At 40.1% G+C, this 72089-nt stretch overlaps 1 protein-coding gene across 1 annotated transcript; it reads right to left on the bottom strand.

Moving 5' to 3' along the window:
* Nucleotides 1–17864: 17864 nt before the first annotated feature.
* Nucleotides 17865–39358, bottom strand: LOC149210751 (uncharacterized protein At5g01610-like). The gene is made up of 2 exons (XM_089396775.1): nucleotides 38613–39358; nucleotides 17865–18277 (listed from the first exon to the last, which is right to left on the bottom strand). Exon 1 carries the CDS (start codon nucleotides 39084–39086, stop codon nucleotides 38613–38615), a length of 474 nt encoding a protein of 157 aa, XP_089252901.1. The 5' UTR covers nucleotides 39087–39358; the 3' UTR covers nucleotides 17865–18277.
* Between the last annotated feature and the right edge of the window lie 32731 nt (nucleotides 39359–72089).

Genomic DNA, 72089 nt, shown 5'->3' with positions numbered 1-72089 from the left:
ATATTGACTCTTAACTTTTCTATAAGTCGTTAGTGCTAAATCGACCTCCCTCAATTAATCTGATTTAATTAACCACTTTTCTTAAGTTAGGGAAATAGTTAATTATGGCTAATTGATCTAATTAAGGTGTCTCCCAGGCTTTCCTCATGAAACCTTTTCTGGGTTTTGGAGATCTTGCATTCCTTAGCCTCTTTGACACCATAGAGACTAGAACACTTCTCTGTTGCTATCCAAAGACTAGCACTCCTTCTTAGTGAGGAAGGTGTTCTCCACTAGTCCCAACTACTGCCTGGAATATTCAAACTTTGCCCTACCTAAGGCTTTTGTGAGTATATATGCTACCTGTTGATGTGTGGGAACACGTTGTAGACAGACTAATCCACAGTGTACACATATTTGATGAAGTTGTACAATATGTCGATAGGATTGAACTATCATGGAATATTGGATTCTTAGAGAACCTGATGCAACTCTCATTATCACATTATATAATGGTCGACTCCATCCTCTAACCAAACAAACCCACTAGCAGCGTTTGAATCCAGATAGCTTCGCATGTGGCCATGCTAGTTGCTATGTATTCTGCCTTTACAGATCTTAATGCCACGGACTTATGCTTCCTGTTGCACCAAGAGATGACCCTTGATCCAATACTGAAGCAGCACCCTGAGGTGCTTTTCCTGTCCACTTAACTGTTTTCCCAGCCTACATATGTATATCCACATAACTTGACACCATCACCTCAAGTATACCTCAACCCATACTTGAATGTGTCGTGCAAGTACCTCAATATATGTCTCATTGTTGTCCAGTGCACTCTCTTAGGTCCCACCATAAACTGATTGAGAGTGTTGATAGCGAAACAGATGTTTGGCCTTGTGTTGAAAAGATACATGAGTGAACTAATGAGTTGTATATACAAAGTCGGGTCTACATCCTCATCCTTTGATGCATCTGTCTTCCTCCAGTTAGTAATCATAGGCATGGACATAGGTCTACAATATTCCATCCTAAACTTATTTAGGATCTTCATAGTATATCTCCCTTGACCAAGGAAGATCTTCCCGTCCATCTACCATACCTCCAGGCCTAGGAATTAATGCATCAACCCCAAATCCTTCATCTCAAATTATGTTGCCAAGTTCCTCATGCAGTCCTCTATGAGCACTGATGACCCTGTCAAGAAGAGGCCATCCACATACAACACTAGGATGAATGGCTCGCCCTCTACCATCAGATAGTAAAGGTAGGAATTTTCTTCACTCTTTACAAATCCCATCTGATGCAAGTAGTTGTCAATATGACCATACAATGCCCTGGAAGTTTATTTAATCCTGTATAGTACTCTCTTCAGCCTACACACGTGTGTGCCTCTCTCATGTATCTCAAAGCCCTTTAGTTGTTCTAAATATACTTACTCCTCTATCACCCCGTTCAAGAATGTTGTCTTGATGTCCATCTGGTGAATTTTTCATCCCATCTATGCTGCTAGAGATATTACTGATTAGATGGAAGTATATTTGGCCAATGGGATGAAGGTCTCCTCATAGTTTATACCTTCCTTCTATGCATATCCATTGGCCACGAACCTAGCCTTGCACTTCTCTACACTGCCATTTGCAGCGTACTTGATCTTATAGATCCACCTGGAGCCTACAACTGACCTATCCACAGGTCTACGCACAACCTCCCATACATCGTTTGTCATGATGGAGTTGTACTCCACCATGGCATCCTGCTACCTCTGTTGTTGTGCAACGTCATGATCACTGGAAGGTTCAACAACCTGTGCCACTAATGCTTGGTACCTATCTGGCTATCTACACCCCCTCTTGCTCATCCTAAGAGCCCCCATAAACTCTTGTGCATCTTTGAACATCTGACGAACTTCTCTGTTGGTTCTACAATTAGTGGTGGGTGGTTCTACCAGCTCCTCATCCTACCTTTGTTGTGAACTCGTTGGATCCCCTATACCTGAGCTAGTGCTCGTACTGGTAATTATGCTAGTACTCTACTAAATCTGCAATTATCCTTGCAGTTGTCCCTCCTATTGGACTAATGGAGCTTCTGCTAGCTCACTCTAATCACATGTTGGCAACTCGTGAGATCTCTTGAAAGCCCTCTCCTCCATGAACTTCACGTCTCGTCTCACGATAATCTTCCTGCTGCTAGGAATATAGATCTTGTATGCCTTTGAGGTTTTACTATACCCAACAAAGTACCCCTTCTCTGTAGTCTGATCTAACTTAGTGTGTTTCTCATCTAGCACATGACAGTATGTTATACTGCCAAAGATTCTGAAGTGACCGACCTTTGGTTTCTTCCCTGAGAAAACCTTTTTTGGTGTTATTTTCCTCAATGCCTTGAAAGGAACCATGTTCTAAATGCACACCACTGAGCTACATGCCTCTGCCCATAGAAACTTGGGCATGTCCTAGTCATATAACATAGTCTTTGTTTCCCTAACTATAGACATGTTCTTCCACTCTGCTACTCCATTATGTTGTGGATTGTATGGATTTGTCCACTCCCTTTTGATGCCCTTATGTTGTGGATTGTATGGAGTTGTCCACTCCCTCTTGATGCCCTCATTCGCACAAAATTCGATGAATTCACTCTATGTGTACCCTCTTTCGTTATCCATGTGAAGCATCTTCATTTTTCCCTCATCATGTTTTCCACTAGATCCTTCTTGGAAACCACTAAGACCTCATCCTTGGTCTTCAAAAAGTAGATCCAGATCTTCCTAGAGTAGTCATCTATGAAGGCAACGAAGTACTCGTACCCTATGAGAGATATGATGGACATTGAGCCGAAAATATCTGAATGTACGAGATGTAACACACCATCTGATCTGTTGTCACTTCTTGGGAACAATGCGAATTTCCCAAATATGCACCCTATGCACACATCGTTGTGTTTTGTGCTCAATTATGGAACACCATTCATTGACTTCTTGAGCATCTTAAGTGCTCCATGGTGTAAATTCCCCATTCTATTATGCCATAATCAACCCAGGTCTCTACCACTTAAACTGCAACTATTGTTGCTAACTACTGCCTTTGGAGAATCAAGTTGTAACTTATATAACCTATTGCTACGAACCCCAATTTGCTTCACCTTCTTCCAATTCTAGTGTTTGATGAACACCTTCTTCCCTATGAAGTAGACATCATATCCCTTGTCATGTAGTTCAAAAACTAAAATTAGGTTCATGCCTAAGCCTGGCACATGCAACACATTTGTAACACTGGTGCTTGCTCTTGACTCCCTCTGAATGTCGATGGTACCTCTCCCATTGGAGTACATTTTGTCTTGTTTCCCATCTGTATCTGGAAGTCCATCTCCTCTCCCTGTAGCTAGAGAATTAGTCTCTAACTCCTTCCATCTATGTCGACATTCCACTGTCTATATACTAGACACCCTATGAAATCGAGTCAGAGAGGCAAGCTATATGAGCAGATTCATTTTCCAATATGGAAGACAAATCCATATCACCCTGGTCTCTGAATCGTTCTATGGCCATATTTGGAAAATGTGAGAACTCAACCAATTGGAGAAACAAAGTGGGTATAAATCCTCATGTGCTTTCTCTTCCTTGCCCTCTATTGATCTACTAGTGCAAAATCCTTTTTGCTACAAACCCTTTGTGCTAGATCTACTCTGTAAAATTTAATCTCTCTCTAACAACCCTTTTCAACAAACTTTATTGTATGTTGTTGCAACTTAAACAATTTAATTTTCCGCCAGATCACCTCCCTGCACTGAAAATCGAATTGTTGCCTCTATAATTTGAATTGTCTAGGTTGCCTGCACAAATCTGGTTTTTTGTGCTTAGATCTTCCTTTGATATGCTCCAATCTCCCACTCTAAAGCTTCTCTAATCTGATCTACTATGATACCATGTGAAATTTCTATAATTCCAATACATTGAAATTTAATCTTCTATCTACTAGAGATTATTTGTCCTCTGAATTATTAATTCAACAAATAACAATTAAATCACTATTGCAATCTTCACAAATAAAGTACGTTGCGGAAGATAAACTACGGATCTAAGAAAATAATGCACACATAAAAATATGCCACCATTATTTTTGGACAAATGTCCCTGAAAAACCCCGAAGGGAAAACCAGTGCAGCAAATGAGGGTTTTATTATTATTCAGCGATTTGGGAGAAATTACAACTGGGTGCCTTTCACTGGCAAACCTCCGGCAGCTATTGATCTTCTTTGGAAAAATAATTTGGAAACTAATTGTCTCCCTCTACAAACCAAATCGGCCTCCTAGCCACTTGCACTTCCTCCCAACACTCGCATTGCCCTCTTGAAATGAACACTAGTGACTAAGGATAATTCGCACAGCCCTAGGAACCCTTCCTTGCAAGTCGTTTTTCCTCCTGTAGCTACTTAGACCCACTCGCTTTGCCTATGGGAAATAGATAGGGCCTTTGGAAACTGAAATGTGGTCTCTCCGACAACTCGCACTGGATAAAATTTCTAACCCACACTGTTGTTTTCAACCTCCTCCGCAAATAATTCAACCTCCCTCTCTTGTCACTCTGGCAAAAAATACTGAGGAAATCTCCTCCGAAATCCTACTCCCAAATATCTATTGAACACGTTGTTGATGCTTCCCTAGCTTCAACTATGCCCTTGCTAAATAACTACAACTGGGTAGTCGAATTGCTTTGTGATTAATTGTCTTCTCCAACCCCATCAACCTTGCCCTTATAACCTTATGTTGGGAAATCAACGACCATGATCACATCTCAATCAATGGTTATGATCATCTTGAATCCATCAATTAACTTTTCTAGAGGTCTCTAAAGCAATATTGACCTCCCTAAATTAATCTATTTTAATTAACTGTGTTTCCTAAGTTAGACTAAGGAAAATATTTAATTATGGCTAATTAATCTAACTAAGGTGTCGCTAAGGCTTCTCTCGCAAAACTTTTTTTGTATTTTAGAGATCATGTGTTCCGTAGCCTCTTTGAAACCATAGAGACTACAACACTTGCCTGTTGCTACTCCAAAAACTAACAACACTTATGTTTTGACAAAGAGAATAACACTCTGGCATTAGCAAAGACAAAAACACTTCATTGAAATTCAATGTTAACCCAACTCTCATATGTAACATGAACATCAATGGTACCATGATCATTTGAGCAATTATTTATTTAATAATGCTTTCCTTCTTGACATTGTTACCCAGCACAACACTAATATCATATGTATCAACATGTTTATTATTAACGTGAGTGGTTGTCAAATTTCAAGTTGGCTAAAAGTTCAACTCTCTATAAAGAATCATGGAGGAGACAATAAGATGCACAATTTGATAATGTTATGTTCCCAAAGCAAGTCAACCCGCAAATTTTATCAGCAATGTGTTTGGAGGTCTATTATTGCACTGAAGGAATAGACAACACCCACCCAATGGCTTTAAAATAAGCAAAATGTTAAATACAAGAAAAACAATACTTAGAAGCGCAACTAAGAATCGAAATTGAATGAGTAACAACACTCCAATCCCCACCATAATTTTACTTTGAACATTGAATGGATGGTCTAGGATCTTCAACTATTGTGGGCAAAAGAAACAAGATTTGAGAATAAAAATGACAACCTTTCACACAATTTCCCAATGAATATTATTCTTTAAACCAACAAAACATAGCAATTACACATAACAATGCCATCACACAACAATTCAAGACACAATGAATAGAATGTTTACCTTGAAGGGCTTCAATCAATCCTCATTCCTTTGCAATTTTTTCATTTTACAAGCATACAATTCACTCTGGCTCTTTAGAACACTAACATTCATTTTTCATGGATTTGTTGCAACGTTTCACCCACATCTCAAAGAAAGAAAACTTTATACATTGCTTTGCCCCAGTTTATAGGAAAATGTGCAATGTTAGGTTAATCTAAAAGGCTAGACATCCCCAATTGTTCAGCATCCCCAACTCCAACACTTCTTCTCTTGTCTTTTCTGGAAGCACTTTAGTGCTTGGTTATCTCATGGTTTTTTTCTATACTTTTTTTCACATATTTGCATGGATATCATGGCATTAATTAGTGGAGTAGATGTCCACTGATCTAGCATGGGCCCCTTCACACTACCCACTACCTCTCTGACCTTGTCACTTGCATTAGTAATCAAAATCGTCTCTTACATGGCCAAACTGCTTATTCATTAAGCACCCTGTATTACCATGAGCCTATGTTGCAAGGAACATCATGATAGGGGTTGTCTTGGTACTTGAAATAGGTTGAAATGCCAAGCGGCTCCAAAATGGCCATGAAACATCGTCAACAAACTTGAACAACATTTTATGAATCTAAAATGCCGTTTGAGATGACCAGTAATGTTTCAACCACAATAGACCACATTTTGACTAAAATTTTCCATCTTTTTAATTTTCCAACTGTCTCAAGGGGTTAACCTAGGTTGACTTAGAGTGTCTTGGGACGTTTCCTGTCTTTTTATATGTCTAGCCTCTGGATCCCATACTTTGGTCCTTCGAAATGTTTTGGAATTCCTCTAAGAGTTATTAATATTGTTGGATATGAGGTTATAAAAGCCATAGGTCGTGGAAAAAATAGATAAATTCAACGAGTTTTCCATTGAAATGAGGAAAATACACAAGTTAACAACATTTCTTTGTTACTAATTTCTTCCAAATTTTTGGATCTAGAGTGGGCTTATGCCACACATAACACCAACGTTATGAGTATCTTGTTGCTTCAGAAGCAAAGATTGGATGCTCTAAAAATGGAATGCAATAAACTTTGCCATTTGTTTCTTTCTTAGAGAGTGGAAAATCCTTCAATGACCTCTAGCAATCAAAGAACTAGAAAATTCATTTCAAGCAGTTCTAAAGGAAAATGAATCAGTCCACCAACTTTGTGACCCTAAGGAAAACTGTGAAAATTGGCAACCAGGGCAAAACTTCATGTGGGTCATCTTATTCATGGCTGATAATATTTTTATTAGATTCCTCTCGTCGAGATGTGTAGGATTGATATAAAGATCATCCGATTCCGATAAGTATTCATGGAGATATGAATTTATTTTGATTATGGAATTATTATCAAGCCGACCTACAACTCATGTAGGCTCAGAAGCCCAACAGTTGCATCTATTCACCCACCAACGTTGTGTATAAATATAAGAGGAATTTTCCTCATTTGGACTCTCATCTCATCACATCTCTCTCTCTCTCTCTACTACGCAGAAATGAGTCTCTTCTCTACTGTGCTGAAATGGGTCTCTCTCTCACACATGTGAAGCCGGAAGTTGTTGAATTTGAAGCTGCAACTGCAGAAGTAAAGATTGACTTGCGTGGCCTAGAAGATCTCCTCTTTGGAACTGCGTTGTAAGTTCATCTGAACCTCCTCTAAAAGCCGCAACTTTTGGTGGTGGAATGAAGTCAATCCGATGAACGGTTTGCAAGATATCGACTGCCCTAGTTTGAAGCCAGAAACTGCTGAAACTGAAGCTGTAACTACAGAAGTAAAGATTGACTTGCGTGACCTAGAAGATCTCCTCTTTGGAACTGCGTTGTAGGTTCATCTGAACCTCCTCTGAAAGCCGCAACTTTTGGTGGTGGAATGAATTCAATCCGATGAACGGTTTGCAAGATATCGACTGCCCTAGTTTGAAGCCGGAAACTGCTAACACTGAAGTTGTAACTGCAGAAGTAAAGATTGACTTGCGTGGCCTAGAAGATCTCCTCATCTGAACTGCGTTGTAGGTTCATCTGAACCTCCTCTGGAAGCCGAAACTTTTGGTGGTGGAATGAAGTCAATCCGACGGTCGGTTTGTGAGATATGGTCTGCCCTAGTTTGATAATGAAGCCGCTAATGCTAATGCTGCTGATCTAGGGTTTGCTACTGCTGATATGAATCAGATTTATTGTACTATTTCTCTCTGCTGAATTATTGAAGATAAAAGAAGATTTGATCAAAGGGTTTCCCCACACATTGTGGGGTTTGTCCCTGGCTAGCCACCACATCTTGTGTCTCTTGTCTTGGCTTGTTTTCTGTCGATCGTTTAATGTTCTATCTGCACTTTACTTTATGTACATGTGATTGCTAATCGGTGGAATATAATAAGAAAAATAAGTAAATTGTTATAAGCATAGAACATACCATAACTGAACATGGTATCAGAGCTGAGGTGAAGACAAAGCCCGAGCAAGAGCAAGAGCAATCATTGAAGAGAAGATTGGCAAGGCTATCCTAAAAGAACTATGGGGTCCTCAACACTCTTTCATGCTGAAGACAAGCTCTGTGAGAAAGCTGACTATCACGGATGGAAGATGTCTATCGATCTAACCCTTGAGAATCAAGGAGTGTTGGAGGCAATATTATTGAGCCTCCATCAAATGCATCCGCTGCTGCTTGGAACAAATGGAAAAATGGAGAAGTCAAAACAATAGAAGATCATCCGGGACTCTATCAACAAGCACTTGGTGGCCTACATCTCTGAACTGGACACCTCCAAGGAAATCTACAATAGACTGGTGAGTTTATTTAAAGTTAATGATGCAAATCAAGTTTTGTTTCTTATAAATAAGCTGAGGTAAATCAAGAAGAGTAAGGATGAAAGTATGCAAGCATACTTCTTAAGAATCACCGAGATCAAGAACGATCTCCTATCTATTGGGGAAACTATTACTGACAGAGAAATGGCACTCACAACTCTTGGAGGATTACCATCCGAATGGTACGTGTTCAAGACTACTCTTCTGAACTATAATGTAATTCCTGGTTTCGAGGAATTAATGGCTAGATGCATTCAAGAAGAAACAAGGGAAGAAGTGCAAGAAATGCCCATGCCTAAAGGTCCTCCTGCTGCGTTTTCTTCTCATGCAAAGAGAATAAAGGACTCACACCAGGACGATGATCAAAATCCCTCTGATGGAAAATCAAAGGAATGACAAATTCAACAGCAAAGGTAAGAGGAGAGCTGGAGAAAGAGGAAGAGGACAACCATTCAAGAAGGCTAGAAAGTCTAGGATGTATTAAATGCACCTGACCTCAAAAGGAACCTAGTGTCCATCTTGGCAATGGAAGACAGAGGCTACAAGGTAACCTTCAGCAATGGCAAGGTATGTATTTGGAAAAATAATGTTAAAGATGCCTTTACTCTTGGGTTTAATGTTGATTCATTATATCAGGTCGATGGAAGTCCGCTAGGTGTCATGTCTTGTGACACAACTCTTTAGTCCGAACTTTGGAATCGAAGGTTTGCCCACCTTCATTACAAAGCTCTACCCGATGTAAGACAGATGGTAACAGGGATGCCCGAATTCCAAGTAGAGAAAGAAGGTGTATGTCCAGGATGTGCCAAAGGAAAGCTCAAAAAGGGACCATTCCCCTCAAGCCAAAGCAAGACCTCCGATATATTACAATTGGTTTACTCAGGCATACTTGAGGTTGGCATTAAGAGGGAGACTACTACACCACATACTCCTGAGCAGAATGGTGTGGTGGGAAGGAAGAACCACAGGATGATGGAAGCTGTCCGGGCCATGCTACATGATCAAAGACTTCCAAAGTTTCTATGGGCTGAAACTACAATCACCGTTGTATATGTACAAAATCGATGCCCTCATCAAGCATTGGGTTCCTAAACTCCTGAAGAAATGTTCACCACCAGTCAAAGGGAAGTCGTGATTAGTCATGATGTCACATTTGACAAAGATATGGCTCTCAGCAAGGTGGACAATCTGCTGACTTTGAGTAGCTCTCAAGAAGCCGACACCAGGGAACCGAAAGAAAAGGGTGATGAATCAATGCCTGATGTAGAAGAACCCATGGATCCGATTGATCCTCATCCACATGAGCCTTCCTCTTCTAGGAAGAGGCCTTCATGGCTTAGGGGAATACTTGATGATGCTGAAGGACATGCTGCACCCTGAGGAACCTTCCATCAAAGTAAGAAACTTAACAGGTATCAGGGATACCTGACCATCATGAGCACGATCATACAAAATGAACCTTCATCATTCTCAGATGTCATCAAGCATTAACTATGGAAGGATGTTATGACCATAGAATATGAGTCTATTATGGAGAATGATGTCTGGGAAGTAGTTCCCAGGCCCTGGACAAGACAATTGTTACTTCAAAATGGCTTTACAAGATAAAGCATGCAGCAAATGGAAGTATGGAAAAGTATAAGGTTCATTTTGTTGCTCGTGGTTTATCCCAGAAGGGAGGTATAGACTATGATATTTGCACCTGTTGCCAGATATACGACCATCCACTTGATCATAGCCCTTGTGGCTTCACAAGGATGGAACCTACATCAGATGGATGTTAAGACCGCGTTCTTGCATGGTTCTATCAAAGAAGAGGTCTATGTGGAGCAACCTGAAGGATTTGAGATTTATGATTGAAAATCTCATGTATGCAGGTTGAAGAAGGCTCTCTATGGGCTGAAGCAAGCACCCCGAGCATGGTATGAGAGGATCGATAGCTACTTGATGAAGCTGGGATTCACTAGGAGTGAAGCTGATCCTAACTTTTACTTTAAGGTTGAAGATGACAAGCCTCTCATACCGGTGTTGTATGTGGATGACCTCTTTCTAACAGGTGCAAACCCTTTCATTCACAAATGTAAGAGGGAGATGGCTTCTAAATTTGAAATGAAGGACCAAGGACTTGAAGTGTGGCAGAAGCCAAGGGAAATTTTCCTATCTCAAGGAAAATATGTGGTAAATATATTGGAAAGATTCGGTATGATGGACTGCAAGCCTGTGACTACCTCGAGGATCTTAACTTTTAGAAGTTATATGGTAGTCATGTCGGACCAGACTTGGGAAATGCCTCTGAGTTTCAAAAACTCATTCGCATCGATGTTCTTGGTGAACCTCCGTCCGAACATATGTTTTGCAGTTAGCATTGTGAGCTCATTTTTGGTTGAGCCTCACTGGATTGATGCCAGGAATCTTCTGAGATGTCTTCAGGACACAATCTCTCATGGATTAAGATACACTGCCGGAGATGTGAGACTACTTGGATATACTGATGTTGATTGGGCAAACAGTGTGGTGGACCGTAAGAGCACTTCCGGGTACTGTTTCACCTTGGGATCTGCTTCGATATCTTGGATGAGCAGGAAGCAGAAGTCGGTGGCTTTGAGCACCGCCGAAGCAGGATATATTGTTGCTAGCATAACCTCGTGTGAGGCAGTCTGGTTGCGAAAGCTCTTCAGTGAGCTGTTTGGATTTACATTGGATACCATTGTGATTCTCTGTAACAACCAGAGGTGGGATTCGATTATTGAGGAATCCCATATTCGTCAATTGCTCCAGCAGATAGACATCATCTGGGATATGGTAAGTCGATGAGCAAGGAAGCTCCATCACATTAAGATGATGTACAGGTTGATACACCTTGCCAAAGCCCCGAGGAAAGATCTAATCTGTGATTTTCCCAAACGACTTGGAGTCGGCAAGAAACCCTTGTACAAGGGTCCTGCATGTTGCATACATTGAGCTCTAGGAGCTCTGAGGGCTTGCAGTTCCTACTGGAGCAACATATGACCACAGGGTGACTCACCATCCCCCGGTGGTGCACACTGGAACAAGATGATTCGCTCTCTTGTGGGACAAGATGATTCGCTCTCTTGTGGAACAAGATGATTCGCTCTCCTGTGTAGTAGGATGATTAGTTCTTCTGTGAGGCATGGATTGATGTGTTCTCCATGGTAGCTTGGATTGATGTGTTCTCCATGGCAGCTTGGATTGATGTGTTCTCCACGACGATTGTAGCAGGATTGATGTGTTCTCCTGTGAGGACAAGATTGATTAGTTCTCCTGTCGAGGCATCCTACCCATGCAGTCTGGGACTCATGGGAAGTACCTCTCATCTGATCAATGAGCAGGGAAATGAAGTTAGGGACCATAGTAGTACTGATGGACGCATCGTTGTATCTACCGTACTCCCTACGCTAGGATGACCTCCATTGATCTGGGATCAATGATACTGGTCTGGGATCAGTGGTAGGAGTTGTACCATACTATGACGCTGACTTCGAGTCGGTTGAGACTGGTCTGGGACCAGTGGTACATACTCCGAGACTGATTTCGTGTCAGTGCAGTACTGGTCTGGGACCAGTGAGAGTGGTACATACTATGACGCTGACTTCGGGTCGGTTGAGACTGGTCTGGGACCAGTGGTACACTCTCTGAGACTGCGATACTAGTCTGGGACCAGTGGTAGGAGTTGTACCATACTATGACGCTGACTTCGGGTCGGTTGAGACTGGTCTGGGACCAGTGGTACATACTCCGAGACTGACTTCGTGTCAGTGCAGTACTGGTCTGGGACCAGTGAGAGTGGTACATACTATGATGCTGACTTCGGGTCGGTTGAGACTAGTCTGGGACCAGTGGTACACTCTCTGAGACTGCAATACTGGTTTGGGACCAGTGGTAGGAGTTGTACCATACTATGACGCTGACTTCGGGTCGATTGAGACTGGTCTGGGACCAGTGGTACATACTCCGAGACTGACTTCGTGTCAGTGCAGTACTGGTCTGGGACCAGTGAGAGTGGTACATACTATGACGCTGACTTCGGGTCGGTTGAGACTGGTCTGGGACCAGTGGTACACTCTCTGAGACTGCGATACTAGTCTGGGACCAGTGGTAGGAGTTGTACCATACTATGACGCTGACTTCGGGTCGGTTGAGACTAGTCTAGGACCAGTGGTAAATACTCCGACACTGACTTCGTGTCAGTGCAGTACTGGTCTAGGACCAGTGAGAGTGGTACATACTATGACGCTGACTTCGGGTCGGTTGAAACTGGTCCGAGACCAGTGGTACACTCTCTGAGACTGCGATACTGGTCTAGGACCAGTGGTAGGAGTGGTACTTACTATGAAGCTGACTTTGGGTCTGCTGAGACTGGTCTGGGACCAGTGGTACGCACTCTGAGACTGACCTTGAGTCAGTGGAGGATGATACTGGTCTAGGACCAGTGGAGTTGTACTCACTATGACGCTGACTTCGGGTTGGTTGAGACTGGTCTGGGACCAGTGGTACATACTCTGAGACTGACTTTGAGTCAGTATGATACATCCTCGATCATTTCTTCTTCTTCATAATTCGGACAAAAGCAGAGCAGAACAGAACAATGCAAGAGCAGAGCAGAACAGAGCAAAACAGTACAGATCAGTGCAGGGCAGAACAAGACAAAGCAGAATAGGCATAATAGAGCAGAGCAGGGCAAGGGTCAGGCTGTACAGGGCAGTGCATTTGATAGATGAATAGTAACGACCGATAGACAGATTGCAGATGAAGTTCTCCATGGTTGAGAGGGAGTGTTAAAATTGACAACCAAGGCAAAACTTCATGTGGGTCATCTTATTCATGGCTGATAATATTTTTATTAGATTCCTCTCGTCGAGAGGTGTAGGATTGATATAAAGATCATCCGATTTCGATAAGTATTCATGGAGATATGAATTTATTTTGATTATGGAATTATTATCAAGCCGACCTACAACTCATGTAAGCTCAGAAGCCCAACAGTCGCATCTATTCACCCACCAACGTTGTGTATAAATATAAGAGGACTTTTCCTCATTTGGACTCACTCATCTCATCACATCTCTCTCTCTCTCTACTACGCAGAAATGAGTCTCTTCTCTACTGCGCTGAAATGGGTCTCTCTCTCACACATGTGAAGCCGGAAGCTGTTGAATTTGAAGCTGCAATTGCAGAAGTAAAGATTGACTTGCGTGGCCTAGAAGATATCCTCTTTGGAACTGCGCTGTAGGTTCATCTGAACCTCCTCTAAAAGCCACAACTTTTGGTGGTGGAATGAAGTCAATCCGATGAACGGTTTGCAAGATATCGACTGCCCTTTTGAAGCTGGAAACTTCTGAAACTGAAGCTGTAACTGTAGAAGTAAAGATTGACTTGCGTGGCCTAGAGATCTCCTCTTTGAAACTGCGCTGTAGGTTCATCTGAACCTCCTCTGAAAGCCGCAACTTTTGGTGGTGGAATGAAGTCAATCCGATGAACAGTTTGCAAGATATCGACTGCCCTAGTTTGAAGCCGGAAACTGCTGAAACTGAAGCTGTAACTGCAGAAGTAAAGATTGACTTGCGCGGCCTAGAAGATCTCCTCATCTGAACTGCGCTGTAGGTTCATTTGAACCTCCTTTGGACGCTGAAACTTTCGGTGGTGGAATGAAGTCAATCCGACGGTCGGTTTGTGAGATATGGTCTGCCCTAGTTTGATAATGAAGCCGCTAATGCTGATGCTGCTGATTTAGGGTTTGCTACTGCTGATATGAATCAGATTTATTGTACTATTTCTCTCTGCTGAATTATTGAAGATAAAAGAAGATTTGATCAAAGGGTTTCCCCACACATTGTGGGGTTTGTCCCTGGCTAGCCGCCACATCTTGTGTCTCTTGTCTTGGCTTGTTTTCTGTCGATCGTTTAATGTTCTATCTGCACTTTACTTTATGTACATGTGATTGCTAATCGGTGGAATATAATAAGAAAAAGAAGTAAATTGTTATAAGCATAGAATATTATTTTATGTACATGTGATTGCTAATCGGTGGAATATAATAAGAAAAAGAAGTAAACTGTTATAAGCATAGAACATACCATAACTGAACAATGGATGCTCTAAAAATGGAATGCAATAAACTTTTCCATTTGTTTCTTTCTTAGAGAGTGGAAAATCCTTCAATGACCTCTAGCAATCAAAGAACTAGAAAATTCATTTCAAGCAGTTCTAAAGGAAAATGAATCAGTCCACCAACTTTGTGACCCTAAGGAAAACGAAAGTCTCAACTGCTTTCAATTTGAAAGGGGAAAGAAGACAAAGGAAGTGTTCAATGTCATCGTTAGCATGTATTATTGGGTTGTATGTGTTTTGGTTGGATATGCTAGAGTGGCTACCTGTAGGCCAACATGGAACCCCTGCTTAGTTAAGACTCTAAAAATTTTGAATGCCTAATCTATAAGAGCTAATTTTGACCTTTTGCATCATGTAAGCATCTATGAAAGTTAATATAGACTTGTTTTTCCTTCTAAAACATCATTAATGTGTCTCATTCATTTCTTGCAAGATAATGTGTGTGTGTGACATTTCGGCCAATGTTTCCATTTTCTGAGGATTGTGTTTCAGGCTGTACTTGTTTCAGAAAATTTTAGACATTTTGGTGTTTCCTACAACCTAACCATGAGACAAAAACTATATGAATTCTTCATACAAATCCAATTCAGATCACCCTACCTGGATGATACAAGTTACAATGCAATGAAGCCAAGTGAAAGTTCCAAGATTTTATTAAATTACAAAGTATTCACACATAACACCTCAAAAGGTCCACTACACAACCCCTTCGAACATGCTTCCCTACATACTTCAAAACAACATATATGTGTGTGCTACAAGGATTGGTATATTGTTCACGCTATAAGAAAATAGAGAGATGAGACAAACCATCAAAGAAATGGCATTCATGTGTTATTTTCGGTGTGTGTGATGTTTCGGCCAATGTTTCCATTTTCCAAGTGTTGTGTTTCAAGTTGTACCTATTTCGAACACTTCTAGACATTTCGATGTTTCCTACAACTTAGCCATGAGCCAATAACCATATGAATTCTTTATAAAGACCCAATTTGGATCACCCTACCTTGTTGATACAAGTTACAATGCAATGAGGCCAAGTGAAAGTTCCAAGATTTTATCAAATTACAAAGTATTCGCACTATACACCTCAAAAGGTCCACTACACAGCCCCTTTGAACATGCTTCCTTATATACATGCATATAACATGTGTGCTACAAGAATTTGTATATTGTTCACACTATAAGAAAATAGAGACACGAGACAAGCTTCTGAAGGGATCAAGCTAACGTGCAAAGAGCACATCAAACCATCGAATAAATGGCATTCAAGTGTGAAATGGCATTAATTTCTTAGTTGATTACGTGAACTACCTTTCCAAATGATAGCGTGGTATTTTCTTCGTCTATCCAAAAGAAGTTTTAAATCTTTTATCATTCCCTTGCAGGACAAACTAATTTAACATATTCCTTCACGATGTTTCTGAAGCCGAGAAATAAAGTTCAGGGAAATTTGTAATGGGGAATGATTCAAACAGTAACATTACCGCCACCCTACAGATTGGGCTATAGAACAACAGGATGAACGCTAGAACAAAAGACCAACGCTACACAGAAAGTTAGTGTATGGTAGGAATCATGTCTCTTTAAGGGGAATAGAATCAGTTCACAATACATTATAATCATTACATACCTTCAAGAAACTTTCGCTGGCCAAAATTCAATCTAAGAAACTGACTTCTCGAGCTCGAGTTGTATCCATGCCATTCAAGAGTTTTGCTAAATACTTAATGCACACCCACAACAAAGCACAAAGAGAAGTGAAAAATACATATTCCTTCGGAAATATTGTAACCGTTAAGTTCCGGTTTTTGCAAGCAATGGAGGTATGAATCAAAGCTTGTGAGTGATATTAAACTTTTTGAGTAAAATCTGAAACACTGGTAACATTTTATCAATAAGGGCATATTTCAAAGTCAGTCTAATTTAGATAAAGGCAAAATATATATATATATATATATATTCAGCAAAGCAATGTTACATTTATATATCAGTACCGAAAGGTCATATCAATATGTGATTTCAATGACTGAAATTTCCCATTTACATATCAATGCAAAGCAGGTTTCCCCAAAAATGTCAATGGTGGTGCAGAAAGAACTCAGCATGAGGAAATATGTTGAAGAGAAAAAACAAATCCAGATCATGGGATGCTTATTTACCATCACGTTTGTCTGTCACGTGCCTCTCACGGTATTGAACCTTTCAACAGGTTTTCAATGTGAAGCACTTCCTTTTTCTACCCAACAACAGGAGCAGGTTTCCCAACATGGGAATAGCCTGGGTGCTCTGTGCTCTGTTGGGTATATCATCTTTGCAACTTAAAACCCGTTGATGTTTCTCAGATGCAATACCCAAGCATGAAACTCTTCCAAGAAGACAATCATTTTAGCACCTGGCATGCTTATGGGCTTTCATTTTAGCCACGAAAATTTTCTGGAAAGCATTTGGATCTCTATAGTAAAAATCAAAAAAGAAGGTACTATACTTGATCTCTTAAATTTCACATGTGATTTGTCGATCAAGTATAACAAAAAGATATAAAAATTCACAAGCATATTAAACATTAAATATACTGACAATAATTTTAATCACAAACACATTGACCACATCTATATATAAGTAATGTCTCCCAGTAATTTGGCTTGAAAGATTCATTTTGTTCGTCTAGAACTATATTCTGCATTTTTTAGACAAGCCTTGATCACTTACCGCCAGAGCAACACAAAGGCTTTGCAGTATCACAAATTCAAGAGAAACAATATATTGGTGATACTTAATAAGCTTTGCACTACAAACCTGCTTTCAGAAGGGTACAACTAAAGCCCCCAACCTATCTGTTAATCTCCCTTAGATTAGTTTGTACCACTGCTAATAAAGGTTAACCATCTGAGTTTATATATGTATTGAAGATATTAGTAAAAGAGATTTCAAGTCATCTCTATTTAAGCTATATATAAATATATGGGTGATAACAGGGTTTGAAAGCTATAACCATGTTAAATAATTAAGAACTAAACAATCTTTAGTATATAAATGAGAGGAACGGAGAACAAGTAACCTTCTAAAATAATCTAGCCAAAAGTTGGAACCAAACACATTCTTCCCCATCGACAAACAGATACTGCAACTTCATTCTTTCTTAAATTGACATGAGGAAGATAGAGAGAGTGTATAACATATAACAGCTAGGAAGCACTTAAAAAAATTCTCATTTTTGAAAGGAAATGGAAGTAAACAACCAGGAATAATTACAACTAGAGAGCATCAATAAATTTCAAAGACACTACAGTAAAGCCCCCATTGTCAAGCATACAGGGAACACAACCAGACAAGTGAATTATACAAATTTAACATCACCATTCATCAACCTTATGTATGTACAAGGTCAATTCCCTTTATAGAACTTGATTACCTTTCCAGATAAAACAGGAACGAGCAATTATAAATTATATCTACACAGCAAATTATAGTAGTTTTTTTCAAATATGTTTTAGAATATTACAGGACTCAGGAGTCCTCCAATAAAACTGTTGAGTAAAGGGATTAGGGACTGGGCAGTTGAGCCTTGATTACATCCCCATTAGCCTGCACAGCCCAAAAGTAGAAGAATTTAGGGGATTGTGCTACTTTCCAAAAAAAAATTAGATTCCGCAAATCACAAAGTTTATTTATCACCTGTTCAGATACTTGCGCATTCATGTCATAATATAATAATTACATGCACATAGAAAAGAAATGAACGATCTAACACATTGCCATTTGATTCAACTCCAGAGCCCATATTCCTCTGATAATAGAAGAAGGCATGCGACCAACTACACATATAATAAATTAAGGATCCCTTCACAAGTTCTGAAACAAATATACAGCAAAAGCCTAAATTGTCTTACACAAATCAGACAGATGACAAATCATATCATCTTCTTGAACCTGTCATTTCTCTACATGATGATTTGCATACAGATGATAACCCCCGACAATGAGTTTCTATCTAGTAAATATATGATCCCAAGTAGCTGTTTGTAGGAGTGGTCATTGCATGAAAACCTAACCCAGTGAGAAGGAAAGCTATGCCAGTTATTCAATAACACACTTCCTGGCTGGCATCCGAATCTGCATGTGATACAAGCAAAACTGCATCAACTACTCACAACAAAGACTATCGCAGGAATCTAATAACAGGCAACCCAGACCATAGGATGACATTGTTAAATGGCCAAAGTAATCCAGTCTGATATATAAATATCATATGACTAAACAATAAAGAGGCTTGGGTTTGGGAGGGGCGATGGGACTTGTGTGTGTATATATATATATAAGTCATAATCCATAATCTTGTTGTCCAGAGAACTGTAAAATACCTGCCTCCCTGCTCTGATGCTATCACTCTTAATTTTAAATAACTAGATTTGCTTTTGGTTTCAATATGCAATGGACTCCTTTTATAGATTCCAACGAAAGATTATTATATTCGCCTAGTCGATGTGAACATACTTCTTTCTGGACCATGAAATTGATTTTATTTTTCTTTTCCAATGAAATATTATTATATTTGCCTAGTCGATGTGAATATACTTCTTTCTGGACCATGAAATTGATTTTATTTTTCTTTTCCAATGAAATATTATTATATTTGCCTAGTCGATGTGAATATATTTCTTTCTGGACCATGAAATTGATTTTATTTTTCTGAAAGCATTTCAATTGTGTTTTTTGGCCCCAATAAACCTACCCTGTACACCTATCTGATGCACATGTCTGCAAAGTGCAAACAGAATTACTTTCTCTGTCTCTAATACTGATACACGAGAAAGAAATATCTTGCCCAAAAATTAGACTCTTTAGATAAATCTCTATCCAAGGGAAACTTACTTTAATTCATCTTTACACCAGAAGCTAGCTCTGAATCAGCAACCCATAATAAGGGAAGGAAGATCTTATCGTCTATTCATTAGCCAATTGCTTATTTTTCTACCAACTCTTGAAGATTAAGTATTCCAATCCACCAAAATGTCTATATAACATTTTTCAGTGAATTTTACAGAATTAGCAAATCCATTGATCTTTTTAGTCTCGGCAAGGCTTGGTGGGACAATCCTGTTGGCACTGTTAACCCCCAGATTGCATGTGCAACTGGAGGGGGTTAAGTTCCAGCTTGATTTCATCTTGCTGATTCATTCATAGGTGCATCCAGGGTTACATATGAGCAGATCTTGTACACATTGAATTTCATCACATTCTAAGAACTTGCTATTTTAGCAATTTCCCTATTTTATAGGAGCCAAAGTCCCATGGTGAGCATGTCAGAATAAGATATATATTTTGATCATTGTGCAGTTTGAACTCAATTCCAATTGGCTTCGTTCCGACATTCAAGGTGTTTCATTGAACTGTTAGTTTTAGGAGTTTGGGTGAGGTGTTTCATGAAACTGTTGGTCTTAGGAGTTTGGGTTACAAGACATTCACGTCAAATCAAAGCACATATCCAGGTTCTTTGCATGAAGGTGAATCCCGTGAGATTATTTTCAGTGACATCCAAGAAGTTGTTATTTCTAGTAGTGTCTATTTTAAGAAATGTTAAATGGTGAGTGTTGCCATAGTTGTTATCATGACAGTTCGAGACTCCTATTTTTTAGGAGTTGGAATTGCTAGTTTTGGCATGCCTATTTTCAGCAGCTCCATTTTTCGCAAGTGGAAGGGCAATGTCATGGTTTTGGTGTGTAGTGTTGGATTTTGCATTTGTTACTAGGTTCCAGTTTGGATGGAGGATGTATGGTTGGATTTCAGATGATCATCAGTAGGTTGCAGTGGCCTCACATTTGGACAAATGGCAGCCAAACATAGATATGCCAAATCACTCATTATGGTTGCTTTATGATGTGGTATTTATGAGACGATCCATATGCAACAAATTGCTTTCCTAGGCTATCTTTGCTCTATCTAGATACTCAAGTTCACTAGTTTGGCATGTGCATGCGAGTTGTTATTTGAAAGTTCAAGACTTGTCCTCTTAACTTTACACTTTGCGTTATCCCTTTAGATATCGGATATTATACAATGGATATCTGCATGCATGGAGAGAGTTTGCATGCATGGAAAGAGTTTGCATGCCTTGGTCTAACTTGGCACTAGGAGAGGTCATGTTGCGCATGCATGAGCGCACAGTTTATGGCTAAGTTTACTATTGAAGTGCATGGTTCAGAGAGGGATTTAGTATGCAAGTATGCAATGCAAAAGATTAACTTGAAGTCTTATCCCTTGTTTATCTCACCTCTAATGTGCATGCATTGGGAACCTGTTCGCGCTAGGAGGGGAAAAGAACCAAGGTTCAGGAGTTTCCCAACAAAACCCCCAAGGATACCAGCGTTGGCAACATCTACAAGCAGGTGAGGTCTCACCTGAGGTATGCAATGGGATTGCAAAACCTGTGTATGTTGTGCAAGGAGTCAGGGGAATAGGAGGCTATCTCGACTTACAAAGACCCAACCCAGACTGTTGCAGTTATAGTGTGTCGCATATATTCCCATGGCTTCAACATACATGTTCCCGATTTTTACCACGCGCAATTCAATGTTCAGAAAACATTTATATAATATCAATTGCACACATCCTCCAAATTATACGAGAAACCCATTCTTCAACAACCCTTTAACATATATGGGTAGTATAACTTCGACAACAAACAACAAAAACTAGGTTCATACTTTATATATTGGTCTAATTATACACAGCAACCAAAATAGCTACAGTAATAGAAAACTCCATACAGACCGGAATTCCATCCATAATCTTTGCCATTAAACATAACATCACTCACATTAAAAGTTAAAACCATATACCTGAAACCAAAATTCACAACAAGCTCTTATATTCATATTAATCAAAATAGAGATTTATACATAAAAACCTGAGCCCGACAACCGGACTTGGAAAATAGATATTAGAATTATACCTTTGGCCAACGCAATAGAATTCATATCCATACAATATTTACACAAGACATCATCTCAAAGCTCATCATAATGTTCTTAATTAGACTCAAAATGTATAAAAAATGGAATAGAGTATGCTCAGACAAACTAGAACAAAAACTCAGCAAAGCATTAGTAGAGAATTGGGAACAGATTAGCAACGATCATCCTTTTTATCGCAGAGGTTGCCCAGATCTGGCTCAAGGAATCTTTTGCCAGCTTATCCTGCCAGCTCACCCATTTGAACCATTCTCGCACGTGCCCCCCTCAACTGTCCGTCACTCCATCCCGGGCCGAATCTGCCACCTTAGCCCATGTCTAACTACCCTGCATCGTTGACAGATACTCTGTCGACTGATATATAAAACTGTTACTTCGCACACTTCCGTCGAGCACCCCTCCGTCAAGCCTCCGTGTTGTATAACGAGCATAGCCCTGTCAAGCCTCTGTGCGGTCTTATGCTCGCAATCTCTAGTTCCTCCCAAATAGTGCTTCCACACTTGGACAAAATTCAGAAATTTTTTCCCTACCCCTTCTTTGCCCAATTGTCGCCTTTGCCCCTTCTTCTCCCCAACAGAACCTCTTCTCCCATACTTCTATAAAGAAGATCCAGAGACCATCATTTTAGGGATTGGATTCTTCTTGCAAGTGTTTGGAGCACTAATTCCATCTTTCTTACTTCATTAAATCTTTGGATATTAGTAGCTTATGGCTACACAACATCAGTGAGATTTTCTTTATTTGCATTTTATTTTCCATCTCAGTTAGCAACTCCACTATTGTAGGGTTTCATCACATTGGACAAGCGAAGAATATCTCCATGATTTGATCCTCCACAAGGCAGAGCTTTGAGCCTTAACAAACCCCAACACCTATTCCACAACAAAATGGGTAGATCACCACATAAATCTCTCCTAGTGACTCAACCACAAAAGTGTAATGATTGATTATGGTTGTTGAATCAACACAATGGGTGCAACACAACTTATCCTTTGCAGAGTTCTCTCACATTAAGAAAAGAGAAGATGAAACAATTCCCATTTTTCATATTAGATTTATCAATGCATTGCATAAGATTCATTTTTCATTCTGATCAAGAAACATTTTAGTGATTTATGCTCGTTATTTTTTATGCAAAGTTTTGTTCCCTCTTATGGTGTCAAAACCCATCAGATTCAGACATGTCCTTTTGCACTGCCCTAAGAGTGCACGAATTCCTTGATGTTCAAAAGGAACATAATACTGCAAACCTTGCATGTGATAAATATTCCAATGATAAAGAGGATGAAGATGACTAGTGCTTGGAAGATCATTAACTGGTAGTTGCATCACTTCAACAATACATGAAATACCATGAATATGAAGTCAAAAAGTGGAGTTCACAAAGAGATCCTTGAACAGATCCTTGTTTCGATATCAAGATAAGTTATGATCCAGTTGAGTTGAGGATGGTCAAGGTGTTTCAAGAGGGAGATCGAAAGAGTTTTGACTCTTCTACTTTCTTCTTCATCGCTAGTGAGGGGCAGTGTTACGAGTTTCAGCAAGAAAACTTAATTGGTTGCTTAACTAGGAAACACATGAATATAGCTTTCCATCCTAGAAGACTTCAAGATTGGCTGCATTGGATGGTTGACTATGTTGCTCTTTCCTACAAGATAAATTACTATTAATTTTTAGATAACAATGGTATGATCTAAGCTTGCAACAATCACTTCAATGTCCTTATATTAGCCCAATGATAATTTCCACTTCAATTTCCAATAACAATCACATCAACCATTCACATTGACAGTAACTGTAGATAGACCATGAACAATAAAATGCAGAAGACGAGCCAAGACAAGAGAACACAATAATTTGGCTCAAGCCATGGGAAAACCCCAAGATGGGGAAAACCCTTGATCAATTCTTCTTACTATAAATATCAAATGTTCGGTAGAGAGAGCGAGTACAACAATACAAAGTCAAAGTCAAATTGACTTACCAAATAGATGATCCAATACCATTGCTTTTAGCCAAATTAATAGCATAGTCAAAATCTGCAATTTTGCTTCTAGTCAACAGTGGTCAACGCAGCAGCAAACAGTCCACTTGGAGCTCGATCAAACCAAGTCAAATTCAACCTTCCTTGTTAGTAAAAGTCAGCCCAAAACAGTTAACAAATCAGCAGTCAAACTCGATCAACATGAAGTCAACCCTACAGTCAACACAAGTCAAAGTGCCCAGAAATCCTCGGTTTCTGTGCCAGTCAATGCGGCCTGCCCAAACAGAATTATTCCTCCAAAAATCGCAGTCAAAACAGGTCAAAGGAGCCTCAATCAACACTGGTCAAACTCAGCTGAAATAGAAAAGTCAATGCCCAGTCAAACTGCCTCCTGAAATCCGCACATGTGAGAGAAATAGGTTGCCTGCAATTTGTACGACCCAATCAAATGAGGAGAGAGAAGATTTGATGAGTTGTGATGGTGCCAAATGAGGTTTGAGGTCACTCTTATTTATATGCGTTGGAGGGTCAATTTGTCCAACTTGACCCCAAGTCGACCTTGACAAATTGCACGTGTGGGCTTGACTTCAAAAACATATTTCTCCTTGTCTCAATTTAGTGATCTTTAGGTCGATTTTGGTCCTCTCAAAAAGAGGAATTTAATGCAATAATTATCTCCATCAAATGAGTTGTCCAAAGTGGAATTTGGCCCTAGTTGCACAATTTAACACTCCCTCTCAACTAGGGAGAATTCCACCTACCAATATCTGACCATTGATCATCATTCCATCCTGTCATCATGTACTACCTATGCATCTCGTCTCATCTCTGATGAAGATTGATATAGATAATAAGAAGAATCCATTGAGAGTGAGTTACAAGACCTTGTGACTCTCCACTAACATAAGTCAATCCACATAACCAAGGGTAGAACCCTAATCTGACTTGATCTTGAGTGATCAAGTTGTTGAATATCATGCATCCTAGACATAGGGAGTACAACAATACACGACGCGTCCATCTGTAGTGCTATGGTCCCTATCCTCTTTTCCCAACTCATTGGCCAAATGAGAGATACTTCCCATGAGTCCCGGACTACATGGGTAGGATGTATGTTGGGACATCCGCAAGGGAAGGTTAACCACTCATCCTACTCATATGCCATAGGAGAAGGTGAACCACTCATCCTATGCATATATCATCAATCATAGGGGAAGGTGAACCACTCACCCTACCCACATGTCAACCATCATAGGGGAAGGTAATCACTCACCCCATGTGTCATTCGCCACTATATATGTATATATCATACTGGGGTATATACTCACAAAGGAAGGTGAACAACTCACCCTGTACACAGTGTACCTATCAAGGAAGATGAACCACTCACCCTATGGTTGCACATAGCTCCAAGAAGAACCCCAGGACCCTCCCAGAGCGCTATGTCCAACTCAAGCGGAACCCTCATGGAAGGATCCTTCCACGACTCCAAGTCTCTCTCGAGAGGCTAAGAACTTGAAATTCCCCAAGGGTGAGGATTAATGCAACCTGTTCATCCATCTTGATGTGTTGGAGCCTTATTGCTCCCCATTGTACCATATCCCGGATAAAGTGGTACCTGATATCAATATGCTTGGAGCGGTCATGGAACACGGGATTCTATGAAAGGTGAATCCCACTCTGATTGTCGCAATTGATAGTAGTGGTATCCAGCACATGCTCAAATAGCTCACTAAAGAGCTTCCTTAACCAAACAACTTCACAACAAGCCATACTAGTTGCAATATATCGACCTCGAAGGTGCTTAGAGCAACCAATTTTTGCTTCCTGCTCATCCAAGAAATTGAAGCAGATCCCAAAGAGAAGCAACTTCCAGACGTGCTCTTTTTATCCACCACACTGCCAACCCAATCAGCGTCAAAGTATCCATGTAGCCTCAAATTCCCGACAGTGTATCTTAGTCCATAGTTGATAGTGCCACGAATATATCTTAAGAGATTCTTTGCACCAACCCAATGTACGTGATGAAGCTCAACCATATATTGACTCAAAGTATTTACAACAAAGCATATGTCCGGTCGAAATGTTGCCAACATCCCCACAAGTTGTCTATATCTAGAGGGATTTGCCAATGCGGGCCCAGCGTCACTTCCACATAGCTTCTTGAAGTTTAGTTCCATCGGAGTAGACACGGACTTGCATTCCACCATCGCACATATTTCTAACCACTTCACAATGTATTTCCCTTGAGAAAGGAAAAATTTGCCTACCTTTTGCCAGACCTCCAGGCCTAGGAAGTAATGCATCAGTCCTAGATCCTTCATCTCGAATTCAGAAGTCAACTCCCTCTTACATTGATAAATGAGAAGGTTTGCACCAGTCAGAAAGAAATCATCAACATAAAATACCAAAATAAGAGGCATGTCCTTTTCAACCTTGAAGTATGGGTTTGGATCAACATAGCTTCTAGTAAATCCCAGCTTCATAAGAAAGCTATCAATCCTTTCGTACCAAGCCCTAGGGGCTTGCTTCAACCCATAGAGGGCTTTCTTCAACCTGCATACATGTGTCCTTCTATCTTGTACTTCAAACCCTTGAGGTTTTTCCAAGTAGACTTCCTCCTTAAGTGAGCCATGCAAGAATGCAGCCTTGACGTCCATTTGATGTAGGCTCCATCCTTGATTGGCAGCGAAAGAAATAATAGATCGAATAGTGGTATATCAAGCAACTGGTGCAAATACTTCATCATAGTCCACACCTTCCTTTTAAGAGAAGCCACGAGTTGCGAACTTGGCCTTATATTTTTCAGCACTTCCATCAACTCCCTGTTTAATTTTGTAAAGCCATTTTGAAGTGACCACGGACATGTCCTTAGGCACCACATCCCAGACATCATTCTTCATGATCGATTCATATTCCTCACTCATCTCATCTTTCCATACTTGGTGCTTTACAGCTTCTTCGAACGTGCAAGGTTCAACTTGAACAATAGTACTCATGGCAGCCAAGTACCCTTGATACTTGTTAGGCTTATTACTTTTGCGAAATGTCCTTCTTGGAGCAGTATGTCTTTCAACATCTTCGAGAGTATCTTTGAGCCATAGTGGTCTTTTCCTTGAGGTAGAGGGATCACCAAGAGGTGGATCAATAGGATCCATCCAGCCATCATCATCAGTAATAGGCTCATCCATCGGAGGTTCTTCTTGTGATTCAGCAGCATCATCATCGTCCTTCCTTGAGATGGGGAGATCTCTAGCTTTCATGAGGGCAGTGTCTTCATCAAAGGTAACATCTCAGCTTACTTCTACATCTCTTTGATCAGGGACAGATTCTATATGCATTTGAATTTTCACTGTAGCCGACGAATATACCTTTCTTCCCAAAAGCTTCCAACTTATTCCTTTTCTCTTTAAGAAAATGAAAATATATTGAACAACCAAAGACTCTAAAATGAGAAACATCAAGTTTCTTACTAGTGAAGACTTCCGCGGGTGCCTTGAAATCCAAGGCTTGATGTAGGCTCCCATTTTGAACATATGCAGCAATGTTAGCAGCGTCTCCCCACAAGAATTTTAGTAGGCCTTGATCATAGATCATGGTAAGGGTAGCTTCCATGATTGTTCAATTCTTTCTTTCAACAACACCATTTTGCTCAGGAGTGTATGGAACAATTGTCTCCCTCTTAATGCTAACATCTCTACAAAAGTCATTGAATTCATTTGATTCATATTCAGTTCCATTATCAGTCCTCAACGCCTTGATCTTCTTCCTTGTTTGATTCTCCACCAATGCTTTGAAAGAACATAACCATTTGAATACTTCATCCTTCCTCTTCAAGAAATAGATCCATGTTTTGCGTGAGAAGTCATCCACAAAGATTGCATAATATATGTATCCTCCCAATGAGGTTATGGATAGGTCATAATGGACCAATTGAAGAATATCAATTGTCTTGCTTTCACTAGAAGGGAATGGTCCCTTTGTATGTTTCCCAGCTGCACATCCCTGACAGACTCCTTCATGGTTCATGTTAAACTCAGGCATCCCTGTGACCATCTTCCTTACCCTAGGTAAGGCTTTGTAATGTAAGTGGGCAAACCTCCGGTGCCATAGCTCACATTGAAGAAAAGTATCACTTATCAAAGCTCCCTAGGGGCTTCCACCAAGAGTAAATGCATCTTTAAGGTTTCTATGCCTAATGCGTACCTTTCCATCAATGAATGCTACCTTGAAGCCATTGTCTTCCATCACATAAATAGATACTAGGTTCTTCTTTAAATCAAGCACATACAACACTTCTTATAGAAGTATGGTTTGACCATGATTCGAATGCAGAGTGACAGTTCCTATCCCTTTCATGGGGTAGGTGGCATTATCTCCAAGTATAATCTTTAGATTAGTTTTCTTCTCAACTAAATTTGAGAGGGCCTCCTTGTATCCAATGAAATGCCTTGAGGCTCCACTATCAATCAACCAATGATCCAAAGTATCCGAAGGAGAGGCAATAGATAGAGCAGAAATAAGATAAAACTCATCTTGCTTTTCTACAACATTACTTTCATCATACCTGGCATTTCTTGTCCTTTTGGGAGGTCGACCATTTCCATCTCGAGCAGTTGGAGCATTCCTCTTTCCTTTGTTGTTATATCTATTGTTCCTTTGATTGTCATTGCTTTTGAAATTGTTGTTATTGTTATTATCATCCCTTGGAGGATTTTTCTGTGAGGACACTCTCTAGCATAGTGGTCAAACTTGTTGCAATTGTAGCATCTTCCTTTGCCTCTTCCTTTGAATCCTCTCTTAGATCCCTGACCTTGTCTCCTTGGACTAGTCACCAGCATCATTCTTCTTCTTTGCATGGGAAAAGAAAGAGGTAGATTCATTCCCATTTTTAGATTTATCTCTCTCCATCATCCTTGTCAACTCTTGAGAACATCTAGCCAATAACTCATCGAAACCAGGTATCCTGGCATTGTTGAGAATGGTGATGACAAATACATCCTATGGTCTTGGAAGACCTCCAAGAGTAATAAGAGTGAGCTCCCTATCAGAAATAACTTCTCCAATAGATAGCAAGTCATTCTTGATTTGAGTTATTCTCATGAAGTAGGATTGGATAGACTCCCCTTTATCCATCTCGATATCCTTCAACTTGTTTTTGAGAAAGAAGATTTGATTTGCATTGTTCACTTTGAACATCCCAACCAGCTTATCATACATTTCCTTAGAAGTTCCCAAATCAGAAATATAGGCAACCAAATGCTTTTGAATGGAGTCAATTATAATTTTTTTAGCTTTGACCTCACCTTTTCTATACTTCGTTCTCGCAGCAGTAGGTGCATTTGAAGGAGGCTCCACCACTTTTCCTTGCACATAGTCCAATACTTCATGCTCCTCCAAAGTCAGGTCCAAAGTCATCTTCCATGCATGATAGTCAAATTTGTCATTGAGCTTGTCCTTGGTCTTGAAGTAAGATGTAGAGGCCATGGAGACTTGTCCAATAATCTTTGTCCAAAAGATATCTTAGTGATTGCTTTTCTCTCTTGCTTGGGCTTGTCCTCACCTGGGCTCTGATGCCATGTTAATTTTCAGATAACAATGGTATGTTCTATGCTTGTAACAATTACTTCAATGTCCTTTTATTAGCCCAATGATAATTTCCAGTTTAGCAATCACATTAACCATTCACATTGACAGTAACCATAGATAGAAGATGAACAATAAATGCAGAAGAGAAGCCAAAACAAGAGAACACAAGAATTTGGCTCAAGCCAGGGAAAAATCCCAAGATGGGGAAAACCTTTGATCAATTCTTCTTATTATAAATATCAAATGTTCAGTACGGAGAGAGTATAATAATACAAAGTCAAAGTCAAATTGACTTGCTAAATAGATGATCCAATACTACTACCTTTAGCCAAATTAATAGCCCAGTCAAAATCTGCAATTCCGCTTCTAGTCAACAGTAACCAGAACGTCAACAGTTGTCAACACAGTAGCAAACAGTGCACTTGGAGCTCGGTCAAACCCAATCAAATTCAGCGTTCCTTGCTGGTCAAAGTGAAACCAAAACAGTCAACAAATCAACAATCAAACTCGGTCAACCCTGCGGTCAACGCAAGTCAAAGTGCCCAGAAATCCTCAGTTTTTGTGTGAGTCAATGTGGCCTGCCCAAACTGGATTATTCCTCCAAAAATCACAGTCAAAACAGGTCAAAGGAGCCTCGGTCAATGCTGGTCAAACTCAACTAAAACAAAAAAGTCAACACCCACTCAAACTGCCTCCTGAAATTCACACGCGTGAGAAAAATTGTTAAAATTGGCAACTAGGGCCAAACTCCTTGTGGGTCATCTTATTCATGGCAACTGATATTTTTCTTGGATTCCTCTCACCGAGGGGTAGGATTGATCTAAAGATCATCTGATTCCGACATGTATTCATGGAGGTATGAATTTATTTATGTTATTTGAAAAAATTTCAAGGCCAGCCAGCAACTAAATTACCCCAACTTATCCTCAACGTTGCACTATAGATAGAAGAGGTATTCAAGTCATTACACACACTCATCTCTTGTGATCTCTCTCTCCATTCGTTTGGGTTTTGGTGGAAAGAGAGGTCTAGTAGAGAAGCCCTATACGCTGTCCTAAAGGAGACATCTAACCGCAGTTGAAGGAAATCTACGCAGTCAAGGAGGCTTTTATATGCAGCAAGAGGAGGCTCTTCTATGCAGCAAGGAGAGGCTTTAATCCGTAGCCAAGAGGAGCTTCTATATGCTGTCTAAGGGAGCTTCAATACGCTGTCAAAGGAAGCCCTAAAAGAGCCCTAGCCACAGGTCTAGAAGAGACCCTAATCCACTGGTAAAGGAAGCCCTCAAAGAACCCTAGCCGCAGGTCTAGAAGAGACCTTAATCCGCAGTCAATTAAGAAGGCCTAAAGCCGTTGTTTGAGGAGCCCTAAACATAGCTTGAAAGGGACCCTTAGACGCAGCAAGAAGTGTGGACCTAGCCGCAGCAAAAAGGAGTACTACAACAGCGTGAAGAATCTGTGTTAAAGCCACATTGTTGTAGGTCACAACATGGTCTAATTCAAGGTTGTTTGGGCATGATAAGGTTGTTCATGAGCTTGATTTGTAGGGCAGTAGAAGCCGCTTAAAGGAGGAACTAGGGACTATTGTTTAAGGGCTGATTGGGACACTATTTGAAGGGACCAAAAGTTACAATCCACTGCTAGACTAGGCCGCAGGCCATAGCCAGCAGTTGGAGGCCTTTTAGGAGTTGCGTTCGAAAGGTTAGCAGCCCTATAAGGCAGCATATTATTGGAGGACTGTATGAAGGCTAGCTGCAGTAAATAGGAGGAATGTGGGGTGTGTTTAGGGTGTTGTAGAACTCAGAGCTTGTGCCCTAACCAGTGACCAAGTCTGCCATGAAATGCACCAGTCCTTGCAGCATGTAAAAGGTGCCAAATTAGCAGCCTTGACATGATCAGTGAAGCAGCAAAGGAAGGAGAGTCTTATGGAAGGAAAGCTTCAGTAATCTGGGTGATTGGTTGAGTTGTTCTAGGTCTATCATTTGTTGTATAGAAATCTTCAGAAAATCTTCTGATCACTTATTTGGCAAGTCAAGTATTGACTTCAAATCATTGTACTCTATCTCTTTCTCTCTGCTGAACTATTGAAGAATATAAGAAGAATTGATGAAGTGTTTCCCCACATTAGGGTTTGTCCCTGGCTGGTGCCACATCTTGTGTCCTCTTGTCTTGGCTTGTCTTCTACTATTTATGTTCATTGTTTATGTTCTATCTGCAATTTACTATCATGCTGATGTGATTTCTAGTCTGAATATTGTCATTGGGCTAATATGAAAAATTGAAGTGATTTTCTCTAAGCATAGAACATACCAAAATTAACAAAGATAAGCTACCTGCAATTTGTACAACCCAATCAGATGAGGAGAGAGAATATTTTATGAGTTGTGATGGTGCCAAATGAGGTTTGAGGTCACTCTTATTTATATGCGTTGGAGGAAGGTTAATTTGTCCAACTTTACCCCAAGTCGACCTTGACAAATTGCACATGTGTGGGCTTGACTTCAAAAACATATTTCTCCTTGTCCAAATTTAGTGATCTTTAGGTCGATTTTGTTCCTCTCGAAAAAAAGGAATTTAATGTAATAATTATCTTCATCAAATGAGTTGTCCAAACTGGAATTTGGCCCTAGTTGCACAATTTGACAATTACCTATCTACATGGTTGTATTCGTCATTCAATTACAATGATCTAAATCTATTTCCAAAATTAATAAGGACCTTTGAGCTCACATAAATAAAATAGCTTAAATTAAATTTAAAAGCAAAAAAATTACATTTCTATTCAATCGAGTAGTAAGAATCACTTTTTGCCTCTTCTCCCTTCATTGTTTTTCCTTTTCAGCTTGTTGTTTTTCCAGATTCCAGTTGTTTTTTAATCATTAGTTTGTTTTATTTTTAGCCTAGGTCAATCTTCAATCTACCATTTTCTAATTTTGAACAAATAGGTTGTTCTACATGTGCATGAAGAGTGATATGCCATATTTTTTTCCCAAGTTTTGCAAAGTTCCACTGGTAGGTTGAGTTTTCCAAATTTGATATAATCATGCATCATAGGGAATTTAACATGTTCTTGGTCTAGGTTGAGCCTAGATGAAGTCATCGTTCCCTTTAGTGCTTTACTTTAGTTAAGTGTTGAGTAGAGTAGCATGAAACTTAGCATTGATGAGATGAAATGAGAGTCTTCAGTCATGTAATTGTTCTCTCTCATCTATTTTCATTTAATCAAGCCCAATTGACCATTACCTCATCCAGCCATAGAGACATGGCACCATCTTGATATACTATTTTGTTTCTACTTCACATTATCCTCATCAACTTTGACACATCATCTAAAGATGGGTTCAGAAGTAGAGCACCTTCATAGTCATTAGCTTCATTGGCAACCATTTCACAACAAACAGGACTTGTCATCATTGGGACATAATTGGATGAGACTTATTAGTGTTTGACTCCAACACATCTTTCACATTGATGGATTGTGCTTGTACCTTGGAGCCCATTAAGCAAGTTTTTATGTTATTAGCATCTGACTAGGTGGTTTCCTAACTTGTCAACTTCAGCAAATTTTCTAGGGGGACAATCGTACAATTTGGATGGGTTGTAGGTCGAAGTGGAAGATGGACCTGGGTGGCTGCATTCCTTCTTTTTAGATGATCAACAAAAGCACCACACATTAGAATGCATTACCATATGGATAGATAGTATTGATCTACAAACCAAAGTTCCAAAGATTAGAGTTTCAAAGTTGTAGAGTGTAGAGTTCCTCGGGTTCTTAACATCCTATTAGAAATTTCATCCCTTGAGTAGCCATTATTAACCCCCAGATTGCATGCGCAACTGGCAGGTTAAGTTGTTCACAGGTTTATTTCATCCTGTTGGTTCATTCACAGGTGCATCCAAGGTTATATATTGATCAAATTTTGCAACACATTGAGTTTGAATCAAATTCTAAGAAATTGTTATTTTTTGCAGATCTCCTACTTTCTAGGAGCCAATGTCCCAAGTTTTGCACATCAAAGTTAGCTACATATTTTGGCCTTGTTAGCTCATGAAGTTGATGAGCTTTGATCTTGCAAAACACACAAGGTATTTTATGAAATAGCTATTTTTAGAAATTAGGGTTAAAGGGCTTGCATGTTGAATCAAAGCAAACATCCAGGTTCATTGCATGAAGAGAAATCCAATGACACTATTTTTAGGGACATGCAAGAAGTTGCTATTTCTGGAAGTGTCTATTTTTAGATGTGCTATTTAGAGCAAGTGTTTCCATGGTTGTTATCTTGACATTTCAAGACTCCTATTTTTTAAGAGGTGGAGCTATTATTTTTGGCATGCCTATTTTTAGAAAGTCTACTTTTGGTAGGTGGAGGGGTAGTGTAACGTTTCCAATGAGTAGTGTTGGATTTGTTGTTGGGTCCCCACTTTGGATGGAAGATATGTGGTTAGATTTTAGGGTGGTCATCAACAGTTGTAATTGCCTCACATTTGGACAAATGGCAAGTTGGCAACTAAATATAGATAGACCAGAGTGCTTATGATGGTCGCTTTATGATGTGATAATTATGACATAATCCAAGTGCAACAAAATGCTTTCCTGAGCTATTTTTGGCATTTACTCCATTTGGATGTTTGAGCTCATTGGTTTGGCACATGCATGTATGTAAGTGGTTATTCCAGGAAAGTTCAAGTCTTATCACTTAACTTTGCTTTGCATTATCCCTTTATATCTTAAAAATTATAAAATGGATATTTGCATGCATGGAGAGAATTTGCATGCCTTGGATTTGTATGCATGAGTTCACATGCCTTGGTCTAATTTGGCACTGGGAGAGGTTGAGTTTGCATGCTCGAACATGATTTATGGCTAGGTTTACTAGTGGAGAGCATGTTTCAAAGATGGAGTTAGAACACCATCCAAGGGATTGACTTGGGGTCAATCCCTTCCTTATCTCGCACCTCTAGAGTGAATGCATTGGGAACCTCTTCTCCCATACTTCTATAAAGGAGAGTTTGATATCATTATTTTTGGGGTTGGGTTCTTCTTGCAAGTTTCAGAAACACTTATTTGATCTTTCTTCTATCCTTTTGGACTTGACAGTACTTCCATTACTGTTTTCCAGAGATTGACAAGGCAGCCCCTGGTGTTTTGTGTCTATGTAGTATGGATAATTTCTGCTTCTATATTAATATATTAGATAGATTTGACTATGCCTTTCCCTCGCACTTTCAGTTTCGTGGTTGCTTTTAGAGAGCAATGGTGCGGCAATGTTTGTGTTGCCATTCTTATGCACTTGTTTTGAATATCTATTCCACTCAAGGAGTATATTCTTTTTTATGCATTCGTTTTGAATTGTTCTTTCACTCAAAGTGCATATTCTTTCCATTTTGCTGCTGAAATTTAATTAAAGAAAATAATCCCACTTCATGCAATTTTATTTAGAATCTTTATCCCATTCTTGGGTGCTTGAGGGCAGCGTAGTGTGTCGATTTCTTCTAAGTTTATACACAGATTTACATGCAGAAATAAAAGCACATGATAAAAACTAGGGACACCCCCATGTGGCTGGAAAAGCAACAGCCCGAATGGAGAGGCATCGAATGGTGTCAGGGATAGATAGCCTTAACACTCAGATCTGTTTGTCATCTAAGTGCAGATTTGCATGATAACATGGCACCGGAAAGGCTGAGCATGTAGAGAGAAAAGAAAAAAGCAACAAGGCCACCATGATGAGCCCCAGCATCCACCCAGCAACGGTACGTTCCCATGTGTCCCACTCACCATCTCAAAAGATGAGCTGGCACAGCAAAATGCAGAAGCAAGTTGGGTTACCCACAATTCCAGACGACCCTTCCAAAGATGTTGGCAGACCCATGAAAAGAAATGATAATGAGCTGCCTCCTTCTGCAGCATGGTGGTGCCAATTGCCTGAGCAGGTGGGCTGTTTGTTTACACTGTTGGGTTAATGCAAATCGTGACTTATTGCACTTCATCATACTTCAGGGCCTTAAATTTGAAAACTGCGATTGTAGTTTATTAGCAGCCTTTGGCTGATTTTGTTTGTTCTAGAAAGTACTGAGGATTTAGGGGTATATTAAACTATGGCTTATGTAAACTAGTTACTTACCCCAATCTTTGGGATATAATGGCAGCTTATCTGCCAGACATTTTTTGTTCTTTTCAATATGCTTTGCACATAATGTTTTATAAAATAGAAGCACATCTCAAAAAATATTTCTACTTACTGATTAACAAAATTCGCATATACAACCATACTTTGAACATATTATTTTGTTCCTTAAATATTTTTCAAATTGGTGTATCATAGCAGATTATCTGCCAGGCATTTTTATTTTTTTACATAATGTTTTATAATTAGAAAAATAGAAGCATAATTCAAAAAATATTTATACTTACTGATTCAGAAAATCTGCCTATACAAGTGCACTCAAACATATTATTTTGCTCATTAAATATTTTTCAAATCTATCATTTTATGAAATATAGAGAATTGCCTCCAAAAGTGTGTATAGCAATTTTGCACAAAACCCATCCCCGTCCTCAGGGGAGGCATCTCCTGCGTTCCTTATTTCCAGGAATTTGGGGACTTCAGTGGAAGGCTCTTCAAAAGGGATGTCTAGAGGCCTTCCCCCATGTCCCCTAGATATTTCCCACCAAAAACAGGGGCATGTAGGAGATGACCCTCAAATGCTTTGGGGACATCTAGATGACATCTACAATGCTGCAGGGATATGGCTGCAGCAATTTTGATCATATTAACTTACTAAACAACCGTGGCTGTGCAAACAAAATATGTGATATGTTATTATAATGAGGGATAATCGCAGCAACAGTTTTGACTCCCCTGTTTGGTAGGTTGTGATGATGATGATGGTTAACGTCCACTGAGACCAAACATTGGTCTATCGGACCTAAAGAAACAAATTATTTATTTTGATTTAAGATTTTATTCCTATGCTCAAAAAGCTTGGAGAGAAGCCTCCTGAGCTCACTATAATTTTGACATTGTAAAACGCTAGGAAGGTCAGTATTGTAACAAAGATTGTGAAACTGAGATCTAATGTGGTTGTATGCGGGGCACTCTAAGAGGAAGCGGTTTTCATCCTCGATGTTCCTATCCTCACATATATGGCAGATCCTTTCCATCCATGGCGTTTTAGGAACTGCCCAACGACCTGTTTCACTCTGGAGCTCATGAGAATTCATTCTAATCTTTGCTATATTAATTTTCTTCTTTGAGCTAGTTAAAATAGAGAGATACTTTTGATCTTCTAGGGTGGGGTTGATGACCTTCTTATAATAACTTAATTTTCTTTTAACCGCTAAATCTTTCTCACACCACATTTTTTCTTTGAACTTAAAAGTGACAATATCTTTAATGTTATTTATGTTTTGCAATGCATCATTCTCGTTGATCTCCCAATAGTTTAACCAGGCCCTTGTGTCTTTATGCCACCCTCGATTGAGCCTTAGGTGGTTTTGGCTAGAATTTAAAGCTAGCTTAGGAAATCTGTGATCGTCTATGTTATTGAGTTTGTGCTTGTATAGCAGAAACCTATTCATAGCTAGGCTCTCAATAGGGGAAAGACCTGCTTCTATAAGGAGAATAGGATAGGGTGTATTACTTTTAATTTTCAAGTTATAAGTTATAAAACGCTTTTGGATTTGCTCAATCTTTCTCCATGATTCTCTGGAGATGCTGCAACCCCAAACCTCACAGCGATATAAGATAACAGGAGTGACTAAAGTTTCAAAGAGGAACTTCTTTTTATCCCAAATTACAAGGTTCGTTGTTTTACAATTATTTTCAAGACCAAAATAAGCTTTCCACCCCCCATTAATCATTTTCTCAATGCTATTGTTGAGCTTCTGATGACTATAACTTCCTAGGTACTTGTAAGAATACACTTCCTCCAAGTTATTATTGTCATACATAAAATTAGCGTAAGTGTCCTTCTTGGATTTGATAATCATAACTTTTGTTTTGTCAGTGTTAACAGTCATACCCATGGTAGAGCAGAAATCTTTAAGAAGCCTGAGTTGCTTATCAAGATCAGATGGGCACCTTGCGAAAAGAATAATATCGTCAGCATAGAAAAGAAGGATGACGACTATCCCTGCTAAGACCGTGCCATCACATCCTGCTTCCTCTAAATAGCCTTCGAGCTTATCGATGTAAATGCCAAATAGGGTAGGGGAGAGGGGGCAACCTTGTTTAACTCCGATGTTACATTTAATATCTTTCGACCACCCCTCACTGCTCTTTAGTTTGGCAATTACATTCTCGTATAACCTTATAGCGGCAGCTCTCAACTCGAGAGGAACCTTTGGCTCTTCTAATCTATTCCAAAGGTTGTATCTAGGAACCGTATCGAAAGCCTTTCTAAAGTCGACAAAGCAACAAAATAAATTGGATTTATCATTACGACATTCCTCCGCAATGATCCTAAGCATAACAAGGTGCTTTGTTGTTGAGTGATGCCTTCTGAAACCTGCTTGGCCTTTAGCCTGCTTACCTTCACTTTCAAGCCATATGCTTAACTTCTTTTCTAAAATACTACCATATAACTTGGCTAAGAGAGGGCTGATCATAATTGTCTGATAGTTAGAGAGGTTATTTGTATCCCCACTTTTAAAAATAGGGATAATGAGGCTCTCAGTCCAAAGTTTAGGGAACCCTTGCTTGACTGCTTGATTGAAAAGCTTGTGGATGTGGGGATGAGGACAGGACCTCCAATCTTTAAGATTTCAGCCTGGTAACCTTCAATGTCCTTAGCTTCCTTAGCTTTCCCATTAGCGAGGCGATTAACCCCAAACTTAATGTCTTCTAAAAAGAAAACTTCTTTCTTCTTTCGTTGTGAGCAGGGTTTCCAAATTATCCATGACATTTGGAGATTCATAAAGCTTTTTAAGATAGGAATTCCAATCGTACCCTGCATCTACCATTTTTCAGGATTTAATATCCACACAGGGAAGGTCTTTTGGACCCATTATTTATTTAAGAATGGCTAATATTATCCAGTTACATTAAAATCTTCAGCTCTAGAATCTAACTGTTCTAAAAAAAAATTAAATAAAATATTTTTTAATGTTTGAATTTTGTAATATTGTTTGTCATCCCAACTGACCCACCCCTTGAAAATTTTGGGGTACATTCCAACCGTCCCCAAAACTTGATGCAAGACAAGTATCTACCTACTTAGTACTAACCCATCAGAAATACTTACAAAATTATTCGTCTGTACACAGTGCGCGAGCACACAATATTATTTAAAAATAAAACTTACTCAAGAAGAAGAGTGGCTGCTTCCTTCACAAAATTATTTAAAAATAAAACTTACTCAAGAAGAATAAAACTTACTCAAGAAGATGTGTGGCTGCTTCCTTCACAATCTGGGCTTTCATCGAAATTCGAAGATGGGTATTTGGCAGAGGCCACGCCCACCTCAAAAACCAAATCCTTGCCGCTGGAACGAATCCCTGTAATGGACCACCACGTGAAAAAAACCCTCACACGGATCCCAGAAAGATCCTGTATGTATCCCTCTGTAAGTCTCCCTGTAATTTCCTCGGAAAAGGAAGCTGGGTAATTATCAGGAGGAAGAATTATGTCACAGCGTCTCTGCAATTGCACGGAGAAGTGTCCGCTAGAATTGTCGAAGGAATAGTTCGCCACGCTGTTTGGCAAAAGCCCGGAAGGGAAGCCCTTTCTCTGCAACTCATCATAGGCTGTGCTAAGAATATTGGTGGGTTCTTCTAAACTTTCGGCCTCTGCATTGGATTGGCCGAGGAGTAACAAGCAGGAAAGTATGCTCAGAATAAACCTGCTGGACATTTTGAATGCACCCACTTTGGTAGACTCTAGAAAAAATCGTAGGCCTCTAGCAGAAACCCAATTTGGAGAGCGCAGTACAGAAAAGTAGATAGAAATTGGACTCTGGAATTTGGAAATAAAGTAGATACAAAGTGGTCACATGAAAAATCTATTTGTTAAAGGAGATTACAGGTCCATTACGTTATCCAAACCCCCTACACAAATGAAAAGAGTATCAATTTTGAATATGCCACGGAGTAAAACATGCAATTATGGAATATGCCAGGTAGCAGTGGGCGTTGAAATTATGAAGTACAGATATCTAAAAAGGCACATATATGTTTGTTTATTGTTTTTATATTTTGAGTTACGTGAAGTTAAAGTAATTGAAGTTATGTTGCATTCTGGTTGGCATATATATATGTTTGTTTATTGTTTTAATATTTTGAGTTACGTGAAGTTAAAGTTATTGAAGTTATGTTGCAGTCTGGTTTAGTTGCTGAAATGAGTTATCTTTTTAGGTTCGAAATTCATTGGTGTGGAGTTCTCAAAACCGAACCGAGAATAAAGAGTTTTATGATTTCCAGTTTTTCCAATATGTATTTGATCATAATGTTTTAAAGATTTTTGTGATTTCCAGTTTCCCATTCATACAATTCATGCATATCTATTTGATCGCAGTGTTTTGAAGATAATTATGTTCATTCATTATATTTTTGGATGTTCTACATTTTAAATATAAACTCAGACATGGTTACAACCCGTGGTGAATGATAATAGAATTTTTAATGGTAAAATTACATTTATATTATGATTACAAATATTATTAGTAAATGCTTTGGGGAGATCATCTCACCACTCACTTTAATGCAAATATCATGAATAATTTTTATGAGTGGAGTAAAAGCGAATTGTTTTTTAAGTGAGGTTTTTTGGAACTTTCTGGTTTAATTTGTCTAAAATTTGGCAGGAATCTGTTGAAATCACAAGCTTGATGAATAACCCCTGCACAATCGAAGTTTTGTGGGGATTTTTCAGGGCGCTGAATCCATATATACGGTCAAAAAACCAGTTTAAATAACACAAATTAAGATTTCACCTCAAAATTTTTGGTCAAATTCCCACATCCAAAAAATCACACTAAAAACAACTCGCACTAAAAACAACTCCTAAAAATTACTTCTCAATAAAAATATGTAGATTACAAATTTCTAAAATCACCCAAAGACGTTAGAAAAAAACATACAAGTATCTAAAGAAAAATTTAAATTACAAGAACTGAAAAAGGCATCCATTTCTAATATCAAAATTTACAAAATTTTGTCATCAAAAATACTCCTTTTCCTCACACAGTAACCCTCTAGAATTAAAAACTTCCCACAACAAATTCAAATTCAACATATTTTTTTTTAAATATTAACCTTTAAATTCAAAACTCAATTTTAAAGCTTTCACAAAAAAATTGAATTTGAAAAACAAGATATACTTTGACCGGAATCCTGAAGATATGTTTTTAATTAATACCCTGGAGACTGAGCAGTGCAAGGAACAATTAATCAAAAATCCAATCCAGTGAAAAAAACACGTTTTCAGGCCGCGGCCATTCGAAAGAACTTACCTTGTACGTAACCTTTATGAGGAGGAGGAGGAATATACTCATTATTATGGCTCAAGGACATTAGATCTGTGAGTAGAGTTAATATGAAAGCTAAGCTTGCAATCCAGACCCCACCTCAACAGTAACCAGTTTTGAAAATGCGTAAGGCATTATAACAAAGTCAGGCTCAGGGCTAGCGCTGCTCAAGGAAGGTTTCACTTATCTAGGCTTCCGGTTAAAACCCAAAGGGTACCGTGTCTGTGACTGGAACTGGATCATCGACCGCTTCTACAACAAAATTTCAAGATGGGAACAACGCTTTCTCTCCCTAGCAGGCAGATTTATATTGGTACAATCTGTGCTCTCACAACTTGCTGTTTTTTGGAGTCATCTCTTCCTTCTGCCTGCAACAGTCACAAACAAAATGAAGTCTCTTGCTGCAAATTATATGTGGGGCGGTCGCTCATTTCATTCTAAGCTCCACCTGGTCAAAATGGACTCCATCACCAGGCCAAGGAAATCTGGCGGTTGGGGCCTCTTACACATAAGGTCCTTTGGAAAGGCGCTTCTCTGCAAATCCCTTCACCGAGGCATATATGGCAGCAATCCTTGGAGCTCCTTCATCAGACAGAAATACCTCAAGGGGCGGAATATCTCTTACTGGCACAGGCGCTCCTCTATTGGTATCAAAAATGGCTCCACAATCTGGTTGAACTTCAGGAAGATACAATCCTTTTTTTTGCAGAATTTAAGATGGTCCATTGTTACAGGTGAGAATGTCCTCATATGTTTTGACCCCACTCAACACAGCCTTGAATCTTTTATTCCCCCAGCTCTCCTTGCCTTCTTTCACACTAATGGCCTTTTCACCTGGAGCAAGCTTATAGATTCATGGCTCTCCAACCAGCCTATCTGGAAAAATCATCATCAACTCGCCTTACCCCCTCCCCTCCATCCCCTCTGGCAATCTGCTATAAACAGCTTCTCACACATAGGAATCACTCAATCGGGTACCAAAGATGAGCTGGTCTGGTCCTTTCTGAAACCTTCCCTTCCTCTCACTGTCAAAAATATCTACTCTCTCATTTCTTCTACCCTCCCGCCTTCTCTCCCTATTTTCCCCACCAAGCTTTGGAAAGCTCCCTGCCCCCTAAAAGCGATCCTCTTCTCTTGGCTCCTTTTCTCCAACAAGAACCTCACCTGGGAGGTTCTCCAAAGAAAAGGTTGGCATGGTCCGAGCAGGTGTTTTCTATGCACAGCACATCATGAATCAAACTTCCACATGTTCTTTGAGTGTGCAGTCTCTTCTTCAATCTGGTATGAGCTCTCACTCTCTCATGGTTTTTCGCATCGGTCCTTTCCTTCTGTACTGGACGCCTTCCTTTGGTGGAGCTCTCAGCGGCCCTCCTGGCGCGCACTCTTCATCTTAACATGCTGGCACATCTGGAATTGGAGAAATCATCGCCTATTCCAGAACTCCAACATGCCTCTGCATTCCATCTTGGTGTCCATTTCGGGATTTATGCCCTCTTCGGCGTAGCTCTTTCTTCTTATCAGGCTGGCACCTTCTACATTTTGCTATACTTACGGCTCATATGTGTTTTCCAAATATGGTTTTCAATTCGGCATATATATCTCTCCTCATTAGATTGATGTTGCTAACTGCAGGCCAAATATATGTTTTTCTCTGTCCAGGATCTTCTCTGTTATGAGGAAAATAGCATACAATCAGTAACATGTCTCCACGGAGAAAACTGTAATGACGATCAATTATATCATCTTAATATAATTACATTTTGATTTTTTCTTTTGAAAAAAAAAAAAGTCAGGCTCAGGGCTCAGATATAGGGAAAATGCGTAAGGCATTATAACAAAGTCAGGCTCAGGGCTAAGATATAGGGTCGGACTCAGGCTAAGGTTATTGCCAATAGATATACATTATACAATTTACATAGAATTTTATTTGTGAATATTAATATTTTTAATATTGTAATTTAATTTAAATAATATTTATTTTAATATTATTTAATTATTAATTAATTTTTTAAAAAGCTATATTGGTTTATAGAAAATTTATTTATTTTGTTATTTGAAAAATAATGATATTAATAATATTTATATATTTTTGTTTTTTAAACATTGAATTATAATTATATAGTTGTTTTGAATCAATTCATGTAACTTGGGTCCTTGCATTAGTTTATAGATTTCTTTTTTTCTCTCAAAAATAAATTTCATCTTATTGGTTTACAAAATACTATATACTCTACTAAATTTGTATTATAATTTTTTTAATACAATTATTCATTCAAAATAAATTATATATATATATATATATATATATATAAAATAAATAATAATAATATTTACAACCTTTATATAAAAAAAGGAAAACGATTATTTTTATGAAATGTCATTTCACATAGTTTCTATATCTGTGTATGAGAAGAAACATAGTTTTGAGATTCCTTGATCTACCCAAAAGTACAACTTGTGCTTCATATAGTTCAGAGTGGTGACACAAACTTTTACATCATGGAAAATTATTATAATACTTATCGACGCCTCACATAGTTGATAGTGGTGACACAAACTTTTACATCATGGAATTTATTATAATCCTTAAACATGATGTTAAGGAGTTATAATAATTATGTAAGATGGACAAACAGAGTTTTTCTGTAGTTTTCCTGACGTCCTGTACCAATTTTCTATGGATATTTCCAATTGATATTTTAAGAATAGAAACATGTTTTCTCAGATACATACATGAAATATTGAAAAGTAAGAAGAGGAAATCTTTGTACACCAGAAATGTGAGAAAATGCCCATTCTATTGACTATGAAACCATCATAACCTACTAATAAAGAACACAAGCAAAGAGAAAAATGAACACTTAAATGGACTGTAAAAAGGAGATGTAGAAAAATGAAAACAGAAGACACTCAAAGCTACAATTTCATATTTCAAAATTCTTTTGGCTCAATTCATCGCAAAATTCTTCCCTCCACCATTCTCTACACTCTCTGCTCTTTGATTTGTCTTTCTTCTTGGGCTCTTCACTCTCATCCTCTTTTGCAAGAGTCGCCCACCATTCGAAGCGGTCTTCCCTCCCCGACCTCATCTTCTCTGGCTTCTTCCTCCTCCTCCCACCCGAGTTCAAATCTCGTTCACTACCCCTGGGTCTCTCCTTTTTAATTTCAATACCAATCCACTTCATAACATAGTCCTTCATGTTGAATTCCCCATTGTTGTCCTACTGCCTCCACCACCAGTCATTTGGAGTCTTTTCCTCCCGCTATCGATGCCTAGCACAGGAGCCACCACCCAACAGAATATTGTTGCGCATAATATCGCCATGAATTATTGTAGGCTCACTCTTGGACATTAGATCTGTATATAGAGTTAATATGAAAGCTAAGCTTGCAATCCAGACCCCACCTCAACAGTAACAAGTTTTGAAAATGCGTAAGGCATTATAACAAAGTCAGGCTCAGGGCTGAGATATAGGGTCGGACTCAGGCTAAGGTTATTGCCAATAGATATACATTATACAATTTACATAGAATTTTATTTGTGAATATTATATTTTTAATATTGTAATTTAATTTAAATTATATTTATTTTAAAATGAGCTTGAATCCCTAATTTTTGAGAGAAAAAAAAAGAAATCTATTTTAAATCTACTAAATTTGTATTATAATTTTTTTAATACAATTATTCATTCAAAATAAATTATATATATATATATATATATATATATATATATATATATATATTTAAAATAAATAATAATAATATTTACAACCTTTATATAAAAAAAGGAAAACGATTATTTTTATGAAATGCCATTTCCCATAGTTTCTATATATGTGTATGAGAAGAAACAGAGTTTTGAGATTCCTTGATCTACCCAAAAGTACAACTTGTGCTTCGCATAGTTCAGAGTGGTGACACAAACTTATACATCATGGAAAATTATTATAATACTTATCGACGCCTCACATAGTTCATAGTGGTGACACAAACTTTTACATCATGGAATTTATTATAATCCTTAAACATGACGTTAAGGAGTTATAATAATTATGTTAGATGGACAAACAGAGTTTTTCTATAGTTTTCCTGACGTCCTGTACCAATTTTCTATGGATATTTCCAATTGATATTTTAAGAGTAGAAACATGTTTTCTCAGATACATACATGAAATATTGAAAAGTAAGAAGAGGAAATCTTTGTACACCAGAAATGTGAGAAAATGCCCATTCTATTGACTATGCAACCATCATAACCTACTAATAAAGAACACAAACAAAGAGAAAAATGAACGCTTAAATGGACCGTAAAAAGGAGATGTAGAAAAATGAAAACAAAAGACACTCAAAGCTACAATTTCATATTTCAAAATTCTTTTGGCTCAATTCATCGCAAAATTCTTCCCTCCACCATTCTCTACACTCTCTGCTCTTTGATTTGTCTTTCTTCTTGGGCTCTTCACTCTCATCCTCTTTTGCAAGAGTCGCCCACCATTCGAAGCAGTTTTCCCTCCCCGACCTCCTCTTATCTCGCTTCTTCCTCCTCCTCCCACCAAGGTTCAAATCTCGTTCACTACCCCTGGGTCTCTCCTTTTTAATTTCAATACCAATCCACTTCATAACATAGTCCTTCATGTTGAATTCCCCATTGTTGTCCTACTGCCTCCACCACCAGTCATTTGGAGTCTTTTTCCTCCCGCTATCGATGCCTAGCACAGGAGCCACCACCCAACAGAATATTGTTGCGCATAATATCGCCATGAATTATTGTAGGCTCACCCTTGGTATGCAAGAAATCCAAGCCCCAAAGGCTCCAATTCCACATAAATTTAGGATGGCGTCCCTTGGGTCAGTTTTGGGGTTAAGATAACCCAAGTTTTGATACAATTTTGTAATTAATGTAAAGTCTTCTTGATTTGTGGATGTGGAGCGGTAGATGAGTAGGAGTCAAAAAGGGTTTTGCCCCTTGTTTTATGTAAAGTTTGAGTTGGTTTTGAGACCCACCCATGGTTCGCGGACCATGGAATTGTATGAAAAAGGATATAGATAGGTGTGTCTTAGAGAGCCTAAGGCAGGTGATGATAGTAATTAATAATGGACGAGTTGTGATAGAAGAGAAGAGGCCCTATAGCTGAGTGTGCAGAGGCCTAGGTAGAGTTCGCAGCTGAGTGTGTAAACTCCTGCAACTATATGCGTAGGGTATTTTTGGGTCTGTAATCCTGAATTGAAGATCAATAAAGGCAATTTCCGAAGAATTCTTGCGTAATTTTGTTTACTTCTGTTTATGATAGATGTTGTCAATGAATGATGTGTTTTATGGAATATTGATTGAGTGTTGTGTGATTCTGTTGAATAACTCTTAATGATGTACGCAATGCATGTCTATGTATTCTCGCGAATATTCTGATGCATTCTCTGATATTTACTAATAACTTAAGTAGATCAACGTGAACGCTAATTTAGGTTTGTTCTCTTGTGTGCATAAGTGGATAAATTGATTATTAAAGGTTCGCAAAGACTGATTGTAGTCCTTCGCGAAGGTTTGAAGGTTGTTTTAAGAGAGTTGCAGTAGAAATCCCTAAGGGTGTATTGATCTACGCGAAGGAAGATCTGAGGTGCTAAAAGACATCACACTAGTCTCTGGATCCAGAAACTTGGTTCTTGCATCCCCCATACTGCTTTGGGTGAGACTGCAGCCTGCGCTACGCAGGTTGTTGCCGAAAGGCCCGGTAGTGTAGGGTTTTATTGGTTGGCGCAGCTAACTTCAGACCTGGGTCAGGACCCCCTAGGCCAACAAATGGTTTTGTTGTCGGGACCAGGATCTGCTTGAAAGAGATGTGTGATGTCACATCATTGGATTTCGACCAAGAAATAAATTGAAAAGTGGTTGGATCGAAAGATTCACGAGTTCGCGGCACAAGAAAACAGGAATCTGCGCTTGTCAAAAGAACAGTGGTTGAATAGGTATCTGTATACAGAGATACATGAGATCTTCTTTTGCACCTTCCCTTGTCCAGGTCCAGGTGTGACAAAGGACCCTTCCAAGACCTTTTACTTTCGTGATGTGTTAAATTGCATTATTAAAAGAACATAAATGAATACATCTACATGTTGTAAAGAAGAGGAACATGACAATCATCAGCAACATGAAACTCAAGATGTTGATAACAGAGTTCGTCCAGGATGGACTACGTCTCTGGGCCTCGGTGTCAAGATGGTGTAGGTCGCTGCATTAAGTGATGTCAATAGTGATGATGTACATAAGAGGTGATGTCGCTATCATACAAGGAAAATGCCCTCACGCAGGAGTGGCTCCAAGAGATGTTCCGTTACAGGAATTCTCAGTCAAAAGGACTCCTATCAGTATGACGTAAACTCATGCATGATGATAAATAACATCACACCACCATGGCATAAAAGGGATCTCAATGCAATCATGCATGGTGACACATCAGTGTCCCATCAACATACAATAAAGGGACCTCAAATAAAACATGACGAATCATGACAACAAGTACATCTCACAAATGATTCTACACCACCTCAAGCAGGAATCATGAAAACAAGTAAGAAACAAGATCCCTCATCAAACATCAACCAGGGATCTATGCAGCGCAATGCATAGCAAAAGAAGTACATGAACATACTACATATACCTCACATCCAGGGTCCATCTAAAGAAAAGGATGTCAAAATGCTGAAGTTGGTCGCACCATCAATCTCGCGGTGTCGAGTCTCATGGAAATGGTTGCTCGTACATGAACGCTGACCCCTACACTCCACTTAGAAAAGTGGCCGAAAAATGAAATGAGCAAATGGAAAATCTGAATGCACCATCAAATTTGTGGTGTCGAATAGTGCAAAATCGACTGTCAAATTTCTAAATTCTGAGAAAGTGGAAATCTGGGGCTCAAGGAATCTTTTAGATCCCCCCTAGATTCCTCAAAGATTCCCTCCTCCGGGGCCTTTGCAAATCTACTGCTCAGATCAAGAAACTGACTATGCCATCAGGTTCCTGTCGCTGAGAGGTGTAAGATCGACATTTTGGACACTGCAAAAATTTCACCCTCTTGGAAATTTTGCTCAATCATGGTTCCACCTACAATAAATTAATTAAAAAATATCGCCTCGAATTCCGTGCTCACTCATGATTCCTCCATGCCTAGGCGCATTGACAAATGACAGGTTTATATAAGTTTTTTGGTGGCAGACTAAACAAGAAATGTCGTTTGGTGTAACGGTTGAAACCTCCGAATTTGGTGGAGGAGGTCAGGGGGTTAAACCCCGCCTCCTCTGTTTTAAAACATTTTGTTTTGATTTAAAAATTGAATTGAAACTCGTTTTGGGGGTCGGGTCCACATTGGGCGGCCCGCCCCATACCCTCCATAACCCTTTTGAACTGGCGTGTTAAATGAGTTGGTACGTTTAATGTTTGGGCTTTGCAGTTGGAGGTACGAGGGTTCGACGTGGCGCGTTATATGAGGCTGCCCACATGGGCCGGACAGGTTCGATCCCTGCCAGCCTTGCACGTATACATGGCATATAGTATGGTTTTTTTGGGGGGTGTGGGTCGGGTCCACCGGAGGTGGCTCGTGCCCACCCCAATATTAATTCAATATGATATGGTGTTGGTTGGAAGGCTTGGCGGGGTGATGGCCGCCGAGCCACTTTTAATTAAATTTTGTTAAGGTTTCGGTTGGGCCAGCGGGGGTCATGGCCCGTCGGCCTTTTAAAAATAAAATTTATTTTGTTATGTAGTTTTGGGGTGGCAGGGGTGGTGGTCCGCTGCATCATTTATAATTTTTTGACTTTTATTAAAATAGAGGTGTTTCTCAAATATTTAGAAAATAAGGAATATTGGGCAAATTAACGAGGCCACAATTTCAACCCTTTTCGGGAGCTAGGTTTCATGCCTTGGGGTCGGTCAAATTGTAGGATACTTAAGCCTGGCCCACAACCTAACTTTGACCAGAACTTTGACTAGCTCGTTCTCCCTCATACGAGCTCGGATTGACGAAGTGTTCACACCGCCACAATCAGGATGACAAGATCTACGCTCTGGTCCTGGTTCGAAATCATTCTGATCACTTTGATTTCTGAGCTTCAATAAGTCCTCTTTGTCCTGTGTGTGTCTCTGTAGCCACCTGGATCAATCCTCCCCACAGAGGAGCTTTTGGTCCTCCAAAAGCATGAAAAATAATCTGCAACTTCTCTGTACCTTGTCTGCATCACAAGCATCCTGAAAGGTCTCACTTCCATCACCTTCACCTTTGTTCATCGGAGCCTTAAGCGATGAGACGACACCTGCAACCTCTGCAACCTGTAGTACATTGTTTTGCAAATTACATGTGTAATGCCCCACTTAATATTATCATGCAAATTTTATTAATGTTTACATTACCTGAAAATATTGAGAAATATTGGTGAATACCTTCATGTGGGAAACTATAAATTTATTTACTAATATAAAATTCATTAGTGCTATTATTCAAATTCTCAACTTGTCTTCTCAAATTGAATCTTGGGTAGGATATGGTCTCCTTCCATTAGTCCAAATTATATATATATTCATCTCACACTCCCAAATGTACTCTCACATTTACTTGGGAGAAGACATGGTCATCTCGTACTAATTACTAATTTATATATCCATCTCACATTCCCAAATGTACTCTCACATTTACTTGGGAAAAGACATGGTCCTCTCCAACTAATTATCAATTTATATATTCATCTCTCATCCCCAAAATGTACTCTCACATTTACTTGGGAGAAGACATGGTCCTCTCCAACTAATTATCAATTTATATATTCATCTCTCATCCCCAAAATGTACTCTCACATTTACTTGGGAGAAGACATGGTCATCTCCCATTAATTACCCAATTTTATATTCATATCACATTCCCAAATGTACTCTCAAATTTACTTGGGAGAAGAGAAGTCAACTGTAAGGATGGGGGAGAAGTTATGACATTAATGAGAGGTGGTTGAGGTGGAGAAGAGAGGAGGGGCATAAAAGGGGAAGGAGGAAGGGAGAAAGGGGGATGTTGGGTCTTGCTTTTGATTTTGGGTTGGCTGTGATTTTGAGAAATTGTTGGAGAGAGAGAAAGGGAGTATTGTTTATCTTGGTCTTGGACACACACACTACATTTGGTTGGACTTGGGCTCGGAGGGCTAGGGAACCTGTGGAGGTTTCCTGGGCTAGGAATTATTTCCTAGTTGGCTGGGAGGTAAATCCAGTCGGTAGTCAAGAGGAGCGTTTCAGCAGGAGCAACAGCTCAAGGGCATCTCCACCGGGCCATCGGTATAGGTATTCCTCTATGCATAGATTACTCATGTAAGTTATTGAAATGAAATGTTCACTATTAAAGTTGTAGGGATTAGAATGTAAATGGTAAACTATCATTGTTTAAATGTCTTGTAAGAAAATAAATTATTGCCTCTTATTGCATTTAATTCCTAGAGAATATAGATCTGTTAGAAGACCCTAGGATGGGGCCTTACACGTGGTATCAGAGCTTTGGTTCAAAATCTGGACCCAAAACCCACTAAACCCAAATTCCGCTATAAAGAGCTTGTAACCCTCATAAGGACTTATAATCCTAATATATATACATATAACAAATTGTTTTTAGATTGAAAATGATACCCTTTTATTGCCATGAAAAGCAATAGAAACAAGTTTTGTAGCTGCCAGGAGCTTGAGATTGCGTTTGAACAACAGAGGCCTTGAGACATCAATCCAGATCATCAGGTTCTTTATGATGTGCGTTGAATCTACTCTGCCACCGATTTCATTTACAATACCACAGGAAAATGTTTTGCAGAGATCTTCTGTACGTGAGTATGATGATCCATCTCCTACAATGAAAATGTGAACGTGCTTATGAACCTCAATCCAACTACATCCAGGCTTATTTTTAATCTTTTTGTCCTTCATCAGTTTCCTTATCCTTTCGATACCATCCCATTTGCCAGCTGCAGCATAGGTATTTGATAGCGGAACATAAGTCGCAGCATTCCCAGGGTCCAAATCATATAAACATTCAGCAACACTTTCACCTAACTCTACATTGTTATGGATTCTACGTGCACCAAGTTTATGGCCTCTTCTACAAGTCACGGTCTATTTTTCCATCTTGTCTCAGTTTGTGGCCTATTATGCCCTAAGGCTCCCACAGGATTCTTGTGGCCTCTACTGCTTCACGGCTCTCTTACATCTGCTTCACATTTTCTGATAGACGCACAATTCTCAAGTTGTATTTTCATGCTCAGATCTGCTATCATTTTCTATGTCTATGCACCCAATTTTATGGGCTTTCCAATCTCACATTGCAATGCCACAATCAGCTCCCACGAACATGTGCCTCATGTATCTTCTCTCTCACAGAGTCAAGAAATTCCAGTCTCCAAAAATAGATGTGATATATTGCAAAGGCAGCAGGATAACAGGCCAACATTGTCACCCTTTTCTGTCCAGCAAAAATAACATGAGGCCAACCCATTGGGTTTTGACAAGAATCCGACAACAGTTCATTTTGTTTGATAAAAATGCAAATATTAAATGGGTAGCTTGCATAATGCAGGTGTAGTACGACTTTCTAAGGTTATTCTTTTCATCTGCATGAACATAGTCTTGAGCGTTAAAAAAAAAAAACCTCCCCTTGTCTTTCGAGCTCGGTAAGAACTGCAACAAGATCACTTTTCAGTAGCATGGAGACGTGGACTTTCATAAAGTTCCCCAAGCACGTTGGATCATTTTTTATTCTTTTGATCTCCTGAATGACAAATAATGCCTCCTTTCCTATTAATTTTCTGCTCCTCCATAAAGACCCTCTTGGCCTCCCATCCGACATCGCCCTGTCGCATTCCGCATCACACTGTTCCGATCGATTTTTGCAACCCAATACTGTCTTCGATTGAGGAATTCCAAAACCCCATCTGCATTTGAAAAAATGGTGTTTGAACACGAGCCTCTTCTAAGCTTCCACATTTTGTATACAGGTCTACTAGAGCATTTGATACAAAGATATCATACTGTAATTGGCCTCTAATTATTTCTTCGTGAATATCTTTAGCTTGTTTCAAAGCTGCCAGTTCGCCGCAGGCAGAAAGAACATTGACAAATGTCTTCAAGTCTGGCTTCACGGAGGCATTCTGCATTTGTCTATAAAGCTCCAAGGATTCTGCACTATGTCTATTCTGAGCATATCTTGCAACCATTGTTGTCCATGATTTGTTAGGATATTCCGACACATAGGAAATAGTTAAGTACAACTTGGTCTAGTGTAGAGTTAGGTATAGAGTTAGGTAAAGTGTGTTTCTTTACCGTTGTACATTTTGTAACTTACAATCCGACGGTCATGATATGTAGTGATCTGACGGTTCATTCTCTCCTAGGTATTACCGACACTTGATCCGTGGCTTGACACCCGATTGGTCCATGAATTCTATTTAAAGCGCATGGAGGGTCATTTGTAGGGTAATCCGTGCATGAGAGAAACATATGTAAATTTTCATTCTTTTATTAATAAATTACCTGAAGTGGCCGCGTTGGCTCAGGCCGTGGACTGTTTCCCTCTTTGAGGGTTTTAACCACGTCAAAATACTGGTGTATTGATCTGCGATCTGGTTGTGAGCGGTGTCCTTTTGGTGTTCTATCTGAGGAACTTACCCTGTAAATTCCTACATGGTATCAGAGCTATTTGAGGGCCGCGTCCGTTGGTGATCCAAATCTGAAGCCGGTAGAACTGCATCCGACTGTCGTTTCCTAGATCTGTTGTTTCTAACTGCTTTCGGGCCGAGAGGACTGCTCTGTTGTGTTCGGAGCATCTGTTCCAGTGAGGAACCCCTTTCGTTTCACGCAAAAAGGTTTCCGGTAGCCCTAGCTGCATCATTTTTAAGATCTGGAGGTATACAGTTTTTATTTGCAGTTTACTGTTATTTTCTCTCTGTTTATTTCGGTTTCGGTTTATTTAGCCTTTTTTATTACCAGATCTATACCTTTCATTTCTGCGTATGCTCTTTGCCCTGCGACTCTGTGCGATCTGGGCAAATCAGAAACAGAAAGGAAGGATTTTTTCTCATGCGTATGCTCTTTTCCCTGCGCCTTAGGGTGATCTCGGAAAATCAGAAACATTGAGGAAAATATTTAGTTTCGAGCCAAAGCTAACTTTGAGCCGCAAGGTTCATTTTTGAAAATATTTAGTTTTTTCGGCTAAAGCTAACTTCGAGCCATAAGGTTCGTTTTCTTTGCATGTCCGTGTTGGGTTTTGTGTTTTTTGTTTTGTAGGGAAAAAGAGCTTTCTCAAGGCAAGCACGCAACCCAAAGCACCCCCCCCGCCCCCCCTCTCTCTCTCTCTCTCTCTCTCAAATTTTTTGTATAGATCAATTGGTTCAAAGCTATTTTAGGAGAGTAGAGGTCTTGGGTTCAAGTCTCCATTTTGTGGGGGCGGACTTTTTCATTTCCGCACATTCCCGCACTTCGTCGGCAACTTCAACAACTTTTTTTCAAAAAGCCATAACTTCTTCATCCGGAAGCCGTTTTCAGAGCCGTTTTTTTTAAACCAGCCTAATTTTTCGAGATCTATCCATTGGAACACTTATTTTCAACATATTTAGCTTCAGTTTCCATTTAAATGGAAAGTCAATACCAAGTTACCCTTGACAGCACCAACTACTTCCAATGGTTGGCTTACATTGAGGATTTACTTAGAAGTAAAGGTCTCTTCAGAATAGCCTCAGGCCAAGAAAAGAAACCGAAGGATGAAGATAAGGCTGCTAAATGGGAAAATAGGCAAGATCAAGCACGTGGATTGATAGGGATGTCTATTTCTCCAGATCTTAGATTCCATATTGCAGAAATTGATTCTCCTGATGAAGCAATGAAGCAAATCAATAAAGTTTTTGGGATTAAAAATGAAATTAGAGCCCATCAACTTGAAAATGAGTTGCTTACATTGGACCCTAATAATTTTTCTTGCATTGAAGATTTCTTGTCCAAGTTCAAGACCCTTAGATATCTTTTGGAAGGTGTTAAAGTTAAGAAAGAAGATAGTAATCTTATCTATTCCATTCTTACAAAGTTGGGACCAACCTACTCTGTGTTTGTTTCCACCTTCCATTCTACAAGAGAAGCCTTCATTTCTCAAGGAACAGACTACAAGTCCCCTTCCTTTGACTCTTTTTGTGATTCTTTAATAAGAGAACAAGAAAAACTCTTACACCTTGGTCTTCTTAATCTTGGAAACTCTTCCAAGAAAGCATTAGCCGCCCAGCAGCAACCAAATTCAAAGAATCCTAAGAAGTCATATCCTAAAAAGAATGGTCCTAAACCAAACAAGGGTCCTAAGCAATTTCAGCCCCAAAATGAAAAATCATTTCAACAAAATGATAAGACAAATAAAAACAAAGGCAAGAAGACTGATAGACATTGCAATTTTTGTAATCGAGATGGCCACTTAGAATCAAAATGCTTTAAGAAGATGGAAGCCTTGGAAGCAGCAATGAAGAAGCATAACATCCATTTGGGGCAATCTTCAACTTCAACTTCATCTTCAGGAATGACACTTTCTGTATGTGGTTGTCAAGCATCTCGGTCTGGCTATGCATTAAATGTATCTTCTTCTTCTCATTCTCATGAGTGGCTCATTGATTCTGGAGCTTCTTATCACATGGCCAAAAACAAAGCCATGTTTTCTTCTCTAAATGATTGTAACACCAAAAATATATATGTTGGTGATGATAGATCTCTTAATGTTGTAGGGACTGGAACTGTGCATCTAGACAATGGTCAGTTTAATGATGTATTATGTGTTCCAACCTTATCCTGCAACCTTCTATCTGTATATCAGATAACTCATTCAGGTGAAGGTAAAATCGTTGAATTTTCACCTTATGATGTTGTAATCAAGGACTTAAGAGATCCTAAACAGATTTTGGCTACTGGCATTGCTGATGATTCCACAAGGTTGTATAAGTTTCACAACTTTGGGTCATCAAATCTTCCCTCAGTATTTGTTGCTCATAACGATGAAGTGAGCAAACTTTGGCATGAGCGATTTGGTCACTTAAACTATCGCTCCCTTCAGCATCTATGTAAAGAAAATATGGTGACAGGTCTTCCTATGGTATCTTGCAGAGATGGTGTTTGTTCCGTATGTGTACTCGGAAAACATCATCGGGACAGTTTTGAAAAACGTGCCTCTTGGCATGCCTCAGCCCCTTTACAACTTGTGCATAGTGATTTATGTGGTCCTCTTCCAGTTGTGTCATTCTCTGGCTGCAAGTATTTCTTAACTTTCATTGATGATTTCTCCAGACGCACTTGGGTATACTTCTTAAAACTCAAGAGTGAAGTATTTAACACTTTTTTGGCCTTCAAGGCCTTTGTTGAAAAACAATCTGGACATCAAATTCTTAAGTTAAGATCTGATAATGGTGGAGAATATGTTAAAAACACATTCATCAACTATTTCACTGAGAATGGAATTCAAATGCAACATACTGTTCCATATACTCTACAACAAAATGGTGTACCTGAAAGGAAGAATCGCACCTTAAAGGAAATGGCTAATTGTATGCTACAATCTAAAGGACTTGGTCTTAGTTTTTGGGCAGAAGCAATTAACTGTGCAAATTACATAATAAATCGCACTCCTACTAAGGCTTTAAAGAATATCACTCCAGAAGAAGCATGGAGCTCAATCAAACCAGATGTAAGTCACTTTCGTGTTTTTGGAAGTGAAGCGTGGGCCCATATTCCATATGAAAAGCATAAAGCTTTAGAACCTAAGAGTGAAAAATGTACTTTTGTTGGATATTCTGAAGATTTCAAAGGCTATAGACTTATTCCATTTAAGTCCAAAAATGTTATCATTAGAAGAGATGTAAAATTTGATGAAAATATATCGGCCTGCGAGCCTAGTCCGGCGGATGTGCCACCTCTCGCTATCTCTTCTACCTTTGAAAACATTTCTTCTTCAGATGATGAAAGTGAGGATGACAATCCTCCCCCACCATCTCAGGATCCTCCTTCAGCTCCTGAGCTTCCAAAATGGGTTCGTGCTACTCGAGATGCAGCAGGTGATCTTGCCGGTGATCCTACAGATCAGCGACGCACACGTTCTCAGTTCGAGAGAGCCTCTTCTTTACTGGCTCAAGCTCCAGTAAATTATGATCCTGACACCTTTGCAGAAGCTTCAGGCCATCCAGATTGGGAAGCAGCTATGAATGAAGAATATCATTCATTATTGGCAAATGATACATGGGATCTTGTTCCTTTACCAAAGGGACGAAAACTTGTTAGATGCAAATGGGTTTACAGAACCAAGTATGGACCAGATGGGAAAGTTGATAAATATAAAGCTCGTCTTGTTGCTAAGGGCTTCTCACAGGTTGAAGGCATTGACTACACTGAAACCTTCTCCCCTGTTGCCAAAATGAACTCTATCCGCCTTGTTCTTTCCCTTGCTGCCTCTTTCAAATGGGAAGTCCATCAGATGGATGTTAAATCTGCCTTCTTGCATGGGGACTTGCATGAAGAAATCTATATGGAACAACCCATTGGCTTCATACAAACAGACTCTAGCCTTGTTTGTCAACTTAAGAAATCCCTTTATGGTCTCAAGCAAGCTCCTCGGGCTTGGTATGCCAAAATGGATAGCTTTCTTTTAGAATCTGGCTTTTCTAGGTGTCATTCTGACAATACTGTCTACACCAAGAAAGTGGGCAACTCTCTTATCATCCTTGTTCTCTATGTTGATGATCTTATCCTTACTGGTAGTGATCCCAACCTTATAAACCATGTGAAGTCTAGCCTTAAAAGGAAATTTGAAATGACAGACTTAGGACACTTACACTATTTTCTCGGTCTTCAAGTCTTGCAATCCAAGGAGGGTATTTCCCTTTCCCAGTCCAAGTATGCTTGTGATATTCTACGTCATTTTCACATGGAAGACTGTAAGCCAGCCCCTTCTCCCTTTCAGTCTGGAGTCAAACTCTCAGTCACTTGTACTTCTCCTGAAGTTGATGCTACCTTATACCGTCAACTTGTAGGAAAACTTTTGTATCTAACCCATACTCGTCCTGACCTTTCCTTTGTTGTTGGCCTTGTTGCTCAGTTCATGCAAAACCCCCGTGAAAGTCATTGGAAAGCAACTAAAAGAATACTTCGTTATGTTCGAGGTACAGTTCAGTTTGGGATTCATTACAGTGTCGAAGCATCTCCTCTATTGGTTGGTTTCACTGATTCCGATTGGGCTGGTGACCCTGATGATCGGAAGTCTACTGCCGGTTATGTGTTCACTCTTGGTTCAGGACCTATTACATGGGCTTGCAAGAAACAGGGTGCCATTTCTCTTTCGTCAGCAGAAGCAGAGTATCTGGTGCCGTAGAAGCTAGTAAGGAAGCCTTGTGGCTTCGTCAGATCCTGTCTGAGTTTGGCTTTGAGCAACAGCATCCGACTACACTTTGGTGTGATAATCAAAGTTCCATTCAGCTATGCAAAGATCCAGTCCAACATCAGCGCAGCAAACACATTGAACTGCACATGCACTTCATCAGAAAGCTCATTCACGACCATGTTCTTGAAGTGCAATATTGTTCAACAGATGATCAAGTTGCAGACATCTTCACAAAGGCTCTCACAGAGGCGAAGTTCACTAAACTTCGATTTATGTTTGGAGTTCAGGAAGTTGTCACTAAGGGGGGATAAGCTCTAGTGCCTCCTTCCTTCTCCTATTGTGTCATATTTGTAAATCCTTCAATCCTATCCCAAGTTGTTCTTAAGGGGGGATGTTAGGATATTCCGACACATAGGAAATAGTTAAGTACAACTTGGTCTAGTGTAGAGTTAGGTATAGAGTTAGGTAAAGTGTGTTTCTTTACCATTGTACATTTTGTAACTTACAATCTGACGGTCACGATATGTAGTGATCCGACGGTTCATTCTCTCCTCGGTATTGCCGACACTTGATCCGTGGCTTGACACCCGATTGGTCCATGAATTCTATTTAAAGCGCATGGAGGGTCATTTGTAGGGTAATCCGTGCATGAGATAAACATATGTAAATTTTCATTCTTTTATTAATAAATTGCCTGAAGTGGCCGCGTTGGCTCAGGCCGTGGACTGTTTCCCTCTTTGAGGGTTTTAACCACGTCAAAATACTGGTGTATTGATCTGCGATCTGGATCTGACATATCCCAGAAAAGATTCGGAGCCTCATTAACATGCCCATTCTGTTCACAGCTTGTAACCATAATCATCCAGGATACTACATCTCATTGCAACATTTTATCAAACACATTTCGCGCATTCCTTATGCTCCCACACTTTGCATACATATCTACAAGGGCATTCCCCACGAACATATCGGACTGAAATCCCCTCCTAATTATTTCTTCACCGATCTCCATTCCCTGCTCCAGAGTTGTCAGATTCACGCACGCCGGAAGAACGATTGCCAGAGTAAAATGATTGGGTTGAGTTCCCGTTCTCTACATCTGCTGAAACAATCCCAAAGCCTTCTCAGCCTGCCCATCACTGACGTAAGCTGATATCATGGAGGTCCATGAAATCACATTTTGTTCACACATTTCCTCAAACACTTTGCGAGCATCCATTAGAATTCCACACTTGGCATACGCGTTAATAAGGGTATTTAGAACAATTTTATCTGCAACGAATCCCCTGGCACGCATGTGAGCGTGTACTAATCTTCCCTCTGACAATGATCTCTTCTTAATACAGCTCTGCAAGAAGCATACATAAGTTGAAGACTCTATAGGGAGGTCGGTGGCATGCAAAACTCGAACAACCTCCTTCAATTTCCCCTGTGTAAACAGAGCTCTTATGTCCTTGTTACAGTAGGAATTGTTATATCTTTCAACCGCAGCAATAGTCGTTGTCATTCTAATCTGAAGCTGAAGCACTATGCCAATACGCAATACCACTGTGTTCCTTTGGTTTCTTATTGGCAGTAACTTCGCCATCGTTGCCGTGCAACCCAATCTGGGTGACATCTATAAATCCCATAACAAAGTTAGATGAAGGGCTAAAGAGAAATGAGGATGTCTCATAACGATCCTGAAATCAGTATGTGTTGGACCGGAGAAAATATTCACAAATTCTGATGCCACTGACGGCTTTTACCATATAACTCCCATAATAATGGAATCAGTGTGTCACGGACGAGGATTTAAAAACACACACACACACACACACACACACACATATATGAAACTCTCACAGTACTCATGGTATTATTTCCAGGAGTTTGTATGACAGAATTGCTTAGTTCGCCCTCGAATATGTTCAAAACTTTGAAGTGATTCTGCTATATCTTGCTTAGTTCGCCCTCAGATATGTTCCAAACTTTGAAGTGATTCTGCTATATCTTGCTTAGTTTGCCCTCGGGTATGTTCAAAACTTTGAAGTGATTCTACTATATCTTCGTAGTTTACGAATTTCACATGAAATCATGTACAAGGCAATCACACTTTTGAAAAAAAATGAAGTAGATTTGCTTTAGATTATTTTACTTGTGATTAGCATAATTATATAATATTTTATATATATGGTTTACTTTAAACTTAAATGAAATTCCAAATGGAGTGCAACTCGCGCTCATGAAAACCACAACACAAGATTTATCATGGCTCCACGTGCTCTTGGATCAAGATTCGACGCCCATAAAATCGATTTATGGGCTCTCTTTGAGGAGAGGCTGCTCCAAGTCCCTTCTCTGTGGTCTACCTCCTAATGATTCTATGAGTTTAAAGAAATTTCTAGGCCGTTCAAAAGAAAATTGCACATCTATCCCAAAACTACCTATACACTTGTCAATGTTTACAAAGGCCTATTTGGCCAACTCCTCAAAATATCCTAACAACTTGATAATCTGAACTCCTCAAGAATGAGGGCACTAAGCCCTATTACAAATTCATATAAATAAAATGAGAAGAAAAAAAATAATAAATAAATAAATAAAATATGTTTAAAATTTAATTATCTCCTTTTGGGGCCTAGTTATAATAATGTGATTAAAAATGGAAGGTTAATGATTATGTGAATGCTCGAAACATATAAAATGGATTTAGTATGATTGTTTAGGGATACCTAAGGATACTTAAGGGTGACTAGCAGTGTGTGGTAGCACTTGCTTAGATGAAAATGGGGGAGAATTTAGTAAGAACCACAGTTATCATCTCTGTATTAGAAATAGTCATTTACAAAGTATAACAAAAAGGGAAAACTTGCATCTATCATTATGCAAACTATGTGTGAGATGAGTGAGAATTGAGAAGGCCCTATGTTGTGCTAATAAGTCTTAGGTATCGTGCAGATTTTGAACAATTCAAAATGGTGAGGACGCAAAGAAACCAAGGACCTGAAGAGTCATCACAAGGACCTCCTACAAATAACCCATTACCTTCACCAAAATTGACTCTCATCCTGCTTTCCCTAGAAGCAATTAATGAGACCTTAAGGGGGCGCCAAACAAATGAAGTGGAAGGGGAACACCCTCCATCAGGGTTAGGGAATCCCAAGGGATCTAGAGACTATGATAGAGGGCCTCCAATTGAGGACATTACTAGGGAGCTCCAGAAGATTAAGCTCCCAGAGTTTGTAGGAGGTCGTGCTAGCGAGCTTGCAGAAGCCTGGTTAGAGGGAATGAGAAGATGCATTGCACTGGGGGATTACAATTCCAATTACAAAGCCAAAATAACAATATTCCAACTCAGAGATAGTGCTCTGAATTGGTGGGGTAGCTTGGAGCGTCAACTACACCTCACTCCAGACACAGTTACTTGGGAATTATTTGAAGAGAGATTCAGGAAAAAGTACCTGCCAACATATTATGAAGAGCAGCAGGTAGGAGCCTTCCATGCCATGGTACAGGGAAGTCATACAATAGAAGAATATGAAATTCGATTCATGGAATTGGTCAAGTATGTCTCCTACATGGATACTGACCAATGCCAAGCGGATCGTTTTATTAATGGACTAAACCCTAAGATTAGGGCAATGGTGCAGATGTGGAAACCATCCTCAGTTACATAAGCTGTAGAACGGGCTCATTATGTCGAAGAACACTTAGACTTAAATGGTGGAGGCATAGCCATCTTTCCACGCCAAACAAGGTTTATGGGGAAGGCTCCTCGTACCTTCCAAAGGGGAGGAAGTTTGAGGCCACCACCATATGGAAACAAGATTATACCTAGAGCACCGACAATGGGGATTTCAATGGTTTCTAGTGTAGCCTCACCCACAGCTTTGAGGGTGCGTATAAATCAAGGTCATACGTGAGGAGCAACAAGTGGGGGCAGGGGTGCCAGGGGAAGGAACTCTTTCCAAAGAACTCCACCACATTTGGTTCAAGGTCCACCACGCATCACTTGTTGGGGATGCAGAGGACCTCATTACCAACGGGACTGCCCTAAGTTACAAACTGGTAACAACCAGAGAGAAGGAAAAGAACCAGTGGGGGGAGCAAGTAGCCACCATCGAATCTATGTAGCAGTTGACAATCAACAAGTTGAACACTAGTCTGCCGTGGTAGAAACCTCAGGTATGATAAACAAAGTCAAAGTTAAAATTTTGTTTGATTCTGGTGCTATAGATAGTTTCATTTCACCAGTTGCATTAGAAAAATGTGGGTTGGCAGCATATGAGCACGATGAATTTAAATAAGCTGAGACGGATTCTGGAATAAAACAAGTAGTAGGGCCTAGTGTTGACCAGTGTCAGGTAAACCTCGGGTTTTGTATGACCAAGTTGAAGCAATACGTCACAACATTGGGGACGTATGATGTAATTATTAGAATGGACTGGCTAGAAGCTCATCAAGCTTTAGTAGACTGTTTCAAGAAGAAAGTGATCTATTTAGATGATGAAGGTAGGCCAATTGAGATTTTTGGAATCAAGAGGGGAGTGTCACTACGATTCATATCCATGATGAAGGTAAAACGTTGTCTCAAACAAGGTTGTAAACTATATTTGGTTGAGGTTGCACGTGACCAAAAATGACCTTCCCTAGATCAACATCCAGTTTTGTCTGAATTCAAGGATGCTTTTCCAAAGGAATTGCCCGGATTACCTCTTGTAAGAGAGATTGATTTCACAGTCGACCTAAAACCAGGTGCAGAACCAATATCTAAGACACCCTATAGGATGACAACCCAAGAACTTTGTGAGTTGTAGATGCAGTTAAAAGAGCTCTTAGACTTGGGATTTATTAGACCTAGTATTTCACCTTGGGGTGCACCGGTGATTTTTGTCAGGAATAAGGATGGTTCCTTGTGGCTATGCATAGATTATAGAGACTTAAATAGAGCCACGATAAAGAATAGGTACCCGATACCTCAAATAGATGACCTATTTGATCAAATGAAGGGAGAAATGGTCTTCTCAAAGATTGATCTACGATCTGGGTACCACCAATTGAGGATTAAGGAGGAGGACATCTCAAAAACTGCATTTCGAACTCGGTTTGGGCACTATGAGTTTGTAGTTGTTCCATTTGGTTTAACCAATGCACCAGTAGTATTCATGAGCCTCATGAATGGTGTGTTCAGGAAGTACTTGGACCAATTTATGCAAGTCTTCCTCAACGACATTCTTATGTATTCCAAGAGTGAAAAAGAGCATGAAAAGCACCTAAGGGTCGTATTGACTTGCTTAAGGGAAAATTAATTGTATGGGAAATTGTCAAAATGTTCCTTCTTTCAGAAGAAAGTTCATTACCTTGGGCACATCATTTCAGGGGAACGGATTTCAGTTGACCCGAAAAAGGTGAAGGCCATAATGGATTGGCCAGTACCAAAAAATTCCCATGAGGTACATAGTTTTATGGGGCTAGCAGGGTATTATCGCAGGTTTGTGGAAGGGTTTTCAAGGATTGCAAAACCCATCACCACATTACAACGAAAGGGGGTCAAGTATGAATGGACAAATGAATGTGACACTACATTCATAGAACTAAAGAGGTTACTAACTAGTGCACCGATCCTTCAAGTACCAGACATGGGAAAAGACTTCACTGTCTGCACTGATGCTTCGGCGCAAGGATTGGGTGTAGTATTGATGCAAGAAGGCGGAGTAATAGCTTACGCATCTAGAAAATTGAAGAAACATGAAGAGTTATATGCTACCCATGACTTAGAATTAGTAGCAGTGATGTTAGCCTTGAAGTTGTGGAGACACTACCTCATTGGGAGAATATTTGAGTTAAGAACATATCATCAAAGCCTGAAGCATCTCTTCACTCAAATGGATTTGAATTCCAGATAAAGACGGTGGAGCGAATTCATGAGTGAGTATGATTTTGAGATCTCATACATCAAGGAAAAGGAGAACGTGGTGGCAGATGCACTAAGCAGGAGACGACAAACCTTCTCCCTAGTAGCCTTAAAATTAAATTTAAGGGAACGTGTATTGGAGAGACTCTTTGAAGATAGTTGGTACCTAAAAGTTATCTCAGCAATCCAGAATGGGAAACAGATAGAACCAAAGTTTGAGGGATATGTCCTTAAGCCAGATGGGATATTGAGGCTTTAAGGGAGAATGTACGTACCTATGGGAGCGGGTATAAGAAAAACCACCCTCGAAGAGTCACATAGAGCACTCTATTGTGCACATCCTAGAGTAAAGAAGATGTACGCAGACACGAAGAAACTCTTCTTTTGGGCAGGCATGAAGAACGACATAGTCCAGTTTGTCGCCAAATGTCTTGAATGTCAATGAGTGAAGGTTGATCATCGCCATCCAGCAGGACTCCTACAACCACATGACATCCCTATATCTAAATGGGAGGTAATTTCCATGGATTTTGTGGTGGGTTTGCCACTCACTTCACAGAGGCACAATGATATATTGGTTATAGTTGATAAATTGACCAAAAGTGCCCATTTCATCCCAGTAAGGGACACTTACGATGTTACAGATGTGGCACGAGTGTTTGTAAATGAAGTTATTCGACTACACGGGTTGCCCACAAAGATCATTTCTGATAGAGACTCCCGATTTACATCTAGGTTTTGGACAAGTTTGTAGTCAGCACTAGGGACTCAGTTGAACTTGAGCACTGCATATCATCCAGAAACAGATGGGTAGACTGAAAGAGTAAATCAAGTTCTGGAGGACATGCTTAGGATGTACGTCATGGATAATCAGACTCAGTGGGAAAGGTACTTACCATTGGTATATTTTGCCTATAATAATAGTTATCATAGTTAAATCAGGATGCCTCCTTATCAAGCTCTATATGGAAGGCCATGTAGGATGTCGTTGAGTTGGGAAAAGTTGCAGGACTGAGTAATAGTTGGCCCGGAATTAGTTCAAGAAATGAAGGAATAGGTAAAGCAGGTTCGACAAAGGTTAAAGGAAGTCCAGGATAGACAAAAGAGTTATGCTGATTCACATAGGATTGATCGCAGTTATGAAGTAGGGGACCAAGTTTTTATTCATATCCAGCCCAACAAAAGCACCATTCGATTTGGGAAGGGGACGAAATTGTCACCTCGGTTCGTAGGACCTTTTATGATCAAGGAGAAGATTGAACCAGTTTCCTATCGTCTTGTACTGCCACCCCATTTGCATAAAACTCATGATGTTTTTCATGTATCTATTTTACGACATTATGTTTTTGATGAATCTCACAAACTGGATTGGAGGGAATTGCAGGTCTTGGACATGGGAACTGTAGTGGTCGAACCATTACGCATATTGGACCGTAGGGTTCGACAACTCAGATGTCGCATGGTGGACCAAGTTAAGGTCCAGTGGGACAAATATAGCCCAGGATCTGCTACCTAGGAGGATGTAGAGACTATGCGTCATGAATACTGTTGGAGAGGTAAATCCCCTCTGCGGACAGAGGCGATCCCACTAGCCCAAAATGGGTCTAGCAACAATCAAATCACGCTACTATGCAAGTTCCTAGTTGCATACTAAAAGTGGATTACGAGAACCAACCTGGAGTCCAATGCTAATGTCGAAGAAGAGTTGATACTCCCATTCCCTTGCTCCGGTAGGTCACAATCCTTGCGATCCCCACGTATGGATGCCTGCACATGCAAAGAACGAAGCGAATACAAGCATAAAATCCACTAAAATACAACTATATTTCAGTCAGAAAGGAAATAAACCAAACATTATCATAATGAACAATGAGATTGGAACCATAACAGTAGTCGTTTATTAATGAATAATCAACAGAGAAAGATACAACCAAGGTTCTGACGTTGAACCTCTCCTCTGGCTGGGCGAGTAGCTATGTATATCTTGCAATAGACCTTCTCTCTCTCAGACTTCCGGTAGCATAACCTCCCTATGCTTCAAGATTCTTACTATCACTCAAGACAAGAATAATCACAACTAGCATTACTCCAAAAACTAGCTTGTCTAATGCATGAGGACAAACTTTTATAGATGGAGAAGGGAGGAAGATACAATGCATCAGGACACCCATTGTGGATTGGCATTATCTCCGAAAAGCCGTTGTGAATAGATGTCAAGGATAGATGATGACTCTCGACCTCTATCAGATAAACTTTATCCTCAAAAGACTTCGTGATCTGAAGGGAAAAAACATCTGGGCGCGCGTTTGTCAAAAATCATTACCAAACTTGGTTGGCGTGGGTATTGTTCTGAGACAGAGCGCCAATGGTCGCACCCCCTTTTGAGGATTTCAGTGATTGGCGCGGGTAAGACATTGTGGACCCGCGCTAATGGGAAAAGGGCATTTTTCAGGGATATTTTGCAGAAGGTGTCTTCAGGGAACATGAAGCACATGCTCAGGGGAACATAATGCAAGTGTTTTTAGGTTATGTCACTGTTCACAGGTCCCGAAATGCGTCCTCCAATGTACGGAAACAGGGGTAACAGGGACGGTGACCAATGGTGACAAATTACTGTGTAACAGATGCCCCCTAAAGCATGAGGCCCGAGAGAGAGAGGGGTGAAATGCTTTACAAGAACACATGTAGCTGTCGCCGAGAATCTGCATTGAGAGATACAACTGATAGCTCAAATACATGATGTATGTGGTATGGTCGCAGCCATCCATAAGAGAGTACATGATAATCTAGATCCATAGTATGGACGCAACCATCTGGTTAGGATCAATGAGTCGACTCAGGTATGGTCGCAGCCATCCAGTGAATGAGTCAAGTATCAAGAATCACGCCTGGATTACAACAGACACAATCCAGGGTCTTGCGCTCCATCTCGACCCGAACAAAAGTACAAGTTCAAGCATGCGAATATATGAGCTGAAGTCGAACATGCATGAACATCGTCTGATTACCAGTCAATATTGGAAACTGTTAACAGACGCGAGAGGTACCACCAATAATGACAATGGCCCTCAAGGTACTATAGGTACAATCTACGACGTGCGAATTAGTGATCTGACGTCGAACACCCGTAGAATCATTCGATCGGAGGCCAATGATGAAAACCTCACGTCGAACACGAAGAACCTGCCATTAAGGCATGCAGGCTCCAAGGCATCGGAAGGGAGTCTCTAGATCAACTTCCTGGATATGAGCTGGAGTCGACAGGAAGTGACCTTGATCGAAGGTGGGCCATAATGTTTCCCACATCATCGACACGATACAGAGAGATAATGTTGTGAATCAAGATTGTGCGAGCTATCAGAGGGAGGTTGTTTCTTTTCATAGGTCAACTTCTCTTGAACATATCGGCGGCACGACAGTGGAATTGGCAGTATTTGACATCAATGCATCATAGGTCATGGTGACGAGGCAAATGAGCAGATGAGCGGTCAAACAGGATTACCCAAATCCCCGGAGGCAAGTGAAAAAATGCAATGAGATATCCCCACCCAGACACGAAAGTAGAGAAGTGCCATGTTCAAGAGCGACATACTGCCGACATGACGGTAATTATGGTCCCTTTTTTTTCCCCCGCCATTTCCGGCGAGTACCCCAATTATTTTTAACAAGCTTGATGGGGATAGCATATGCTTGTAGTGCGTCATTTCGACAAAATCCGATGTCATCAGGTTTTAACGAGTCTGACAAAGGAAGAACTCGGCGTCTTTTCATGTTTAGAGAGTTTGAAAAGACAGCAGAAAAGGAAACTCCAGGGGTGTCCTTTTTCATAAAGTTGTGTCTCTCGAGCCCGAAAAAGTATAAAACAATGCTCGAAAGAACCGCCCGACCATTACGATCGAGGAGTACTTTTCATAAATAGTGATTTCGACCTGAAAAAGTAAAAAAGCGATAAAAACCACGTCGTTTCGTAACCATTAACGAGTTTGAAACGACAAAAACCCGGTAATCTTTTTATGTTTTAACGGTCGACAAAAAGAACTTAAAACGACCGCCCCTTATTAACGTTTAACGAGTCAAGAGGAGTAACTCGGCAATCTTTTCCGCTTTAAACGGTCAGAAAAGAGCTAAAAGCAGACCTTAAAATAACCTTTTCACATGTTTTACTGAGCCTAAAAAAGTAGAAAAAGGAGCTCATTTGGTTGCTTAAGTTGCACCAATCCCTGTCATCATACAAAAAATAGCGTAAAACCCACTTCGACATAAATATATTCCAAAAATACTCAAAAAATATCATTTTGAATGTATTTTTAGGTCAAAAAATGCTATAAATAGTGAAATGGTAAAAAATAAATTTACTTTTCACTTTTTACCTTGTGAGTTTACCATTGGAGGGTTTTGGGTGCAAACTTCAACTGCTGATTGCGATCTATCCAGGAGATCATTCAAGCCGCCGCCTGAAGCAGGTAAGAGGCCTCATCCTTAGCTTTGTTTTCATTCCATTCTTTCAGTTTTTCATCCATAGATTAGTCCCCTGCCAGAGGATTTGCAAATTCATAGGGCTGCGCCATTGGCGCGAGTTTCCCGCACGGGATCGCGCCAATGGGATTTTTTGCCCAAAGGGGGCGCGACCTAAATTTGCCTCAAATTTGACCATTGAAATTGCAAATTTTTCTCAATTTTGATTTCACCAATGATCTAATGATGAAAATTTCGGCTTTTTGGTTGCAGGGATTGGTCAGAATGGCTGTAGAATGGAGAGAAAGAGAACATGATGCCATAGATGCCATGGCAATGGAGGATGATGCATGCATGGATGCTTTGAGAGACTGTGGCTTGAAGAAATTCTTCCTCACCTCTTACTTACGTGCCCAACCTGAGTTGCTACGTTTTATCGTGGATGCATGGGATACAGAGGATCAGGTATTTCGCCTGAAATACCAGACATTGGAGTTAGATGTTTCCGATGTCTACTTTATCACTGGTCTATCGCGGTGAGGTGCACGGCCCATCTTGACTGGTAGTAGGCCTTCCGGGGAGAAGATGGGAGAGGTGATGGAACGAGTTTGTCCTGGGGCATGGTTTGGATCAAATAGTGCCAAAGTAGATATTATCACGGTTCCCGACCTGGTGTTACGAGTGATATTGTTCACTATCACACGGACGACTGGGGTACAGGCGCCCCACGAGGCCAACAAGAATCATTTGCTGCTGGCCACCGAGTGTCTCCAACCTACACTGTTTGATTGGGCCACGACAGTGACGACAAATATCAAGAGGCAGCTTACCAAATGTAATCGTGGCAGCAAACAGTTCGGATACGGATCTATCATAGTATCTTTCTTCCTGGAGCGACTACTGATATTTCGGATTCAGGGAGGTATAGCGGCCGATCCAGTGCCACGGGAGCCGAGATTGGCTCGATGGGCAGCACTCATGCCCAGAGGAGGAGGGGGCCAGCAGATGGCTTGGAGGCCCGAGTTCTTCATTTGGCTCCGTCACCAGATGATCGTCATAGAGGACTGGCCCTATGCAGGCACGGATTTTACTGGAGATCCAGATCTCCCATTGCTTGCGGGAGAAGACTGGGACGAGGAACTAGGTAAGAACTCTTTGTGTTTTTGATGTATTTAATTTTTTTTAGTAATACATGCCAGTCTCTGACAACAGATATATATATGTATGCAGATGTTGGTGCAGAGCGGCCAGCTGACTTGTCTCACATTGCACGGAGGGCACAACCTGCAGCCGACCCTCAGGTAGGGGGTGATGCGGACGATGATCTAGTACAGAACCTGGAGGCACTTACTCGAGGGATTCCAGATTATGGCAGATTGGCAGACGTGCCCAGAGCATATCAGAGGCACACAGTGGGAGTATCTACTCGTGTCCATCGTTTGTTGAGACGTTTGGTGCGAGCGGTGACATGCTATCATGAGCATCACCGTGATTAGACGCCTAGGCTTCATTTTTGCATGCTTTTGAGAAACATGTTGTCAGCGGCCATATGAGTTTTGGACATGTATTATTTTTTGGATTATGTAATGCGCGTGGCGCAAACATTATGACACACACGTATATATATACATATGCCTATGGTTTATTGTTGTGTTTTCATGTGCTTGCTTGTATACTATTTTGGTTACAAATTATGCAAATGTCTATCTAATACATGATTGGCCAATGCATCAGATAATGTGTTTAATTGTCGTGGAATATGTTGATATGTGATAAAATCAAAGTTCCTTTCTAACAATCTCACACGTAAATACAACCTTAGAATGTGATGGTCTCTGACGGAATATTGCCCGTTGAGCTGGTGGATGACAAGCTGAGAATCCAGGTTCACTACCAATGCACGAATGCCGAGATTAATTGCTTCAGCAAGTAGCTCGATTACAGCACAGTATTCGGCGACATTATTAGTAGTACTCTCAAACACACACCCTGACAATCTATCAGCTCGCCATGAGGATCGTAGATCACCCACGTCGCAGAGGACAAGTTGCGAGTACTGCGGCAGGCACCATCAGCGAAACCAACATAAGGTGCATCAGACATCTGCACAAGAAGCGAAAAAACACAATAAGTGGCAGTTACGCCTTTGAAAACTGACACACACACACACACAACACACTTGCTAGAGTACATGTATGTACAAAACAAAATGTACTAGCATCACGCATAGTACTTTTTCAGGTAAAGCCCATTTCGGGGCTTCCCAAGAGGGTTTCCTTCATAATCAATCAGCTCGTAGGCCCCTTTCTGCAGAACTTTCTTGACAATGTAAGGGCCTAGCCACGTAGATTCGAGCTTTCCTGCTCCTAGCTTATCCTTTGCCTGATCGTAGAGCAGGACTAAATCTCCCTCAACAAAAGAACGTGGACGTACGGTCTGATCGAAGTGAGTCTTGACTCGCTTCTTTTGTGTTTCGATGGCCAAAGAGGCCAGGCGACGAGTCTCATCTAGCCGCTCTAAGTAAAGAAGGCGTTCTTCTAACGGAGTGGTGTTGGGAAGTAGCTCGACAAATAATTTTAATGAAGGGATTTCACATTCAATTGGAAGGGTAGCCTCTAGTCCAAAAACTAGTTGAAATGGAGTGAAACCGGTGGCATCCTTCACTGAGGTTCGGTAGGCCCACAAGGCAGGGAACAACATCAAATGCCAGTTAGACTTATGCATGCCAACGGTACGTTGAAGCATCGTAACGAAGATCTTATTGATAGCTTCAACTTGGCCATTGGACTGAGGGTAGTATGGAGTTGAACTATCGTGCTGCAAGCCTAGCTGGGTTGTTAATTCCGACATCATATGATTACGGAAATGCTTCCCGTGATCAGTGACGATGGCTTGAGGGACGCCGAATCGCGAAATAACATGATTAAATAAAAATTGCGCCGCTGTGTGACCGTCTTCGGTTAATGTAGGCATCGCCTCAGCCCATTTAGTAAAGTAATCGACGGCGACGATAATAAACCCATGCCCCCCGGCCGATCGAGGGTTACAGGTCATATAATCAATGCCCCATTTTGCAAAAGGGCCGACGGAAACAACAGGGTGCAATGGAGCAGGAGGCGCTCGCATCTTCCGCTGGTATATCTGGCAATCCTTAAAGATAGAGGGCCAAAAGTAGCCAGCACGAAGGATTTTTTGGGCAGTAGCATATCCGGACATGTGACCGCCACAGGCACCGGAGTGGCAGTCATTCAAGACTCGCTCAGCCTCCTCGAGAGTAAGACAACGACGGAGAACAGAGTCGGCGCCGAGACGATATAATGTATCCCCAATGATACGGTATGGTTGAGATTGATGACGAATCCTTCGCCGAGCGTCTTTGGACCCGCCCGGGTGAAAGGAGGACATCGGCAGATATATAATTATATCTCCGTACCATGGATCGAGGGTGCTAATGAGGAATAAGGACTCATCCTGAATTTGATCCTCGACGTGAGAGGTCGGGGAAGAAGATGGCAAAGAGCAAATTAACTCAGGAAACACAAGGGATTTCTTGGACTTGGCAGTGGTAAATTCCAAGTCAAACTCTTGGAGGATAACAATCCACTTTGAGTACTTGCCCCCCAGCAACTGGCGTGACAATATATACGTCATGGGGTTGCAGTCAGAAATCACAGTAGTGGTACGCAACAGAATATAATGACGGAAACGTTGGACGACACAAACGACGGCCAAAGCCAACTTCTCGACATAGGCATATCGAGTTTCCGTGTCTAAAAGGTTGCGGCTGAGATAATAGATAACATGTTCAGTGCCATCATCGTCAGCTTGAACGAGAACCATGCCGATAGTGGTGTCGGCGGCGGCCAAATATAGAGTGTAGTCGCGATAATAATTCGGAGGACGGAGCAATGGAGCAGAAACAAGGAGGCCCTTGAGACGCTCAAAAGATTCCTGAGCAGTGGTATCCCAATGAAAAGGGACATCACGCTTTAGTAATCGTGTAAAACCTTTGGCCACCTCGGCATAGTTTGGAACGAAACGACGTAAAAAATTTGCTTTACCCTGCAAGCTTTGCAATTGCTGTAAAGAAGCAGGGGGAGGAAGATTCACTATAGCCTCGACTTTAAGGGGATCCAAACGGATGCCCTCTCGGGAAACAACAAACCCGAGAAGTCGGCCAGATTCAACACAGAAGACACATTTGTGGGGATTAAGCCTAATTCGGTAGTATCGACAGCGAAGAAAGATTTCGCGAAGGTGCTTAGGATGGTCCTGACGTTTGGCCGAATGAGCAGGGAGATCATCCAGGTAAGGCTGTACAATGTGTCGAATGTCATGGAATGCATAAGACATTGCACGCTGGAAGGTAGCACCGACATTTTTAAGACCGAAAGGGAGCTTCTTATAGGCAAAAGTGCCCCATGGACAGATAAAGGCAGTTTTGTGTTGATCACCGGGAGCAATATTGATCTGGTTATAGCCAGAAAAACCGTCCATAAAAGAATACATTTCACTTCCGGCACACTCGTCAATAATTTGATCAATGAATGGTGTGGGAAAATTATCTTTAGGACAGGCCCGATTTATATCACGATAATCGACACAAACGCGGATTGTACCCTGTTTTTTAGTC

The sequence above is a fragment of the Pinus tabuliformis genome, chromosome 1_2 (assembly GCF_031772625.1).
Source record: "Pinus tabuliformis cultivar Carrire ecotype Pingquan chromosome 1_2, CPIR1, whole genome shotgun sequence".
NCBI classification, from domain to species: Eukaryota; Viridiplantae; Streptophyta; class Pinopsida; order Pinales; family Pinaceae; genus Pinus; species Pinus tabuliformis.
The sequence above is the reverse complement of the archived record's forward strand: the minus strand, read 5'-3'. Positions and strand labels throughout refer to the sequence as shown.

Excerpts from the sequence above, each read along its gene's own strand:
- LOC149210751 (XM_089396775.1), bottom strand. The coding sequence starts at position 39,086 with ATGTCCAGCAGGTTTATTCTGAGCATACTTTCCTGCTTGTTACTCCTC.